Genomic DNA, 72,089 nt, shown 5'->3' on the forward strand with positions numbered 1-72,089 from the left:
AAGGGTAGAGGATTGGCTAGCCATTAATCTACGTGGATCAGCCAAAGTGGTGTCTCGGGCTTCCAAGAGGGAAGTCCGTTGTACATTTGGTACATTCATCTTTGTAGGCATATTTGCAGCTAGAATATGTGATCTTATCACTTACGCTAGATCGGTCAAAGCATTTGGCATGCTCTGAGCTACGCTCTGAAGATCTAATATACGCTACACTTCAGTTTCAGACTGAGTGGTGCGGGGATCTAAATGAGACAAAGTGGGACTTGTCCACGATAATTTACATCGTTCATCATGAACATTGACTTTCTTATCTCCCCCTAACGACAGGAAGACTGTCTCATAGAAGTGACAATCCGTGAAATGAGCGGTAAATAGATCGCCTGTCAAAGGTTCTAAGTAACGAATGATTGAAAGAGAATCATATCCGACATAGATTCTCATCCTTCGTTGAGGCCTCATTTTTTTATGTAAGGGCGGCGAAATCGGCATATAGACCGTATAGCAAAAAACATGCAGATGTGATATGTCGGGTCGTATTTGGTAACCAACTGAAGGGCGATATGTGGTTGGGTCGCATCAGGTCTTAGACGTACCAACATGGCTGTGTGCAATATTGCATCACCCCAAGCAGCGATCGAGAGCTTGGTACGTATGACTAACGATAGAGCAATATTTTGTAAGTACTTAATGAATGCATCTGCTAGGTCGTTCTGGGTGTGAACATGGGGTACTGGATGTTCAACTTCAACCCCAACCGACATGCAATAGTCATCAAAAGTTTTAGATGTGAATTCTCCATCATTATCCAGTCGAATAGTTGATCAGATAATCAAGGTGGTGAGCCCTGAGCTGGATAACCTGAGCCAACAGTTTGGAGAATGTAGCGTTCCTTGTGGACAATAAGCACATGTGTGACCAAAGTGTGTAAGAGTCAACTAAAATCATAAAATATCTAAATGGTCCGCATAGAAGATGAATTGGTCCATAAATGTCCCCTGAATCCTTTGTAGAAAAAATAGGAGGATTCGAACAAATCTTGTCATAAGAAGGCTTAATAATAAGTTTTTTCATGGAGTAGGTTTGACATGCGATTCTTTGAATCGAACCTAAACTTCAAGTTAGTAGATGCCCTGTGTGATGATTTAAGGATACAACGCATCGTTGTTCGTCCAGGGTGTCCCAAATGATCATGCCAAAGTGTAATTTTATGCGCGGTCCCATAGGTAGGGTCGGCCACATAGTGGTTTCCTCTAGGCCGTATGGTCGTAATATACAGACCATTCGGGATACGCTCCATTTTCTCTAGAATACGCTTCTAACCATATTCGTATGAAGTTATGCACATAAATTCTACTCTATTTTCTACATAGGTTTTAGCGTGGTAATTATTATCTCTAATGTTCTTGAAACTCAGCAACGTTCTTCCGGAATGTAGAGAATAAAGTGCCTCATCAATTGTCAAGATTGTACCATTGGACAACATTATACGTGCCTTACCGTATCTTTCGATTAGGTTGGATAGGCCTGAGAGGGTTGTCAAAGGTGCATTCTTAGGTATGAAGTTAGTGAAATAGATGCATTCATGCAAAACAGTATGCATGGTTGCACTATATGCCATAGGGTAACAGTATGCGTGGTTGCACTATCGGCCCCATTATTCTAAAATTTAACTAAAACTAGTTTTTGTCTAAGACTCTAATCTTCTATAGGGTAACGACCTTTTAAACATAAAAAACATTCATCTTGGTACTCTTAGGTTCATCCACTTACATAAAGTTTGATTCAAATTTCTTACGACGAGAATGATATTCAGCTATAACTGTCTAAGGGGAACGATAAACACAGGACCAATGGTCCTTTAAACCACAACGATAGCACATGTTCGCATCCATTGTGTCAAGTGCTTTGCCTTTATTCTTGAAGTCTGGGGCCTTAGGAGCAAGGTTAGGGCGTTTCTGGGCTCGGTTTCCTCATTTAGATGGGCCTTGGTTCTGTTGACCTTGATGGGGTGGCTTCTGGCCGCCTTTACTACGCCTATATTGGCTTTTGGGATGTTGGTTCGTTATGCTTCAGGCACAGCAGTTGCCCCAATAGGTTTAACTTGATGATTTTTCATCAACAGTTAATTCTATTTTTCAACGAGAAGTAAAACAGAGATCAAATTTGAAAACTAAGTGAACTTTTAAGCCCTACATATTGTTGCAGGGCAATATTAGTAGTAGAGACAGCTGAATAGGCCTTCTCCTGAAGATCCTATTCAATCAAGGTCTCGTTACAAAACTTGAGAAGTGATCGGATTTGACAAACTTCATAATTATATTCGTTCACAGACTTAAAGTCTTGGAAGCACAAATGTTGCTAGTCATGTGTTACTTCAGGCAAAGAGATGTCATTTTGCTGATCAAAACGATCAACCAAAGTGACCCAAAGTGCTTGTACTCGGTTTGCGGTGCATCGGATGATGATCATGATAGTGGCTTTCTTAACTTTGCCAACCGGGTTGTTCGTCTCATCTTCAATGGCGGAATGCAAATTCTTTGCAGTGACGTGGAGCTTCACATCTTGGACCCACTTGAGGTAGTTTCTTCCAGAGACCTCCAAAGCGGTGAAGTCGAGTTTGTTCAAATTCGACATGTTCCTATCACAAAAGAAATAGACAAGATGTGGTTAGCGTAATGGAGAAAAAATCAATCCATTCATATAGGAATAGAACATTCAGGTTCTAATATATATGCATTGGTTTAAATTATCATGAAAAAAACATTGGTTTTTCATGGGTGATGTTTTTAAGGACAACTTCAGGTTTTCAAACAGGGCATGTTTCTAGAAACTTCAGGTTTCAAAATAATTATGAACCTCAGGTTTATATGTTCTTCCAGACAAACATAAATATATATACATAAATATGCAAATAGATCTTCAGGTCTAGATAATAATTGAATTAATTATTTGGACTTCAGGCCAAAATTAAAGTGTGGGTGAAAAATTATAAAACCCAAATTGTTTAAGAAAAAAAAAACAACTAAGCTCAAGGCTAAAAAACATAGACCAAAACCCACGGGTAGGTTGAGCAAAATTGGTGCCGTGGTCTATGCCCAAAAAAATTGGGCTAGATTGGGCTCGAGCTGATCAAGCCAAAAAGTAGAAACCCAAAAAGAAGCTCTGATCTAGTGCGTTGTGGACACATGTACCCGGGTAGACGTAATCATGTGTGTCACAGTACATGAGAGCACCATAGTTGTGTAGAGCTGTGGTCGGGTGTGTCATGATGCAGGTGCACCAACTCACCGGCTATAGCCTGAAATCTGGTGCAGTTCTATGCATGGGGACACCAAAGCCCTATGGGCTAGTGACGAATTAGGCCGAGTTAATGGTTTAGGCCACTGCAGGCGAGCCCAAAAAGGAAAAAATTTCAGGTCGAGAAAACCAAGGCCCAATTGAGCTCGGGTTTGAACAAAAAACAACCCAGCCTCGCTTGGTGCGATCACCAAGGATGAAGGTCAGCTCTGCCGCTGTAGGCTGCCATGGTTTGGGATAACAATTCTCGGGGCAAGGAGTCAACGGGGCTCACGAATTTGAACAAAGATAGAGAAATCCCAACGTTTCAACCAAAACCCTAGAAATTCAAATCAAAAAATTGAAAAATCCAATGAGATTCAATAAAATCTCAATCAAGCGTTGTTAGGGACAAGCTGCAGGTCATCAATATTGAACTAAACATGGTAAATACTAATATTAAACTAAACATGGTAAATATTAAAAATATATATGACAATGTTTGAGAATTTCTTATATATTCATTAATCTCCAAAGTGGAGTCTATATAGGAGTTACAATTGGTATTACATATGTACTTCACCAATGTGGGACAATAAACTACTATTTACACTCTAACTAATATATAACTCGCAACACTCCCCCTGAAGTTGATGCAAAGATGTCACGCACGCCCAACATGTCAAGCGAGTTGGAAAACACACTATTAGACACAGCCTTAGTAAGAGCATCAGCAAGTTGATATTTAGATCTCACAAACGGAAATATAATAATTTCAGCATACAATTTTTCCTTAATGAAATGTCGATCAATCTCCACATGTTTTGTTCGATCATGTTGCACTGGATTATGAGCAATCTTAATAGCAGCCTTGTTATCACAATGAAGTTTCAGAGCACCTTTGGGGTTAAACCCAAGATTTCTCAACAATTTTTTCAACCACAACAACTCACATACACCATGCGACATACCACGAAACTCAGCTTCTGCACTTGACCTAGCCACCACTTTTTGTTTCTTGCTTCTCCAAGTAACTAAATTACCACCCACAAACATAAAGTATCCAGATGTAGATCGCCGATCAGTGATAGAACTTGCCTAATCTGCATTTGTATACCCTTCGACATTCAAATGACCATTCTTGGAGAAAAAAACAGGCCTCTGCCAGGAGCCGTCTTCAAGTACCTCAAAATACGGGTTACTGCATCCATATGAGCTTCACTAGGTGAATGCATAAACTGACTTACCACATTAACTGCATAAGCAATGTCAAGGCGAGTGTGAGACAAATAAATTAATCTCCTCACAAGCCTCTGATACCGTTCCTTATGAGTAGGAACTTGATCTGGAAATAAGCCCAGACAATGATTCTGCTCAATCGGAGTATCAACAAGTTTGCAATCTAACATACCTGTTTCAGCTAACAAATCAAGAACATATTTCCGTTGAGACAGAAAAATACCATGCTTGGATCGTGCAACCTCGATTCCAAGAAAATACTTCAATTTACCCAATTCTTTTATCTTAAACTCAGTAGCTAGGTACTTTTGAAGACGTTGTATCTCCTTCTGATCATCACCAGTCACTATCATGTCATCAACATAAATAATCAATGCAGTTAGCTTACCATTTTGTCGCTTTAGAAACAAAGTATGATCTGAATGACTCTGGATATACCAAAACTTCTTCATTGAACTTGTAAACCTCCCAAACCATGCTCTAGGAGATTGTTTCAAACCATACAAGGCCTTTCGTAACCTGCATACAACACCTTTTCCAGGAGATATTCCAATACTAGGTGGGAGATCCATATACACTTCCTCCTTAAGATCACTATGTAGATGGGTGTTTACTATTAAGCACAAAGAAGATGGTTCTATTGACCGGTATAAAGCTAGATTAGTTGTTAAGGGTTATACTCAAACCTATGGGGTGGACTATCAGGAGACATTTGCTCATGTTGCCAAACTTAATACTGTGCATGTTCTTCTGTCCTTAGCAACAAAGGCCAATCCTGGTTTGCTGCTAAGGACAGAAGAACACGCACAGTATTAAGTTTGGCAACAGGAGTAAATGTCTCCTGATAGTCCACCCCATAGGTTTGAGTATAACCCTTAGCAACTAATCTAGCTTTATACCGGTCAATAGAACCATCTGCTTTGTTCTTAATAGTAAACACCCATCTACATCCAACGGCTTTTTTCCCGTTTGGTAAAAGAACCAAATCCCAGGTAGAATTCTTTTCCAAAGCTTCCATCTCAACTTGCATGGCATTAGCCCACTCAGGGTCAGACAAAGCATCTTGCAATTTTGTTGGAATTGATACACTAGATAGCTGACATATGTAAAATGCATATGGTTTATATAAACGATGAGTAGAAACATAATTGTTGATAGGATATTTGGCTTTGGCATGCATATCAGGCTCATACTGTACTTTAGGTTTTCCACGATTAGCTCGTGGAGGCAACTGATAAGTAGAAGAATCGTCAGAATTTACCTCATGTATGCCACCATCCTGTACCAAACTGTTAGAAGAATCATCACTGGACGAACCATCATCAGGCAACTCGTTAGACATATCAGCAGCAGGCAACCGATCATTAGAAGGTAATTCGTCAGACATACTAACAGGCAACTCGCTGGGCACATCTGATATATCGTCAGTAGAAATAGTTCCGGGAATAACAGGTGACCGATCACTATCTGTAGTTGACTAATTAGAATCACGCAACATAATAGATTCTGTTCCCAACTCTGCCTGTAACACATCATCCATACCATCTCTTCGAATCTGCATTTCACTCCCCATCCCCCCCTGAAGTGGAGAGTCGGAAGAGGGCTTCACAAAATAAGAAATTTCCCCATGGAAGGTAACATCCATGGTAATATTGGTAATATAAGTTTTTTGAGTCGGAGGATGATAACACTTATAGCATTTTTTATTGTTAGCATACCCAATAAAGACACACCAAAGAGCACATGCATCAAGTTTACTCCGCTAATGAGAGTAGACATGCACATACGCAATACACCCAAACACTTTCGGAGGAAGCTTTGATACAGAAACAAGAGAAACATGTTTTTGTAGCACATCAAGCGGTGTTTGAAAATCAAGAACCTTACTTGGAACACGATTGATCAAATACACAGCAGCCAAAACAGCATGACCCCATAAATGATTAGGAATACATTTATCCAACATCAAGGAGCGAGCAACTTCCATTATTTGACTATTCTTCCGTTCGGACACACCATTTTGTTGGGGTGTAAACGGAGTAGTCGTCTGGTGAATAATACCATGATCACGAAAAAAAATGCCAAAGTGTGCTTCACATATTCTCCCCCGTTATCAGACCTGAAGACCTTAACTTTGGTCTGAAACGGAGTAGACACTATTATACAAAATTCTTGAAGAAGTAACGGAACATCACTCTTATTCTTCATCAAGAACACCCAAATTAACCGAGTACAGTCATCAATAAAAGTAACAAACCAACGAAATCCATTAAAAATAACTTTCGCTGGACCCCACACATCATAATGTATCAAATCAAATAGCAAATTAGCTTTAGAATCACTTACAGGAAATGAAGCACGATGACTCTTAGCCATGACACATGTTTCACACTTGAACTCTGAATCACTACAAGTGCGAAACAAAGAAGGAAATAGATGTTTCATATAACTGAATAATGGATGTCCTAATCGTTGATGCCACAACCAAATTTGATGTCTTTCATCCACTTTAGCACTTAAAACTTGATGATTATTTGAACCATAAACAACAGTATCCTTCATAGTCAAGATGTACAAACCCCCTATTCTTTTACCATGACTAATTATCTTCTGAGTTTGAATATCTTGAAAATAACAATACGTAGGGTAGAAGTGAGCAGAACAATATAAGGTATCAAGAAGTTTTCCTACCGACAAAATATTGCACTTAAGATCAGGAACAAGTAAAGCACAGACCAATGATAAGGTTGGAGTCAGAGAGATAGTGCCTTCACCCTTCACAGGGAAATATGCTCCATTTGCACTAGTAACATACGGATCACGAACATAGTCACATAACTCATCAAACACTCTAGGGTCACTAGTCACATAATCAGTGGCCCCAGTATCTATTATCCATTTATTTGTTCCACCAAGATGCATAACAATACTATGATTATATTGAGTCATTGAACAAAAATCACGAACAATAAAGGCACAAAAGATACGCAGTGGAATGAAAACAATTTACCAGAGACTGTAACAGAGCACTGTTTACGGCACTGTAGCAGCAGACTATTCATGGCACTGTAGCAATCACTGTTCACGTACTGTAGAAGACCACTGTTCACGCACTGTATTGTAGTGCGCCACTATTCACTTTTTTTTTTTTTTACGAAGGAAATCACGAAAAATGTGGGCACAAAATTAAAGCACACATGTCACCAAGAGCGAACTGCTCTGATGCCATATTGAACTAAACATGGTAAATACCAATATTAAACTAAACATGGTAAATACCAAAAATATATATGACAATATTTGGGAATTTCTTATATATTCATTAATCTCCAAAGTGGAGTATATATAGGAGTTACAATTGGTATTACATATGTACTTCACCAATGTGGGACAATAAACTACTATTTACACTCTAACTAATATATAACTCGCAACAATCAAAACGTTGACCCGTGGGTGAGGATTGGCTGCAGGCAACCTCTAATGATGAGGACGCCGTGGAAGACATCGAGGTTTTTGGGTTTGAACCTGGAGCCCATGGCTTTGATGGTCTCGCAGATTAGCGCAGCCACACAAGATGCAAGCCTACTGCTGGTGGCTCGACACGGCATGGCTTGAAAGCCAGCGGTTCAGGGTGTAGGATGGTGACAGGATAGGTTTTGATAAACCCTAATTTTAATAATTTTTTTTTAATTTCCAGATTGTAAATTAATTCAATTTCATGCATATTCAACATATAATTTAATGCATGGACAGATATATGATGCAATTCATGGCAATATCAATTTACATAATTCAATAATTATGGATATAATGCATACACAATTTATGTAGAATCTAAAATTCGAAAAAAATTAAAGTTGAGTCATGCATTATGGTGAATGTTCATGCTATCAGAGCTGCAAAAATATTGAGATAAAAACCGTTGTTTTGAAAGAACCTGATTGCGTGATGATATTGGTGAACTGGTTTGATGCAAAAAACTTTCACGTCAGATTCCTAAGCGTAGCGGTAGGAGCGTGCTGATAACGTGTTGTGGCCTATATTTAACTGACAAGGAGAATGGGGCCGGCGGCATAGAGCAAATATAGAGAGAGATGTGTTTGTAGAGTTGTGTAGAGGATGTGTTATTAGCCCCTTTATTTATAGTAATAAGGGGGGTCCAAGGAATACAAATCCTAATAGGGAAGAATAATTAAAATCAAATCTAATATAAAATTTACACAATTACACTTAAATAAAAAGTTTATAACAGATCCCAAATAGTAAGGATAAAATATGGGGATGTTTAGTCACTACTTTGTCTGGTCGATCAGGTGTCGGAGATTGGTACCCCGTACCATCAAGTCACTCCCCGTTAAAAATCAACATATATATACGTATGTTTAATTTCTAGTAATTTTCTGGAAGCTCACAGAAACCATAAGTTCTCTCAATATTTATCAGTATAATTAAGCATTCAGCATGCAACGACAGAAATTATAGCTGCCCCAATTTTTTAAATTTTGAGCCAGCAGGAAATTAATGTACCCTGATGATTTTTTTTGCAGATTTTGTTTAGTGTGGTCCAATCTCTTTGCACCTAAGTTCTATTCTCTTTTTATAATTTGGATAAATTTAGCATTGTGATCATAGAATAAAAGACATGCTTTCATTCTTACATACCCTTGTGGACTGGAAGTTTACTTTGCGTTTTCTTTTTTTGCCTCCATAAAATCTTGTGTAGCAATCAGAATGTGTCATTTTTCGATGGAACTCCTAATATTTGTTAGCATGGCATGTCACGTTAGTCATAAGAAATCACAGCTGGATCTGATTTGCACAATAATTTATTTTCGTCATTTGGCTTTCAGTAGGAGAGAGACAGCACGATATAGGCCATTGTCATTACAGCTAATTTCATGTATATATTGTATTAATGTTTATACGTCATACTTTAACACATATATCAATAGCATCACACTTGGAGAATACAAATCAATGATTGTGGCCATTGACATATAGCCCCTCAAGGTCATGACTGGCTATTCTGATTAAAGATTGGATTTGGGGCAAAGTTGTTCTTTTTAAGTAGTGAATGTACATGCTAATCTAATGCTTGAAAAAAGTGTCAAAATTTGTGTTAAAAATGTGGTGTTACGAATCCATTCTTTTATATGTACATTTTTTCTTTCGGATCCTTAGCTAGCTTAAATAAACTTATTTTAGGGATGGTCCAATAAGATTGGATCGTCGAAATTTATTGTAAATTAATATACAACAGATTTTGATGAACCAACCATTGAATGTTCATCTCTTAATTCATAGATTGTACTTGAAAAAAAATTCATCAAAATCCCCCAAAAAGTATCCTCAAACAAAGTTATTTGAGAGATCACGGAAGGGGAGTACTGTATATATTATAAGTAATAACTTTATGTGTGTCAAAATAATATTCACATTTACAAATCCTATGTATTGACAATATGATGCGTCTTGTGACGTGTTTAAATAAATGAAAGTTTTAGCTAAGTTCTTTAAAACTCGATTTCGATCCCATTTTGCCTTCTGAAATTGAAAAGTCGTCACTTTGCTTCCGGAAACTCGATTTCAATCCTAATTTGCCAAACTCAAAATTCACCACTCAAACTCAATATCACTCCACTTTGGCTTGTTTATATATGTATTAAGTTTACTTATATGGCATAATTAGGATACACTTATGGCTGACATGGCACTAGTCTAAAGCTCACACATCCAATCAAATGGTGCTACATGGATTGAAACACAAAAAGAAAAAAAAATTCAAACACTATACAACATATTACGAAAAAGGAAAATTAAGAAAAGTGGTTCTTAATAGAGCTGGTTGGTGAAGAGAGAAGATAGTTCATACATTCACCCCTACTTAAACCCCCCCCCCCTTCTCTCTCTCTCTAATCGTTGTTCATGCATTCATCACTTCCCTTCATCTTCTATCTCCAACCACCTTATCATTAGTTCCATTGATTTCGTTACTTCTTCTTATGTTCTTAATGGAGGTGATTGGTAAAGAGAGAAGTTTTTTTTTTTTTTTTTTTATGGTTCTTTTTTACAATGCATTTCGCATATTACCAATTATATATTTTGAACGGATGAGTACTTATTCAAAAACACAGTGTAAAGCAAATTTTGAGTTTTAAGAAATAAAGTTGCGAGTTTTGAGATTTAAGAGCAAAGTGGGATCAAAATCGAGTTTTAAGGAGTAAAGTGGCGGTTTTTGAGTTTCAGAGGGCAAGATGAGATCAAAATCGAGTTCCAGAGAATAAAGTGGCCAATTTTGAGTTTCAGAGAACAAAGTGGGATAGAAATCAAATTCTAAAATCCTTGTCGCTTCATAATTTGCAGCAAAACCCTGGGGTCCTCAATAAATGAAATTCTTCATTCTGAATAGCTCTCACACTAATGCATCTCCATCCAGTTGCTTCTGGTCGTACCCTTGCGATGAAGCTAGAAGAAACCCTCTCCTAGCTGCCAAAGCTTCAATCTGACGAGGAGAAACAAAAGAGAGAAGGATATGCATATTGTCCAAAAAAAAATAACCTGCACGTAAAGACTTCATCTTCTATTAAGTAGTGTCTTTATAAAGACCTAATTATGAACAAACGGGAAAGCAATTGCAAACCCCAATAAATAATAGAAAATCACACAATACTTGCTAAATACTAAAAATACTCAAACATAAAAACTAATTTAATTACTAATTTACTAACTTTTCCAACAATGTATATATATTTCACATATGGAGGGTGTGTGCGGTAATAAGTTTTTTTTTTTTTTTAAATTACTATAATTAAGAGTAGAGATGGGAGAGTTCAATAATATTACAATAATTTAGGAGAGGGAGAGTTTCAAACCTATAAGTAGAAATCTAACACTTTATTCACTAGGATATTAGACCAATGATATGTGTGGTAATAAGTAAAGAAGTATAGGTTAATTAGCAAAACTAATCAAGGCGGTGTTGGTAGCCGGATCTTGCTTAGCCTCATACATAGTATGAGACAGATTACGAGGTTGCTTTCCCTAATTGTCGGTTTTTAAGTCAAATTAGAAATATTTGTTGCATAGTCCAATCACTGCCAAATTCTGTAATGAGGACAACATAATAGCCCACTTTCTTGAGCAAAGATGGTAAGATCAAATAGATGAAAAGCGTCTCCACGTTGAACGCCATCGATGTACCTTTCAAGCTGACCATAAATGTTGTCTTGTTGTTTAGGCAATAAAAATTCGTCCAATTGACAGAAACCTCCAATAAAACTGAATATGACTTGGTTTTTCGGTTGATGAGAGAGACCTTATCTACCAATTGGCGATCTTCACTCCCGTTATTTCTTTCGAAATAATATTTTGTCATTTTTGTATCAAAATACGGGGTTCAACTTCCATGCTAAGTAGTTTTAAATGCTACGAGTATTGGATGGTCTGAATTCACCGATCGTAATAAGGAAATAACAAACCAATCTAGGTCATCCAAATACTTGTAGCATTTAATGCTACGTGGCATGGAAGAGCTTTTCAAAAATATAGTGAAATTATCGCTTATACTTGTCTACTCTTTGCCCTTGCGGCCCAAGCGTGTACACGTCCAAGAAGCTGAGGTTGACTGCTCTTAACCTTTTCCATCTTTTCAGTGGGCTAACGTAGGGATATAAATAAGCGGATCCATAATACTTGGCCCAAAAGGATATTAAGATGTAAGCATCAAGGCTTAGCCCACATAACAAGCCCTATTTATTAGGTTATGAAATAGTGTTGAAGTAATTGCAGGTGAACTCAGATGAATGTGGAGTTTTAATAGAAAACTTGGCAAAAACCCTTTTCTTAATTATAGAAATATGATATTTTACTAAAGCATGAAATTCGGTTATTTTCACTAGCTTAGAAATATTATAACAAGGTGGATATGGAGAAAGTGTCATCAACATGTTTATAAACACTAATGAATTGAAGTGCTTTCTAAATAAGCACTTTCAAACAAGTTCTTAAACTTTCAATTGAGCTTCTTAATGAAGGATTGTGCTTTTTGGAAACACACTTAAATTTTTAATAAAAATTTCTAGCATAAGCGTTAATAGACAAAAGTGTTTTTTGAATAAACTGTTGGAATTACAAAAGACCTCATGCCACCCTCTAGTCGTAGACTAATTATGTCTTGGTCGCCATTGATTTTTAAGGCAACAATTCTTGATACTCACACATAGTAAAATAAGATTTAGGATTTAAAATTTCACCTAACTCCAAAATCAATGTTCGACTCTATCACCAAAAATGTACTTATCCATCATGCAAATAAAGTGGTGGATTATCATTAGAGCCGGCCTTGAAGGTGTGTAAGTGGTGCCATCAGATATGCCCCTAGTTTGGGAGCTCCCCCCATTTACGATTTTATTTTACCTATATATAGAGTATATATATTTAAAGGTGCACCAATTAAACAAATTAAGCTTTTAGCATAAGTGTTCTCGAGCTTCATATCTATGTACCTCAAACTACATTCGAATACCTATTCTGGCACATCTTTTAACGTTTTATTTTAATTTTTTTAATTTAAAAGCAAGGAGTTTACTAAAAAACCATATGAAACACAGATAGGTACCTATTTGAGTCTCACACATAATGTATGCTTGCCTAAAAAGTAAATGAAATTGCAATAGAAACTAAAGCGAACAAAAATAATGTAATCATTTCATGATGAAGTCAAGATTACAAATGTTTACAAAAGTAAAATCTAGGCTAATGGCCGAACTACATGACTAGAAATGTAAACAAAACAATATAATTCTATCAAGATTCAAGCCATGAAAAACAAGATAATGTTAGATGAGTCCACAAAGATCACTGATGTCAGATTGGACGTAGTACAAAACATATGCCTCAGAGAAGAAATCAGGGTGGTTAGAATGACACATCAACTGAATCATACATTCATACCACATGTGGCAGAGCTGTAAAAGTTTTCGATCTCAAAGATCATAGGCAGTGTCTACTTTGTCTACTTCGAAGGAAGGATTTGAGATTGTAGTTGAAGAGCTAAAGATGTGCTGAAGAACAATTTGGTTGATTGAAAAATCACTCAAGGATTTTTTTTTTTTTATATCGTAAAGATTGAATTTGACGAAGGTAATCAATTTGAAGGCCTTATGCTCTATTTATAGGTAGTAGAGAATGAACAACCTCGATTATATTGCTAAGTTGAAGCAGGGGTAGATTGATCATTTGCATTGACAGTGAGTGTAATCCCAGGTATATGGCCTTTAGTGTCCTGTGGCATTCGCATGATTGTTATGGTGATGCCAGTGTGTTGGATGATGCATGCATATGCATTTAAGGAGGCAATATATTTCCAAGTTTGATCATCAGCGTGGTAGGCACTCTTAGAGGATAACCCTATCCGAGCCCCCAAACGGATTGAGATGAGGCGGTCGTCCGGGTCCTGGATAAAATCTCAAAGCGAGCTTCCAGGTTGATGGACTAGAATCATACAACTTTGCATAAATAAAAATAAAGAAAAACTAATGAAAATGACTTCAAATTTTGAATCTTAACCAAAAACCATGTTGTAACTTTATTTAATGATTAGGATAAAGCCCAACAATAAACCAGTCTAATTTAAATAGCCCAAATATTGAGTTTCCGATTTTGCCCATGACTGCAAACTTTTGTCTGTTTAATATATTTTTTCATTTATAGATCTCTCTGCTATTTTGTCTCCCTCCCCCATTTCTTCCCGACATTCAAAACCTTCCATTTTTCTTTTTAATCTCGCATCGCAGTGTAAGGATATAGATATAGACAGTGGCTAGGATTATGCCATCTGTCACAGGGTTATAACTCTTAGTTAGTTAAGTTGTTAGAGACTGTGTTCTCTCTATAAAATACATCATTGTAATAGATTTGAGTTTTAAGCAAAAACAGAAATAATAAAGATTCAATAGTTTTCTCTCTCTAAATCTTTCCCTCTCTAGTTCTTGAAGCTCTGTTCTTTTCTCTTGATCTCTTCATTTTCTGTATTAACATGGTATCAATTGCCATTGTTGCTCACGCTATTTTCTTCGATTCTTCGGTTGCTTCCGCTTGATCTCTCGATTTCTCATCCTTTCTGTTTCTTGACGACGGTACATTGCTACGTCTTGGTTGCCTTCTGGTATTCTCTTCTGTGATTTCTAGGGTGTCTGGTTTTCTTGATCTGCTTTTTCCTGCAAATTCAAGATTGTGCACACCAGGTGTTTGTGATATTTCCTCTGTTGATTTTTCATCTCAAGTCTGCAATTATGGTTACTACTTCTCAATTACAACTCCTTCAATCACCTATTACTGGTCTTATCTCTACAATTTCTACATCTGTGAATGTTAAGCTTGATGATTCTAATTTCTTGAATTGGCAATTTCAAATGCAATTGTTGCTTGAGGGGCACGGTATTATGGGTTTTGTTGATGGCTCCACTCCTTGTCCATCTCGCTATCTTACTGGTTCGTCTAATGCTTCTGGTGTTGGTGCTGAGACATCCTCTACTCCATCTGAGAATGACGATTACATTGTTTGGAAGATGCACGATCGTGCTCTTATGCAATTGATTACTGCAACTTTGTCTCCTGTTGCGATCTCCTGTGCTATTGGAAGCACAAGTGCCTGTGATCTTTGGACCAGGTTAAAGGAACAATTATCTGCCGTATCTAAAACTAGTATATTTCAGCTCAAGTCGAATCTTCAAACCATTAAGAAAGGGGCTGATTCAATGTCTCGATATCTTCAAAGAATTAAGGAAGCTTGGGATTATCTCTCTGCTGCTTGAGTGATATTTGCAGATGAGGATATTGTTATTTTAGCACTTAATGGTCTTCCTCCTGAGTTTAATACTTTTCTAAGTGTTATTAGGGGTCGTGGGAGTGTTATTTCTCTCCAAGAATTTCGGGTGCAACTTCTTGCTGAAGAATTGATTGTTGACAGTAATGTGCCATCTCAGTTTATGTCTGCCATGGTGGCAAATGACTTTGGTGGTCCTAAATTCTCTACATCTCCACATCAATATGGGGGTTTTTCTCCTGGTGCTTCCGGACATAATTCTGGTTCCTCTGGTGGATATCGCTTTTTCTCCAATAATAAGAAGGGTAAAGGAAGATCTAATCAGGGATATAGGTATCCTCATCCTAATCCAAGACAGCAGCTTCCGGCTCATGGATCTCATCCCGCACCTGTATTCTCTGGGGTTCTTAGACCTTCTTCGGCTCAGTATCTTGGTCATTCCTCTACACAGCAAGTTCCTTGCCAATTGTGTAATCAACTTGGTCACACTGCTCCGTTTTGTCATTCAAAGTCGTTGGAACGACAGGGTTGTCAAATCTGTGGTAAGATGAATCATACTACCTGGTATTGCTTCTTCAATGACAAAGGTCCTAATTTTGGTGGTTCACACTATCCTCATATGTCCAGCAATGCTTCAGCTCCTTCCGCACCTACTTTCTCTCCTGAGTCCAATATTCAGGCTCTGCATACAGTCTCTTCTCAATCATCTTCAGCTACCACACCTCATCATCAACCACAAATTTGGCTCACTGACTCGGGGGCCACAAATCATATGACTACAGATTTCAGAAATTTGTCATTGGCCTCTCCTTATCCCTCTCATGAGACAGTGCAAACTGCTAATGGTGAAGGTTTGGCCATATCTCATATTGGTAGTTCTATTATTCAAACACCTGTGCAGCCCCTCAAATTGAACTCAATTCTCTATGTGCCTAAACTATCTCACAATTTGTTATCAGTTCATTGCCTTTGTCTTGATAACAATTGTTGGTTAGTGTTTGATGCTTTTTGTTTCTGGATCCAGGACAAAGCCACAGGGAGGATATTATACAAAGGACAATGTAGTAATGGACTCTATCCTATTCCTTCTCTTGTCAATCATCATTCTCTTCCTTCTCACGACAATTCTAAAGACTTTTCATTGCTTGGACAGCTTGTTAGCTCTCATCTCTGGCACAATAGGTTAGGACACCTGTCCAATAATGTTGCTTCTCTTATGCTTCGTAGGTCACACATATCTTGTACCAAAGATTCTGCTCCTATGCTCTGTCATAGTTGTTTAGAGGGCAAGTTCACTAAATTGCCTTTTCAGTCTAGTGAACACAAATCTGTAATTCCATTTGAAATTGTACACAGTGACCTATGGGGTCCTTCTCCGTGTAATTCCATTGATGGATACAAGTACTATGTGACTCTTATTGATGAGTGCACTAGGTATTGTTGGTTGTTCCCTTTTGTTAATAAATCAGACTTCTTTGAGACTTTTGTTGTCTTCTACTCCTTTGTACACACTCAATTCTCTGTTTCTATTAAGATTTTACAAACTGATGGTGGTGGGGAATATAGCAGTAATAAACTTACCAACTTTCTTCACAGTAAAGGGATACTTCACCATAAGTCTTATCCACATACTCCAGAACAAAATGGCTTGGCTGAGAGAAAACATAGACATATTGTTGAAACTACTGTCACCTTATTACAATCTGCCAAATTACCTTATTCCTTCTAGACTTTTGCTTGCCAAGTTGCTGTCTACCTTATAAATCGAATGCCTACCCCAGTTTTGAAACATTGCTCACCGTTTGAACAGCTTTTTGGGACTCCTCATCTTTTAACACATCTTAAGGTGTTTGGATGTTCTTGTTTTCCTTTATTGCGACCTTATATTCAATCCAAGTTACAACCTAAAACCACAAAGTGTGTATTCCTTGGGTATGCATCCAAATACAAAGGTTTTATTTGCTTTGATGTGCTACAGGGTAGGTTCTACATTTCTAGGCATGTAGTGTTTGATGAATCAAGATTTCCCTACACTCATTTGTCTTTATTACCTAAGCACAACCCTGTACCATCTTCCTTCTCTAAGTCATTGTCATCTCTTCCATTCACAACTATGGATAATATCTTAGTTCCATCTCCAATAGCCTCATTATCACCACCATCAGACTCTTTATCTACTGAGATACTATCTTCACCCTCAGTTTCTTCTCAGTCCATTACTATTACTACATGTGATGCTCATCAACTCCCTGTGGACTCTGATTTTAGTCTTGATTTACTTCAAGTGGTGTTACCAATTGCTCCTCTTAATTTGCATCCTATGCAAACCCGAAGTAAGAATGGCATTATCAAGAAGAAAGTGTTTTTGAGTCATGTTGCTGATTCAAGCAATGTTGATTTAACTTTGGTAGAACATGCAACCTATAAATCTGCAATGAAAGTCCCAGTTTGGTTTCAAGCTATGCAGGCAGAAATTGATGCATTGCATCATCAACACACTTGGAGTCTTGTACATTTGCCTCCTAATAAGAATCTTGTTGGCTGCAAATGGGTTTTCAAACTCAAAAAGAATTCAGATGGCACAGTGGCTCGACATAAAGCTCGACTTGTTGCAAATGGGTTTAGTCAAGAGCCTGGCTTGGATTATGGTGAAACCTTTAGTCCCGTGGTTAAACTAACCACTATGAGGTTAGTTCTAGCTTTGGCAGCTCATTTTAATTGGAATCTTCGACAATTGGATGTCAAGAATGCGTTTTTACATGGATTTTTAAATGAAGAAGTGTATATGGCCCAACCCCTGGTTTTGGAAATGATGCACATCCTGAATTAGTTTGTAAACTTCACAAGTCACTGTATGGGTTGAAACAGGCTCCTCGAGCCTGGAATGACAGATTTACAAGCTTTCTTCCCTCTCTTGGGTTTCAATCCACTTATTCCGATTCTTCTCTCTTTGTTAAGACAGTTGGTAGTGATATTGTGGTGCTTTTACTCTACGTTGATGATATCATTCTCACTGGTAGTTCTACTCCACTTATTCAACAGGTGATTCATTCTTTAACTGCTGAATTTGACATCAAGGACTTGGGTGTGCTTCATTATTTTCTAGGCATTCAAGTTACCAAAACTGCTCAGGGGTTATTTCTCTCCCAGTCTAAATATATTCAGGATTTGTTGCAGAAAGTTGAGATGATGGATTCTAAAGCTTGTGATACTCCTTGCTTACCTAATAATAGGTTACTTAAGGATGATGGTACTCCTTACAACAATCCCACAGTTTATCGCAGTATTGTTAGTGCCTTACAGTACCTCACGTTTACTCGCCCAGATATTGCATTCTCAGTTCATCAAGTTTGTCAATTTATGCAATCTCCAATGATGTCACATTTTACAGCTGTGAAGCGAATTTTGAGGTATCTCAAGGGGACATTATCTGTTGGCATGGCCTATACTCGGGGAGATTTGACACTGAAAGCATTCGGTGATGCAGATTGGGCTGGTGATCCCAATGATCGGAGGTCCACTACTGGTTTGGTTATCTTTTTGGGCAACAATCCTATTTCTTGGTCTTCCAAGAAACAAAACACTGTTTCTCGTTCTTCAACCGAAGCAGAATATAGAGCCATGTCTACTACATCTGCCGAGCTGGATTGGATTCAACAGGTGCTAGGATTTATGCATGTCAAGTCTACTACTACTCCTGTTCTCTTCTGTGACAATCTTTCTGCCATAGCGTTGTCCTTTAATCCCGTTCAACACCAACGGACGAAACATATTGAGATTGATGTGCACTTTGTGCGTGAAAGGGTCGCTAAGAGGCAACTGGTTGTTCAGTTTGTATCCTCTCGAGAACAGTTTGCCGATATTCTGACTAAGGGTCTCAGTGCACCTCTCTTTCGGTCTCATTGTTTCAACCTCATGCTTGGATCATCCAATCATGCGTTTGAGGGGGCATGTAAGGATATAGATATAGACAGTTGCTAGGATTATGCCATCTGTCACAGGGTTATAACTCTTAGTTAGTTAAGTTGTTAGAGACTGTGTTCTCTCTATAAAATACATCATTGTAATAGATTTGAATTTTAAGCAAAAACAGAAATAATAAAGATTCAATAGTTTTCTCTCTCTAAATCTTTCCCTCTCTAGTTCTTGAAGCTCTGTTCTTTTCTCTTGATCTCTTCATTTTCTGTATTAACACGCAGTTCCATCTATGCACTATGCAAAAACTACAGATTTAAACCCCCAAACTTCATTTTAAGCTGTCTCCATCTCGACGGCGAGGCAGTACGGAGTGACCAACATTGATTATCGGGCCGACGGAAGTCAATATTCAGAGGACATTAAAGTTGGAGAAGGTTTGTGATATCGAATTTTAATCCATTCTAATCTAGGGCTCGTGGACATCTCCCGCCACAAAATTCAGAAATTCTAAGAAACACCTTAAACCAGACCTCGTTTGCGCCTTTGCTCAACGGTACTGTTTCATAGGCCCTCTCCCAACTACTTTATTGAAAGCCATTTTCTGGGGTTTTCTTTGCCGACATTACCAAGCTACAATTGCAGCAAATTTAATTGCTCATCAAATTTAATTGTATTATTGTTTGGGATAAAATCTGAACTTTGGGCCAGAGAGAAAGTCGGCCCAAACCCAAAGCCCAGAGGAAAACTTAGGAGGCAGGAAAGAGGCTTTCGGCTGGGCACAAGTTACAAAGGCCACCTGCTTACCTGCTCAAAGACCACAGGGGGTAGGTTATTCAGTCACTACACAGCCCAATAAAGTACTTTATTGGTGGCATTCATGTAAAAAAGCTAGTGAGTCATCACCAAACCGCATTCGGGCAACCTCTATTGCTACAGGAACCCAAGCTGAAGTCGTCTATAAAAGGAGGAAGAGAAGACAGAATTAAGGACACTCAAACAAACAAACAAAAGCCAAAACTCTGCTCAAGCTAGATTTGCCTTCAACGAAGCTGTAGTCAGCACAAGCCTTCATCCCATTCGGGATAAACCTTCCCAAACCCCTGTAATAGCTCTGCTACCTTGTTCATGGTGGTATCGATTCATTTTGTATCCTCTTCTCCCCCGTCAACCCCTCTAAAAGCTTTCAGACCTCTGACAGAGCCACAAAGATAGATTTTGTAAGAAGTTCAGCCTTGGCCGATAAGGTTCAAACTTACCCGACTATCTTTGCTCTGTCTTTGTCTTTTCTTTCTTTTAAAAGCACAATAACATGTTATATATTCCCAGTTATATACAAGTTATTTCTAGCAAAGTCATAATGAAAATGAGTCTTCAGCACTTGGATCCGATCTGAATCGTGTCAGAGTTCAAATCAGATCTAAGTCTTAAGCCCGGCGGGCGTGTAATTTAAAGATCAGTTTAAAAGTCCTTGGCCTCAAGGCATAAAAAAGAACTCTATGTGGACTCAACCCATCCACGACAATCCTTGATAAGCGAGAAGTCCGAAGTTACTTGGGGCGCAATTAATCAATCTATTTCTCCGTTTTGTTGCTATTATATCTTGATTCGTAGAAAATGCTTAAACAGGGAGTGAATTCTGATAGAAAGCCTCAAGGCCTACACCTAAGGCCCCACGAAGGCATCTATTTAGCTTCATTTCATGTTGTGGTCTAGTTGGTCCGAGTATAAGGATTAACTCTGATGGGAAGCCTCAAGGCCTATACCTAAGGCCCTACAAAGGCACTCATTTGGGTTCGTCCTACCTATTGGATTCAGATAATCAAAAGTATAATAGTGATAAGACTCTGGCAACCATAAAAGACCAAATATGATACATCCAAGCGCTGGTTTAGTTTGACAGGAAGCCTCAAGGCCTATACCTAAGGCCTCACAAAGGCACCTGTTATATCTAAACTGGTTTCTCGGGCGTATACATATTCAATCAAAGCTTAACACCCATTCAACATCTGCCATACTGAAGATGGCAGTGGCACGCCTGAGCACGACAAAGTTAATCTTGATTGTGAGCCTTAAGGCCTACATCTAAGGCCCCACAAAGGCACCCTTTCAAATTAACTCTGTCCTTCTCTTTCAGAACTGCCCGACGAGCCTTGCCCGAAGTGTGTCTTGCCCGACCAAGATCTGCCCGACAAAGGCTTGCCCGAGCGAGCCCGAGAAGAAAGCAGAAGTACGACAGATACTCTCAACCGACGCCATTCTCCCAGGGGAGCTGTGTGCTCGTCCGCCAGGAGATTCTTGCGACGAACATAGTTTTGGCACGCTCGGTGGGACAAGAAACAGCTACACTTCTAAGATCTTACATGTCCAAAAAGAGAAGCTATAAACTTGCCAAAAAAGAAGCCAAGAAGGATCTTTTCCAGATGACAGAACAATCAGAAAATCCTTTATCCCCATCCGGACAGGTGGTCTCAGGTAGTTCGACTACATCTGAGAAATCACAGGGGAAAGAGATTAATGAAGAACTGCAAGCTACAATGATCCAAGTGTTGAAAAGCATGGAAAGAATTTCCTTGGAGACTAAGGGAGAAGTAAGCAGACTCTGTATGCTTACAGGAAATCTACAAAGGAGGCTGGATTTGGAGTTCTCTACTCCAAAGGGTGCTCAAGGAAGTGGAATGAGTCCAGTTGTTATAAGAAGTGAGCCAATCATTCCTTTGTTTCCACTACTAGAAGAAGAAAAGGATAGGGGAAAGAAGAAGGTGATACCTGAAGGAAGTCAAGCAGTGATGGAGTCAGCTTCAGAAAAGGAGTTTCTCAGCTTCCCATTATTATCATTTAATAATAGGAGGCAGAGCGAACAAGAAAGAATGAAGTTTGGACTGCCAGCCACGGCTGGAGAAACTAGCGGGAAAGAAACAACCATTACTACGTCAGATAAACCTCTACCTTATAGGCCACCCCCGATGGTCAACAAAGGTGGAGGATCTAACTGGAGAAAATCTGAAACCAGGAGGGAAGCAAACGCGGGCAATGACCGGAGTCCGAAGATTGAGTCAGCTATCCATGGCCAGAATGATAATTTAGCTACTCAGCAACTAAGAGAAGAATTGGCTGAGTTAAGAAGAACGGTGATTCAAAACGTCCAGCCTCGAGTTCGTCCAGTATTCAGGGTTACCTACCAGAAGCCATATCCTGAATATATCGATGAGTTAAATCCATTCCCTCTTAATTTCAAGATTCCCGCATTCCCGATTTTCACAGGGGAAGATAGCAGTGTGTCCTCCAGAGATCATATTTTCAAATTTTCTAATCACTGTGTGGCGTATGAGGACAATCCAAACTACAAATTGAGGTTGTTTGGAAATTCACTAGCAGGATTGGCATCTTAATGGTATTCTCTATTACCCCCCAATTCCATTGCTAACTGGGGGCAAATGGAGATGGCTTTCCATGAACAGTTCTACAGGATAGAGCCAGAGCTCACCATTAATGATCTGGTAGAAGTGAAACAATATGATCATGAGTCCATCGAAGATTTTATGATGAGGTTCAGAAGGACAAGGATGAGATGTCAGTTCCCTGTCAACCAGGCACAGCTCATATCCATTGCTCAAAGGGCTTTAAAATTACCTTTGAGAAAAAGGTTCTATGATGCACAGTTTAATGAGCTACAAGAGTTGGTGATTGCTGCTACTAAGTATGAGAGGCTGTTACAGGAGGAACAGCAGGTAAAACATACTTCCAAAACTCCTCCGTTCTACAAAAATAAAGCTACTATTCACCATGTAGAGGTAGGGGAAGCCGGACCCGAATGCAAAGATGATCATGAGGAGAAGAGTATAGATGTGTGTGCTGCTGAGATGACCACACCCTTCAATCCATTGACGATCAAAGGGTTAGTCCAACCAGTCAAGGACCAGAAGATCGTGATGAATGATGGTGGGTTCGTACCCATGAAACCCCCAAAGTATCAAAGTTATTCTTTCGATCTAACCAAGGCGCCAGAAATCTATGAAGAACTTGTGCGGGCAAGAGTCATTTTGCCCGACAACACCAAAAAGATGCCCAAGCCCGAGGAACTCAGGGGGAAGAAGTATTGTAAGTTGCATTATACCTTCAACCACTCTATAGTCAATTGTGTCCAGTTTAGGGACTGGGTACAGGATCTTATAGTGAAGGGGAAGTTACTACTCGATTCACCTCAGGCTAGTATGATGGTGGATACTAACCCTTTCCCCGAAGCTCCTATTAGCATGATCGACCTCGTTTTCAAGGAGTCGGGGTTATCAACAGAGTAAAATGCCATTGAAAGGACCCGGGGGCAGGGGCTAAGATTGCCAACAATAAAGATGGAGGAGAAAAGCAGGTAGGCAAGAGGGCATAGATTTGCCTGAGGCCTATCCAAATGGAGCAGAACAGGAGGAATGTTACATATCCATTCTAAAACAAAAAGAGATTACAAAGTAATTCTATTCCAAAAACTTTACATCTTCACATAAGGTGATTATTCTAGAATGGTATGTTCGCATGATGGTAAAAATCCTATTTGGTTCAGCCAAAACAGTATGGCTGTTTACAAGTTCAGACTTGGTTTGTTCTAACTCTGAAGTCGCTTTTTCCACCCCTTCGATCTGTTGCTCAAGGTTATCCAGAAGAGTTGTTTGCTCCGCCTTAAGGATCATCAGTGGTCTCTCCAACTTCTGAATTTCAGAAGAAACAACTTCAATCCGTTCTTTGGTCTGCATACTCTCTTCCATCAGCCGACTAACTTGGGTAGAGGAGCTCGATTCTCTCTCTATGAAGCATTTTGCCCGGTTAGCCAGCCGGTCTGCTCTCTGATGTTGCTCCCTGAGGGCCCTCAAGTTTTCAAAGAAAGAAAGGAAAGAATCATACTGAGGCTTGGATAAGCGATCGTTTTTAAAGAACTCAGTAATGACTCTCTCGAGGTCACAGAGAGCCTTGAGGCTAAATGATGCAGTGAATTCTTTTTTTGCCCATGTTTGAAAGATTTGTTGCTGCTCCGAAGACATATGTTTTGTTGAAGCCTACTTTGAAGACTTCAACCGCGTCTCAAGTCGCCCGAGTGCTTCGAAGAGTTTGGGCAACTTGGCAGGATCAGAGGAGGAAGGAGAAGGGTCCGGCATAACAGTTTCTTCTGGTGAGATAATGCCTATGGAAGGGGCAATTTCTGTTTGTTCAATTGGTTCATCTCTAGACAGGGAGGTGTCAACATCTCCAGAGGAAGAAGGAGGTTGAAAGCACCTTGGGTTACAGGCCATTGGAGGAGGGGGAGTTTCTTTTGGGGAAGCTCGCTACAAAACTTCAGGATCAGGACAAGATGAACTATGCACAAGTCAAAGCAAAAGAGGCTTTGGAGAGAAGAAAGTTACCTGACTTAACCCCGGGGTTTCACCAGAGAATGCACTAACGCCTTGTCGAGGTGAAGATTTTTCACCACCAGTGACAGATGGGAAAGTTGTGCCTGAACCCGTGCCTACATCCTGGTTGTATCCGAAGAAAGTAGTGATGATCAGCAAAAGGTCACCAGAGGAAGAAACAAGAAGAAAATATTCCAGCACCTGAGGTTGATTTTGAGGAGAAGAAGGAGGTTCATCGACCGTCTGGCGAGTAAGCGCTTGCGAAGTAGTTGTGTCTAAAGCTACAGGGATCTCAGGAACTATGGGTTCTTTATCCAAGGCCACTGACGGGGGAAGGGGTTCATATCCCGAAGATGGCTGCAAAGAACATGGATAGGAGTTACTTGGGTAGCAATGTGCAAAGTTGAAAAGAAAAGAGAGAGTAACTCACCAAAGTATCATCCTCATCCACAAAATGCAACATGATTCCTGTGGAAGGATCAAATTGAGAAGAAGGGGTTGCATCTAGGGTAGGTTGCGGAGAAAGACTTTCTTTCCTTGTAGCCTAAGCCAAATTATTCAAAATTCAGAAAGGTTTGAAAATAAGAAAGTATAAAGATAGAAGTCATACCTCTTTAGGCGTAGCAGCCCTTCGTGATTCCTTCTTAGAAGCAAGGGTTGACCTTTTAGAAGTTTGAGGTCCTGTTGAGTGATAAAGGGATAATCAGATAAGGGAGAAAGGTAGCCATTTGATCCAGAAGAGGAGAGACTCACTGGAAGATTGTTCTGTCTCTTTACCCGCTTCAGAAACAGGAGCAGATGGGGCTGCTGGTTTAGGAGGCACGGTGACTCTTGCCCGCTTACTCTTTCGGGTAAGAATTGGTCGTGTGGTTGCTGAAGGAAGTGCCGGATCGGAGATTGTGGTTTTAGTTATGGCCACCCTCTTTCGTTTAGATGCTTTGATCGTATCCTTGGCTATTTCTTTAATTGTTTCTTCGGCTCCTGAATCCCCAAGAGATTCTGAGACGTCTGTCCCTTCCCCGGCTTCCCGCCTTTTAGCTTCTGCTGCAGCACCATGGAGAACTGCGGCATCAGCAGAATCATTCTCTGATTCGATGGCTTCGGATTCAATATCAACTGAAGCTGCAGAAACAGGTAAGAGTGAGGAAAGTAAACAACAAGGAAAGTAAAATCGGATGGGAAGAAAGTCACCTATTAGGAGTAATCGGTTTTTCTCTTGGATCATATCTTTCCAATTTGCAAGCTCGCCCGAGCTAGGATATGATTTAAGAGAAAGCTGGCTAAAAATGCGATCGTGGTTCACTTTCAAATCTCCTCCGTATTTTCTAGTCCACCTTTCCTCCCACCAAGAGGAAAACAGCGAGGTACATTCGAAATTAAGAACAACGGAATGTCGGGCTGCTTGGCTCATCACGTCCAAACTACGGCGGGCAGCTCGAAATATTGCTTCAGAAGGAGTCTGTAACCGAAATGAAGTGCCACAATGGATGGAGTCGAAGAATGGGACAGGTATGGATTGCCTAAATCCTAGTTGCCTGCTGCAGAAGTTAGGATGATACACCTCCAAGCCTCGATCATACCGATTTCCCCGGACCCTCCAGGCCAAGTCTCTTGGCTGAATACAGCTGATAAACTTTTCCCTGCAGAAGGGAGCAGCATCCTCACCAGGGGCATCTTGGAAGGCTTGGTCAGAAAACCAAGGATATCTCCTCAAGACCGATGCACCCCATTCCAAGTCTGATCGAGTCCTGCAGACTCGGAAAAAGTAGAAGCATGCAAAGGTGGAATGATCTACAGGAGGAGCTTCAGCCAGGATTCGGGCAGGAGCCACACCCTCTGGAAACTCTAGATTAATAGCCCGAAATTCTGGAAAATACCATTGTAGCCAAATCTGTATCATCCAGATGGGGCCGTTCAAATTGGTCTCAAAGGGCTCATCCCGGGTCATGTCAAAAAGAAGGTGATAGAGATGGGAGAGAAGGAATGGACCTGTGGCAACGTCATCAAAATTATGAAGAACCTCTACCAAGGGGATCCATTCTACCCGTACCCCCTTGGATTTGTTGGGGAAGACGTGCTTGTTAAGCCAGTAAAGAAGAAAGTACATATGCTCTTGATCTTTGTCGGTTTGAGGAGAGCCTGCCCCGAAGTTCTTCTTGACAAAAGGGATGAATCCTTTAAAGGAGGTCCCATAACTTTTGAAAGTAACTGAGTTATAGCTGAGAGGAAGGAAGTAGGTGGAAGAACTTGAGCCTCCGGTGGTAGAGGATGGAATCCAATCTTGAGTAACATCTATCACCCTGCCCGATGGCCTCAACCCGAAGACTTGGGCCATATCAAGAATGGTGGGAGACATGGGACCCATACGGAAATCGAAGGTGTTTGTGCCCGTATTCCAAAAGAGGAGGGCAGAAGTAAGCAATTCGGGCTTAGGAGTAATTGAAATCTTCGAAAGCATAATCAGTTCGTAGATGCCGTTACTCATCCATTTCTGCTTGAAGGAAGGTTCCAATTCGTCAATCCATTGGGCCCAGGCAGGATCATTCATCAAGGGAAAGCCTCGACGATGAAAAGACCACTTAGAAGAAGAAATGCCCGAGTCGGCCAAATAAGGATTTGGGGTAAACCAGTTTCCCCTAGGCATATTACTTTCTACTACTGAGGGAACCCGAGAAATCCAGGCAGGACCCAAAGATTGAACCCCATGCATCTCAAAGAAGAGTTCAAAATGCAGACCTGCCCGCGGACGATGCAGCCCGTTGAGCAGACGGCGTAGAGTGGCAATTCCTTCACCAGACTCGTAGGATGGTAGGGTTTGGCCGGATCCTGAGGCCATTTAATGAAGGCCGTGGGGAAGAAAAACAAGAAGAACGGTAAAGATGCAACCTCGTCGGACAACGAGAAAGAAATGATGGAAGAATTGAGGAAGTTTTGTTGTATCAGAGAAGGTTTTCTTTTTACGAAACACAGAGAACGGAGAAGTTCACTCACAAGGGTTTTAAGAGTTCTAAGGGTTTAAAACAGGGGTCTCTTTCAATTAATGTTGGCGCTTGGGATCCCAACCTTAACATCAATTGAAGGGGGCACTGTTTGGGATAAAATCTGAACTTTGGGCCAGAGAGAAAGTCGGCCCAAACCCAAAGCCCAGAGGAAAACTTAGGAGGCAGGAAAGAGGCTTTCGGCTGGGCACAAGTTACAAAGGCCACCTGCTTACCTGCTCAAAGACCACAGGTGGTAGGTTATTCAGTCACTACACAGCCCAATAAAGTACTTTATTGGTGGCATTCATGTAAAAAAGCTAGTGAGTCATCACCAAACCGCATTCGGGCAACCTCTATTGCTACAGGAACCCAAGCTGAAGTCGTCTATAAAAGGAGGAAGAGAAGACAGAATTAAGGACACTCAAACAAACAAACAAAAGCCAAAACTCTGCTCAAGCTAGATTTGCCTTCAACGAAGCTGTAGTCAGCACAAGCCTTCATCCCATTCGGGATAAACCTTCCCAAACCCCTGTAATAGCTCTGCTACCTTGTTCATGGTGGTATCGATTCATTTTGTATCCTCTTCTCCCCCGTCAACCCCTCTAAAAGCTTTCAGACCTCTAACAGAGCCACAAAGATAGATTTTGTAAGAAGTTCAGCCTTGGCCGATAAGGTTCAAACTTACCCGACTATCTTTGCTCTGTCTTTGTCTTTTCTTTCTTTTAAAAGCACAATAACATGTTATATATTCCCAGTTATATACAAGTTATTTCTAGCAAAGTCATAATGAAAATGAGTCTTCAGCACTTGGATCCGATCTGAATCGTGTCAGAGTTCAAATCAGATCTAAGTCTTAAGCCCGGCGGGCGTGTAATTTAAAGATCAGTTTAAAAGTCCTTGGCCTCAAGGCATAAAAAAGAACTCTATGTGGACTCAACCCATCCACGACAATCCTTGATAAGCGAGAAGTCCGAAGTTACTTGGGGCGCAATTAATCAATCTATTTCTCCGTTTTGTTGCTATTATATCTTGATTCGTAGAAAATGCTTAAACAGGGAGTGAATTCTGATAGAAAGCCTCAAGGCCTACACCTAAGGCCCCACGAAGGCATCTATTTAGCTTCATTTCATGTTGTGGTCTAGTTGGTCCGAGTATAAGGATTAACTCTGATGGGAAGCCTCAAGGCCTATACCTAAGGCCCTACAAAGGCACTCATTTGGGTTCGTCCTACCTCTTGGATTCAGATAATCAAAAGTATAATAGTGATAAGACTCTGGCAACCATAAAAGACCAAATATGATACATCCAAGCGCTGGTTTAGTTTGACAGGAAGCCTCAAGGCCTATACCTAAGGCCTCACAAAGGCACCTGTTATATCTAAACTGGTTTCTCGGGCGTATACATATTCAATCAAAGCTTAACACCCATTCAACATCTGCCATACTGAAGATGGCAGTGGCACGCCTGAGCACGACAAAGTTAATCTTGATTGTGAGCCTTAAGGCCTACATCTAAGGCCCCACAAAGGCACCCTTTCAAATTAACTCTGTCCTTCTCTTTCAGAACTGCCCGACGAGCCTTGCCCGAAGTGTGTCTTGCCCGACCAAGATCTGCCCGACAAAGGCTTGCCCGAGCGAGCCCGAGAAGAAAGCAGAAGTATGACAGATACTCTCAACCGACGCCATTCTCCCAGGGGAGCTGTGTGCTCGTCCGCCAGGAGATTCTTGCGACGAACATAGTTTTGGCACGCTCGGTGGGACAAGAAACAGCTACACTTCTAAGATCTTACATGTCCAAAAAGAGAAGCTATAAACTTGCCAAAAAAGAAGCCAAGAAGGATCTTTTCCAGATGACAGAACAATCAGAAAATCCTTTATCCCCATCCGGACAGGTGGTCTCAGGTAGTTCGACTACATCTGAGAAATCACAGGGGAAAGAGATTAATGAAGAACTGCAAGCTACAATGATCCAAGTGTTGAAAAGCATGGAAAGAATTTCCTTGGAGACTAAGGGAGAAGTAAGCAGACTCTGTATGCTTACAGGAAATCTACAAAGGAGGCTGGATTTGGAGTTCTCTACTCCAAAGGGTGCTCAAGGAAGTGGAATGAGTCCAGTTGTTATAAGAAGTGAGCCAATCATTCCTTTGTTTCCACTACTAGAAGAAGAAAAGGATAGGGGAAAGAAGAAGGTGATACCTGAAGGAAGTCAAGCAGTGATGGAGTCAGCTTCAGAAAAGGAGTTTCTCAGCTTCCCATTATTATCATTTAATAATAGGAGGCAGAGCGAACAAGAAAGAATGAAGTTTGGACTGCCAGCCACGGCTGGAGAAACTAGCGGGAAAGAAACAACCATTACTACGTCAGATAAACCTCTACCTTATAGGCCACCCCCGATGGTCAACAAAGGTGGAGGATCTAACTGGAGAAAATCTGAAACCAGGAGGGAAGCAAACGCGGGCAATGACCGGAGTCCGAAGATTGAGTCAGCTATCCATGGCCAGAATGATAATTTAGCTACTCAGCAACTAAGAGAAGAATTGGCTGAGTTAAGAAGAACGGTGATTCAAAACGTCCAGCCTCGAGTTCGTCCAGTATTCAGGGTTACCTACCAGAAGCCATATCCTGAATATATCGATGAGTTAAATCCATTCCCTCTTAATTTCAAGATTCCCGCATTCCCGATTTTCACAGGGGAAGATAGCAGTGTGTCCTCCAGAGATCATATTTTCAAATTTTCTAATCACTGTGTGGCGTATGAGGACAATCCAAACTACAAATTGAGGTTGTTTGGAAATTCACTAGCAGGATTGGCATCTCAATGGTATTCTCTATTACCCCCCAATTCCATTGCTAACTGGGGGCAAATGGAGATGGCTTTCCATGAACAGTTCTACAGGATAGAGCCAGAGCTCACCATTAATGATCTGGTAGAAGTGAAACAATATGATCATGAGTCCATCGAAGATTTTATGATGAGGTTCAGAAGGACAAGGATGAGATGTCAGTTCCCTGTCAACCAGGCACAGCTCATATCCATTGCTCAAAGGGCTTTAAAATTACCTTTGAGAAAAAGGTTCTATGATGCACAGTTTAATGAGCTACAAGAGTTGGTGATTGCTGCTACTAAGTATGAGAGGCTGTTACAGGAGGAACAGCAGGTAAAACATACTTCCAAAACTCCTCCGTTCTACAAAAATAAAGCTACTATTCACCATGTAGAGGTAGGGGAAGCCGGACCCAAATGCAAAGATGATCATGAGGAGAAGAGTATAGATGTGTGTGCTGCTGAGATGACCACACCCTTCAATCCATTGACGATCAAAGGGTTAGTCCAACCAGTCAAGGACCAGAAGATCGTGATGAATGATGGTGGGTTCGTACCCATGAAACCCCCAAAGTATCAAAGTTATTCTTTCGATCTAACCAAGGCGCCAGAAATCTATGAAGAACTTGTGCGGGCAAGAGTCATTTTGCCCGACAACACCAAAAAGATGCCCAAGCCCGAGGAACTCAGGGGGAAGAAGTATTGTAAGTTGCATTATACCTTCAACCACTCTATAGTCAATTGTGTCCAGTTTAGGGACTGGGTACAGGATCTTATAGTGAAGGGGAAGTTACTACTCGATTCACCTCAGGCTAGTATGATGGTGGATACTAACCCTTTCCCCGAAGCTCCTATTAGCATGATCGACCTCGTTTTCAAGGAGTCGGGGTTATCAACAGAGTAAAATGCCATTGAAAGGACCCGGGGGCAGGGGCTAAGATTGCCAACAATAAAGATGGAGGAGAAAAGCAGGTAGGCAAGAGGGCATAGATTTGCCTGAGGCCTATCCAAATGGAGCAGAACAGGAGGAATGTTACATATCCATTCTAAAACAAAAAGAGATTACAAAGTAATTCTATTCCAAAAACTTTACATCTTCACATAAGGTGATTATTCTAGAATGGTATGTTCGCATGATGGTAAAAATCCTATTTGGTTCAGCCAAAACAGTATGGCTGTTTACAAGTTCAGACTTGGTTTGTTCTAACTCTGAAGTCGCTTTTTCCACCCCTTCGATCTGTTGCTCAAGGTTATCCAGAAGAGTTGTTTGCTCCGCCTTAAGGATCATCAGTGGTCTCTCCAACTTCTGAATTTCAGAAGAAACAACTTCAATCCGTTCTTTGGTCTGCATACTCTCTTCCATCAGCCGACTAACTTGGGTAGAGGAGCTCGATTCTCTCTCTATGAAGCATTTTGCCCGGTTAGCCAGCCGGTCTGCTCTCTGATGTTGCTCCCTGAGGGCCCTCAAGTTTTCAAAGAAAGAAAGGAAAGAATCATACTGAGGCTTGGATAAGCGATCGTTTTTAAAGAACTCAGTAATGACTCTCTCGAGGTCACAGAGAGCCTTGAGGCTAAATGATGCAGTGAATTCTTTTTTTGCCCATGTTTGAAAGATTTGTTGCTGCTCCGAAGACATATGTTTTGTTGAAGCCTACTTTGAAGACTTCAACCGCGTCTCAAGTCGCCCGAGTGCTTCGAAGAGTTTGGGCAACTTGGCAGGATCAGAGGAGGAAGGAGAAGGGTCCGGCATAACAGTTTCTTCTGGTGAGATAATGCCTATGGAAGGGGCAATTTCTGTTTGTTCAATTGGTTCATCTCTAGACAGGGAGGTGTCAACATCTCCAGAGGAAGAAGGAGGTTGAAAGCACCTTGGGTTACAGGCCATTGGAGGAGGGGGAGTTTCTTTTGGGGAAGCTCGCTACAAAACTTCAGGATCAGGACAAGATGAACTATGCACAAGTCAAAGCAAAAGAGGCTTTGGAGAGAAGAAAGTTACCTGACTTAACCCCGGGGTTTCACCATAGAATGCACTAACGCCTTGTCGAGGTGAAGATTTTTCACCACCAGTGACAGATGGGAAAGTTGTGCCTGAACCCGTGCCTACATCCTGGTTGTATCCGAAGAAAGTAGTGATGATCAGCAAAAGGTCACCAGAGGAAGAAACAAGAAGAAAATATTCCAGCACCTGAGGTTGATTTTGAGGAGAAGAAGGAGGTTCATCGACCGTCTGGCGAGTAAGCGCTTGCGAAGTAGTTGTGTCTAAAGCTACAGGGATCTCAGGAACTATGGGTTCTTTATCCAAGGCCACTGACGGGGGAAGGGGTTCATATCCCGAAGATGGCTGCAAAGAACATGGATAGGAGTTACTTGGGTAGCAATGTGCAAAGTTGAAAAGAAAAGAGAGAGTAACTCACCAAAGTATCATCCTCATCCACAAAATGCAACATGATTCCTGTGGAAGGATCAAATTGAGAAGAAGGGGTTGCATCTAGGGTAGGTTGCGGAGAAAGACTTTCTTTCCTTGTAGCCTAAGCCAAATTATTCAAAATTCAGAAAGGTTTGAAAATAAGAAAGTATAAAGATAGAAGTCATACCTCTTTAGGCGTAGCAGCCCTTCGTGATTCCTTCTTAGAAGCAAGGGTTGACCTTTTAGAAGTTTGAGGTCCTGTTGAGTGATAAAGGGATAATCAGATAAGGGAGAAAGGTAGCCATTTGATCCAGAAGAGGAGAGACTCACTGGAAGATTGTTCTGTCTCTTTACCCGCTTCAGAAACAGGAGCAGATGGGGCTGCTGGTTTAGGAGGCACGGTGACTCTTGCCCGCTTACTCTTTCGGGTAAGAATTGGTCGTGTGGTTGCTGAAGGAAGTGCCGGATCGGAGATTGTGGTTTTAGTTATGGCCACCCTCTTTCGTTTAGATGCTTTGATCGTATCCTTGGCTATTTCTTTAATTGTTTCTTCGGCTCCTGAATCCCCAAGAGATTCTGAGACGTCTGTCCCTTCCCCGGCTTCCCGCCTTTTAGCTTCTGCTGCAGCACCATGGAGAACTGCGGCATCAGCAGAATCATTCTCTGATTCGATGGCTTCGGATTCAATATCAACTGAAGCTGCAGAAACAGGTAAGAGTGAGGAAAGTAAACAACAAGGAAAGTAAAATCGGATGGGAAGAAAGTCACCTATTAGGAGTAATCGGTTTTTCTCTTGGATCATATCTTTCCAATTTGCAAGCTCGCCCGAGCTAGGATATGATTTAAGAGAAAGCTGGCTAAAAATGCGATCGTGGTTCACTTTCAAATCTCCTCCGTATTTTCTAGTCCACCTTTCCTCCCACCAAGAGGAAAACAGCGAGGTACATTCGAAATTAAGAACAACGGAATGTCGGGCTGCTTGGCTCATCACGTCCAAACTACGGCGGGCAGCTCGAAATATTGCTTCAGAAGGAGTCTGTAACCGAAATGAAGTGCCACAATGGATGGAGTCGAAGAATGGGACAGGTATGGATTGCCTAAATCCTAGTTGCCTGCTGCAGAAGTTAGGATGATACACCTCCAAGCCTCGATCATACCGATTTCCCCGGACCCTCCAGGCCAAGTCTCTTGGCTGAATACAGCTGATAAACTTTTCCCTGCAGAAGGGAGCAGCATCCTCACCAGGGGCATCTTGGAAGGCTTGGTCAGAAAACCAAGGATATCTCCTCAAGACCGATGCACCCCATTCCAAGTCTGATCGAGTCCTGCAGACTCGGAAAAAGTAGAAGCATGCAAAGGTGGAATGATCTACAGGAGGAGCTTCAGCCAGGATTCGGGCAGGAGCCACACCCTCTGGAAACTCTAGATTAATAGCCCGAAATTCTGGAAAATACCATTGTAGCCAAATCTGTATCATCCAGATGGGGCCGTTCAAATTGGTCTCAAAGGGCTCATCCCGGGTCATGTCAAAAAGAAGGTGATAGAGATGGGAGAGAAGGAATGGACCTGTGGCAACGTCATCAAAATTATGAAGAACCTCTACCAAGGGGATCCATTCTACCCGTACCCCCTTGGATTTGTTGGGGAAGACGTGCTTGTTAAGCCAGTAAAGAAGAAAGTACATATGCTCTTGATCTTTGTCGGTTTGAGGAGAGCCTGCCCCGAAGTTCTTCTTGACAAAAGGGATGAATCCTTTAAAGGAGGTCCCATAACTTTTGAAAGTAACTGAGTTATAGCTGAGAGGAAGGAAGTAGGTGGAAGAACTTGAGCCTCCGGTGGTAGAGGATGGAATCCAATCTTGAGTAACATCTATCACCCTGCCCGATGGCCTCAACCCGAAGACTTGGGCCATATCAAGAATGGTGGGAGACATGGGACCCATACGGAAATCGAAGGTGTTTGTGCCCGTATTCCAAAAGAGGAGGGCAGAAGTAAGCAATTCGGGCTTAGGAGTAATTGAAATCTTCGAAAGCATAATCAGTTCGTAGATGCCGTTACTCATCCATTTCTGCTTGAAGGAAGGTTCCAATTCGTCAATCCATTGGGCCCAGGCAGGATCATTCATCAAGGGAAAGCCTCGACGATGAAAAGACCACTTAGAAGAAGAAATGCCCGAGTCGGCCAAATAAGGATTTGGGGTAAACCAGTTTCCCCTAGGCATATTACTTTCTACTACTGAGGGAACCCGAGAAATCCAGGCAGGACCCAAAGATTGAACCCCATGCATCTCAAAGAAGAGTTCAAAATGCAGACCTGCCCGCGGACGATGCAGCCCGTTGAGCAGACGGCGTAGAGTGGCAATTCCTTCACCAGACTCGTAGGATGGTAGGGTTTGGCCGGATCCTGAGGCCATTTAATGAAGGCCGTGGGGAAGAAAAACAAGAAGAACGGTAAAGATGCAACCTCGTCGGACAACGAGAAAGAAATGATGGAAGAATTGAGGAAGTTTTGTTGTATCAGAGAAGGTTTTCTTTTTACGAAACACAGAGAACGGAGAAGTTCACTCACAAGGGTTTTAAGAGTTCTAAGGGTTTAAAACAGGGGTCTCTTTCAATTAATGTTGGCGCTTGGGATCCCAACCTTAACATCAATTGAAGGGGGCACTGTTTGGGATAAAATCTGAACTTTGGGCCAGAGAGAAAGTCGGCCCAAACCCAAAGCCCAGAGGAAAACTTAGGAGGCAGGAAAGAGGCTTTCGGCTGGGCACAAGTTACAAAGGCCACCTGCTTACCTGCTCAAAGACCACAGGGGGTAGGTTATTCAGTCACTACACAGCCCAATAAAGTACTTTATTGGTGGCATTCATGTAAAAAAGCTAGTGAGTCATCACCAAACCGCATTCGGGCAACCTCTATTGCTACAGGAACCCAAGCTGAAGTCGTCTATAAAAGGAGGAAGAGAAGACAGAATTAAGGACACTCAAACAAACAAACAAAAGCCAAAACTCTGCTCAAGCTAGATTTGCCTTCAACGAAGCTGTAGTCAGCACAAGCCTTCATCCCATTCGGGATAAACCTTCCCAAACCCCTGTAATAGCTCTGCTACCTTGTTCATGGTGGTATCGATTCATTTTGTATCCTCTTCTCCCCCGTCAACCCCTCTAAAAGCTTTCAGACCTCTGACAGAGCCACAAAGATAGATTTTGTAAGAAGTTCAGCCTTGGCCGATAAGGTTCAAACTTACCCGACTATCTTTGCTCTGTCTTTGTCTTTTCTTTCTTTTAAAAGCACAATAACATGTTATATATTCCCAGTTATATACAAGTTATTTCTAGCAAAGTCATAATGAAAATGAGTCTTCAGCACTTGGATCCGATCTGAATCGTGTCAGAGTTCAAATCAGATCTAAGTCTTAAGCCCGGCGGGCGTGTAATTTAAAGATCAGTTTAAAAGTCCTTGGCCTCAAGGCATAAAAAAGAACTCTATGTGGACTCAACCCATCCACGACAATCCTTGATAAGCGAGAAGTCCGAAGTTACTTGGGGCGCAATTAATCAATCTATTTCTCCGTTTTGTTGCTATTATATCTTGATTCGTAGAAAATGCTTAAACAGGGAGTGAATTCTGATAGAAAGCCTCAAGGCCTACACCTAAGGCCCCACGAAGGCATCTATTTAGCTTCATTTCATGTTGTGGTCTAGTTGGTCCGACTATAAGGATTAACTCTGATGGGAAGCCTCAAGGCCTATACCTAAGGCCCTACAAAGGCACTCATTTGGGTTCGTCCTACCTCTTGGATTCAGATAATCAAAAGTATAATAGTGATAAGACTCTGGCAACCATAAAAGACCAAATATGATACATCCAAGCGCTGGTTTAGTTTGACAGGAAGCCTCAAGGCCTATACCTAAGGCCTCACAAAGGCACCTGTTATATCTAAACTGGTTTCTCGGGCGTATACATATTCAATCAAAGCTTAACACCCATTCAACATCTGCCATACTGAAGATGGCAGTGGCACGCCTGAGCACGACAAAGTTAATCTTGATTGTGAGCCTTAAGGCCTACATCTAAGGCCCCACAAAGGCACCCTTTCAAATTAACTCTGTCCTTCTCTTTCAGAACTGCCCGACGAGCCTTGCCCGAAGTGTGTCTTGCCCGACCAAGATCTGCCCGACAAAGGCTTGCCCGAGCGAGCCCGAGAAGAAAGCAGAAGTATGACAGATACTCTCAACCGACGCCATTCTCCCAGGGGAGCTGTGTGCTCGTCCGCCAGGAGATTCTTGCGACGAACAATTATGTTTTTTTTTTGGGGGGGGGGGGGAGTGATTCTTGTTTTGCAGAGACAAGGTGTTCGAGCTACACAAATTTTAGTATCCTTTCAATTTCCCTCTTTCATTTTGATTAATTAATGTGATTTTTTTTTTTTTTTTTAAATTCGACAATCTGGATATGCAATCCCATTTGGTGATTTTTGGTTGTTGAAGGTGTTTTCTTGACTTTTATTTAAATTAAAGCTCGGATTTGCGGAAGAACGTATAGAATTTGGAGAAAAATAGTGTGGCCAGTCTTAGGACTTTGGTTAATCTTGGCTCTGAAGTTCATGTAAGAGTATAACTTGAACTCATTAAATCATTTAATGTTCTTGTTTTACGACTACGGCTGAAGAAGATGTGGCATATGGACCTGAAAGTTGTAGACTATGTAGTCCTTTGATCTTGAAAAATTATAGTTGTACACCCATGGATATATTTCGTATGGATCAATTCTACTTTCATTGACACGGTTAAACATAATCTTGCTTTTCACATTCAGTAAAATTGAATGATGGAATGTCACTACATTGTTATTTATTTTAACACACTCCTACTTCCATTGACATGGCTAAACATAATCTCACTTTTCACATTCTGTACAATTGAATGATGGAATAATCACTACATTGTTCTTTATATTAACACATACATAGGATGATTAGATGATCACCGTATTAAGATGCTTGTAAATGGATAGATCGAAACAAATAATTCTCACGGTCATGCCGCATGTTGCTTGTTTAGATAGGGTTTTCATATTCTTTTTGTCTGATGCACCACGTATGATGTAACATGCCTTTTCAAAAGGATGAGAAACATGTATGAATATATATGCAAAGTTGCAAACAAAATTGCAACTTCGTCTGCTAAGGTATAGCCTTCAAACAAATTGATGACTCTCTGGATCTATAATGATTTTCTTCAGCCAAACTGAAGAGTCATCAAATGGTGTAGCACCATTAAATTTCATAAACAGGTGTAGTATCTTTAAGTTTCATAAACAGTGTAGTAAGTTTCATAAATAGTGTTGTAATTTTTCATAAACAGTGTAGTACGTTTCATAAACAGTGTCGTAAGTTTTATAAATAGTGTAATAAGTTTCATAAATAGTGCCTAGTTCTTGGTCATGTTTTATAAATAGTGCGTAGTTATTGGATCCAGTTTCATAAATAGTGTAGTACAGTTTCATAAATAGTGTCTAGTTCTTGATCATGTTTCATAAATAGTGAATAGTTCTTAGTCTAGTTTCATAAAGAGTGTATAGTTTCATAAACAATGTATGTGATGGACGCACGGGTCCAGCACGTGTCAGATCTTTTTTTTTTTTTAATTTGTTTATATTAAAATTGTGCCATTTTTATTAAAATTTAAGTTCTTTTTTCTTTTTATTAAAATTTAAGGGTTTTTCATTAATATTTAAATTTTTTTCATTAAATAAAGTTATAGCATGATTTTTGGTTAAAATAGACTTAGTCCAAGTCCTTTTCATAAAAGAGTAAAACAACACTGTAAATGAAATGAATCAAAATAACCCACACTGTGTTTGGAAGGTGACAAAATAAACATTATTTCTAGAATTGCAGCAAAATAATCAACATTATTTAAAATAACTCTTACTATTTTTGGAACTACAACAAAAAAACTCACTATTTATGAAACCGAACCAAAATAGCTCATACTATTTCTGGAATTACAACAAAAAACTATCACTATTTATGAAATTGAACTAAAATAGCTCATACTATTTTTGGAACTACAACAAAAATCTCACACTATTTATGAAACCGAACCAAAGTAACACATTGTTTATGTAAGGAGCAAAATAAACACTATTTCTTGAACTATAACAAAATAACTCACACTATTTTTGCAAGTGAACCACTATTTCTTGACTACAACAAAATAACCCACATTATTTTTTAAAGTAAACCATAATAACCCATACTATTTTTGGAAATACAACATTTTAACCTACACTATTTCTGAAAGTGAACCAAAATAACTCACACTATTTCTAGAACTAAAACACAATAACACATACTATTTCTGAAAGTAATCCAAAATAACTCACACTAGTTATGAAAAATAACAAATTAAACACTATTTTTGTAACTAGAACAAAATAACTCACACTAATTCTGGATTTGAACCAAAGGTAATGCATACTTTGATGGAACTATTACAAAATTATACACTATTTATGAAAGTGAAGAAAACACACATTATTTCTTATAGTTCTAAAAGACTCTAGGCGCAATGTAGAAGAAATTTCTAAATAAATTTGGAAACTTCCAAACATGGCATTCAGAAAAATACAATATTTGGTAAATATCTCTTTTGCCCTCCCTCGTAGGTGGAGCCGCTGAGTTTATGTTTGTTCAACCAATAACAATGTGTATGTATGTATAAATCAAGCAATCCTAATGATTGAGTACACAACAAGGCACAAGAAATTCAATTCAGCAAATTAAATAGTTTAATAAATTATCATTAAAATTTTCAAAATCAATGGCAGACCAACATTTCAATTTCCAATTCCAATAAAAAGAAAGAACAAGTAACACTATGTTTGGATGAGGGAAATAAGCTTGGAATTTTGGTAAAAGTCAGAATTTATAAATTAACATGCATCAATTTCCTTGTTTGGATTCATAAACATGGAAATTTAGAATTTCCGCGTAGAAAAAAAACTTGGAATTTGAGACCTTCAATTCCCAAGTTCAAATTCTATGTAAATATGTGTCATTTCCTAATTTCTATGATTTAGAGGTTAAAAATAACAAATTCAGTATTCAATTCCATTGTTCTTTTAGATTAACCAAACAAGAAAATTTACAAATTCTTGAAAATAAAATCTTGTCATTTCAATTTCTGTCATTTTAAAATTCCTTAGTAATCTTAAACTTCTTCATTCAAACATAGTGTAAAAGTGGATTTGATCTGTAAATGAAGGAAATGAAGCTTAACTTGGCTTATAGGAGACGGACTTGATCTCCATGACGAGGTGCACGGACACCGAGTTCTCGTAGGTGCCCTTGATCTGGATGATGGTTGGGTGCTCGGAGAGGTGGTGCATGATCTGAATCTCCCTCTAGATGTCGTCGTAGTCCCCCTGGCAGAGGAGCTTGCGCTTGGGGATGGACATGCAGTCGAATTGGGTGTCGGTGAACTTGTGGCTGTAGAAGTAGGTGGTGCCGAATTGCCTTGGCCCAATTTTTTGCTGAAGAGGTAATGGTCTCTGAATCACGGCGTTTCGTACGACAATACGGCCATATTGCGTGACTTTTTTGAAGCTTCCTTGCTTGGGAATGCGATCTTCCAATTCGATTTGATTCTCTAATGCCGATGAATTTCTTCTGATTTTTTATTTGTTTTTATTTTTATTTCTGAGTTGTGATTCATTCCTTTCCATCCTTATCATTCGCTCTATGAAACTGTTATTGTTTCTCTCTCTCTCTCTCTTTCTCTCTCTCTCTCTCCATGTGCGTTTGTAGATTTTGGTTGGTCACTACTATGACCATTATTATTTATTTCTGATAGAATGATATTTAGGTTTTGATGAGGTAGTGGCATGCTTGTAAATAAAGGAAAGTTTATTTAACGGAATTGGACTGACTGAATGAAGTTTCTGTCAGGGGCATGGCTGTAAAAAAAAAAAATTATTGCACGTTGGGCTTTTTAATTTAGCCCGCATATTTTACTGTTTGTAGGGCCTAATATAAGTTAGTTTGTCCTTATGATAATATATGAAATCTTTTTGGTTAAATAATAGTTTAGGATGATTTTTTTGTTAAGTTAAATTTAATCCAAATCCTTTTCATTAAAGCTTCCTAAAAATAATTTAGCTTTATAACAGATTTATTTATTTATTTTTATTTAGGCCCACACAAAAAGCATATGCATACATTGCATTTTTTTTAAACTTTTTTGTTTTTGTTTTGTTTATTTGTAAGATACATGGAGAGCAAAACCAGGTCCCAGTCATTTTTTCCATGCAACAGACAAACACGCCATCAAGTTCCTCTATATTGTAGAAACTTGCACGATTAAAATTGTTCTACTTATAGGTTTGAATCAAAAGCATTAAAAGGAAGACGACAGATAGAAATGTCAAGGTGTCACGTTGACCACACGTGCAAGCAAAGAATCAAGGAATCAACGGTCAAATGGTCAATACAAATATAAAGAGTGGACACCTTTTTATCGGATGAGGATATTGGCAGGCATCTGATTAGCATCTGATGAGAATTATCCTAAAGTAATTAAGAACAGCCACTCTTGGAAAATATCCAATCTTTCAAAGTAACCAAGGACTTAGCCGTGCCGTAGAACTTGACGAATTCCTTGATTAATCATCGCTTTCATGCTGTTTCCTTTTTATCATTACCTTCAATGGAGTTGAAAACATATGTCAAGATAGATAGAGGGTACTCCATGATTTCACAAGTTAGTCCATCTTTGTTCAGTGGTAGGCAAACATGATTCGATGAGTCACATAAATAAAATCTTGCTCCAATAATATAGGCAATCGAATAGGCAAACTTTGTCTACTCTTCCTTGCCTACTTTGAAGTGAATTGTATATCGAACTCACGTTTTCTATTTTAAATAAAATGTTCTATATGATTCTTCAATGACGTTAGGTGGACAAAGAAGCCTACTGGTGCAGAAAGTTCACAAAGCATAGCTGAGTTCTTGAGTTTGTGCCATTTTTTGCACCCGAAAGAAACTACATCGTTAAAAATCCTTTATATTAGAAAACGTTGACAATCCCTCCTCATTTTGGTCTCTCAATTTCGACCAATGTCATTCATCAACTTAACAACCATGCATTAATATTGTCCTTCAGTTTGAATTCCATCAAAATCTTTAGTTTGCTAATGTAGCTCATGAGTGGCGCCGACTAATCCAATTTGTTTTCCCCACGTAGATTATAAGGAAAAAACCAGTTTTTAATTTATGAGGACTAGAGGAAGAAGAGATCGGGGTGGGCGTAAAAGGGTTCGAAAGGTAACAGGTCGAAGGTTCGAAGGGTTGATGAGGAGGGTCGACTAGTCGAACGATCGATGGTGTGGCTGCCTGACTGGTGGCTCGGATCTGGAGAACAGGTAGTGTCTGTGCTGCTTGGCACTTGGGTTTGGGTGGGTAAAATGATGCCCGAGTTTGGTAAAGAATAACGCACTGCGAAAAGTTGTATCTTTCTTCTGCTGATTAGGAACTCTTGCCCTACAAGTTACCCTCATTCAATGAGGAGGTGGGCCCCCAAGTCTCAACGTGGCAAGTTAAACCAGAGGCAACTAGAGGGCTCACTTGGCTTTCTTATTGCTGCTACACGTGTTACCTTTGCTAAGCACCAAGAAGTTTGATTGGAATGCCACCTGTATGTAACTTGCATGTCCGGTCCACCGCATGGAAGAAAAACATCACACTACGACAGTAACGAAGCTTTAGTTTTACTTTTGAGGGAAAGCGGCAGATTTCCAGAAGAAAGCCAAGTCGGCAAAAGAGGTTATCAGAGGCGTGAACATTTACGTGCAAAAATATATGGAGATATTGTTGGAATTTATTAAGTTTATTTAGGAAGTTAATTAGAGATTTGGTTTGATTTTGTAGTAGGGTATTTTTGGCATTTACGCATTAGGGTTTCTTAGGTTTATTGCTCTATAAATAGAGCTTGTAATTTAGTTTGAGAATTAAAATTATTCACAATGTAGTCTCTTAGGGTTTTGTAGCCGTTTCGGCATTCTCGGTTGTTTAATAATATTTCTATTATTTTGTTAGTCTCGTTCATTGCGCACTCTGATATTCAATTTGGTATCAGAGCGGGTTCGATCCTTAGGGTTCAATCCGTTCTCGTTGGTATCAATTTGTTTGTATCAGTTTTGTTTCCGTCATCTTCTGCTGTTTGTGTTTTCGTTTTAGATTTGTTATTTGGTATTGATTGTTTGCACAGAAGAAAAAAAAAGGAAAACAGAAAGATTCTGTTTGTTCGCATGAAAGAAGAAGGAAAGAATAATGGGAAGGAAGGTAGAAAAAAAAAAGCAAAAAGAGAAGGAAAAAGAAAAACAATTGTTTGCTGTTAGTTTAAGGTCCACACGGGCAACAAGAAAAAAATGGTTAAGTTTGTTTTTAGGTTCACACGAGTTGTTGGCCTATACGGGATTGTTTTGTGACCGTCATTCGAGTACTTGGAATTGTGACCACTCGAGTGATAGTTGTGTTTGTTCGTTCGTTACTACAATTGAGATATGGAAATCTCGTCCGTTTAGTGATGGGTTCTTTCCATACTCTCAACACTAGATAGTCAAGAATCAAGAACCAGTTTGCCAGTTTGCCATCAAGAATCAAGAATCAAGTCAAGTCAAGTTTGCATACCTGCCTGTCTGTCTGTCTGTCTGTCTGTCCGCGTTGCGGAGCCTGTCTGTCTGTCCGCGTTGCGGAGCCTGTCTGTCTGTCCACGTTGCGGAGCCTGTCTGTTTGTCCGCGTTACGGAGCCTGTCTGTCTGTCTATCCGCCTAACGGAGCCTATCCACATCTGCTTGTTGGCAACCTCATGACGTGTACCGCCATGAGTTTGACGGGTGGTGTTGGAATTTATTAAGTTTATTTAGGATGTTAATTAGAGATTTGGTTTGATTTTGTAGTAGGGTATTTTTGGCATTTACGCATTAGGGTTTCTTAGGTTTATTGCTCTATAAATAGAGCTTGTAATTTAGTTTGAGAATTAAAATTATTCACAATGTAGTCTCTTAGGGTTTTGTAGCCGTTTCGGCATTCTCGGTTGTTTAATAATATTTCTATTATTTTGTTAGTCTCGTTCATTGCGCACTCTGATATTCAACTTATATGATACTGCAGTGCACTCGGAAATTCATCTAAATTACGGGGAAAAAAAAATTTAACTTTAGGTAAATTAAAATAAAGCACACTACTTTAACTACACTAAACACAACTATGCGAATACATTAAACCGCTAAAGTTGCTCTAATTGGAAATCAGAATGCAGAGATACCTATAAACAAAACAACTGATAAGGATGAAAATGCATTAAAAAGTTCAATCCACATTATGTTTCAAAGCTTGTTTTAATTGCATTATGCATAGTCCTTTTTTAAGGTATTGTTTAATCCATAGTATTGTCCTCATTTGACATTTATAAAGGATCTAATTTGTTCACAGATACGAGATAAGGCTCATCTAATCTAACTGCCTCGAATTTTTGTATAAATTTACTCAAGTTTTAGGTTCTAAACGTAGCTCCAACTCTTGAACTAAATATGAGTTTTAACCCAAGCCTCATTTTGAGGCAAATTTAATCCTGAATTCCATTCTAAGTTAGTGGGTTGGGCCACCAATGTGTACTTTTTTTTAATTTTATATTTATAAATTCACTAAATCTAACGGCTAAAATATAATATGATCAAATCTAGCAATATAAAAATAAAATCTAACGGTCCAAATTTAAACCGAATGGTTAAAATAATTAAAAAAATAATTTCATGTGTTTTCTATTTTACAGTGTTCCAAGAGTTTCATAATGGTAGCGTTGTAACTTAAATATTTATTGAAATCTAATGAGTGATGATAGACCCACCCCATTGTCCTATTTCTACACCCACATTATAATTAATTTCACCCACCATAAAAATTAAAAAAATTAAAAAATTATCTATCCACCCACCATTATTCTTAAAATAACCTCTAATGTCTAATTTTTTAAAGAATAATATTAATATGTATTAAAAAAAAAAACTTCATTCTTCCTAAATTGCCACTACCCTAGCCGCACTAGAAGCTCCTCCCAACCCCATCAAAAACCAAAACCTTTGACCCTGCTTGGCGGCATCTCCTTTGGAAAGATAGAGAAACCAAAGGGGAAGGAACAGAGCGGGGGAGTTTTCCAATACATAGGCAGATTGCTCTAAATCGATTTATTCCAACTAGAATTGGGTCTTCTTTGATTTTAAAATTTGGATTGTCGTCGTTGTTCGTTAATGAGGAAAAAGAGAAGAGGATGGAGGTGCTAGTACCAGAATTGAAAGCGAGAGTAGGGTGGTGTTTGTTGCCGGGGAGGGTAATGGATGATTAGGGACTTAGTAGTGGTCGGTCCATCATGAATGATTTGGGGGGAGGATGGATTTATTTTTACTTTTGTTAATTTTAGTTTTTCTTTATTCTCTTTTAGTTTATTTAATTAAAGTTATAACGAATTCATAAAGGGAAATTTTATTTGAACCCATGCAACCTCTTTCTACACCCAGCTTAAATTTTAAATGAGAAGTGTCTTTTTTACCCTATTGCATTATTACCATAAAATACAAAATGAATTTAACAATAAAACAAAATTGTATCAACGAACCCAAAACCCAATAATCAAACTCTTACCATGATACAACCAAAAAACAAGCAAGATCCATGGTGAAAATAGCAACAAATGAAAGGAAAGCAGAAGAAAATATTTACTTTGCTGGGTACACAGAATCATAGGATAATAGTTGGTAACGACGCTTATGCATAAATCCTTTCTCTTATCCCACGAGTAGGGACTGTCTTCCGTCTGGTCCTCGTGAAAATTGAAGGCCATTGCTGTCAAAGAAACACTCATTTTTTGGTTCTTCAGGTGCAAATCTCAGCCTGCTCTTTTATTTGTTACATGATCAATATTTGTTGCTGCATCATGCTCCACGAAAAAGAAAGGAGCAGATGAGATTTCATTTGCTTACTCCATTCTTGTAAGCTTAGGGGAGCAGATTCTAAGAGATGACGAAGCTCCAATATTAAATGAAGAGGAGAAAGCAAGAGGAGAGAGGGAGAAAGGGGACTTCGTCGTCACCGCAATCAGAAAACTCGGAAAGAACCCAAATTTAGTAAGTTAATATCATGGGTGCAAAGATAAATTTACATATTGAATTGAGTTTGTGAGGGTAGTTTAGGTAATAAATTTGGATTTAAAAAGATATTGATAGTTTAATTAAAAATAATATGGGTGTAGTGAGTAAACTGGATGTAAAGATAGGTTACATGAGTTCAAATAAAATTTTTCATTCATAAATGTGGATTTAAAATTTTTTTACAAAAAGGATAATTATGTGATTAACATTTTTATTAAAAGGTGAATAGGAAAATAAGACAATGGGGTGATTTTAGTTGCACTCAATCTAATTATTTTTAAATTAAATTCAGATAGTTACATAATTGAAAAGTTACTTTAAAAAAATTAAATTAAATTCATTCTTCAATAATGCTTAAATTTAAAATTTCAGCCAAAAAAATTAGAGCATTACTCTATTTGGTGAGAATAATCACTATTAGAATTTGACTTTTCAATATTATTTCACACGAATGGCATTCTATCTCTGACAACTGGAAATGACATTCTATCTTAGATTAAGTTGTTGTACAACGGATCTAACTTTTGCGTTCATTGAATCTGCGGCCGAAACCGGCAAAAAGGTCGACAAATCTCCATCCACCTTTTTCACGCTACCCTTCCCAGACTACTTTTTTGTTATCCAACCCCAACAAGTTAGCCCAAAGAATCCCAGGTATTTACAGAAATGCACTCCTGCTTCATTTCTCAACCGAAATGCACTCCCTCTCCACTACCCGTTTGACTTTTCACTTTTTACTTTTCACTGCCAAAGCCCGAACCCGCCGGGCCGAACCGGGTTACAAAAGTTTTGAGAGTTCTGCTGGATGAATCCCGAGTTGTCCACCCGCTGGGTTCTGAGTCCGCTCTGCACCTCCTCCTCCGCCGTCTTCCCAACCCTCTCCGGCCGGGATTCCACGTGGCAGAGAGATGGGATTGAAGGGACAAACATGTCATTGTCATTGTAATTCAAATTCACCTGTCCCTGACCTTGCTGAGTCTGATTATTGAGACCGAGTTCAGCCGCCGAGTTGAGCCCAGCGAGACTTGCCCAGTCGAAATTCCCGGAACCCGTATTCTGAAAATTAAGCTTGCTGTCCTGCTGCTGCAGCGTCTTGAGCGAGTTTATCCGGGGCAGGGTGAAGAACCGGTCATCGATATCCGGCAACCACTCGAGCCCGTCGTCGAGCTGAGAAGAGCATGGCGACGACGAGCCGTTGCTGTGCTCTTTGCCCGAAACGCTCGTTACGGACTTCTGTGCTGCCGCCGCTGCTGCTGAGCTGGTGCTCTTCTTGTAAATACGACACAAAACCCATTCATCCAACTGTAACCCAAAATTCGAATTCAATTAAATATCGCTCGAATAAATTAAATAAAAAACAAAACGGGGATTGAATCATCAACAAATTATTTACCTTGGAGCTGCCATTTTTGCGAGAGGGCTCGATGAGGCGATACTCGTGCATAATCCAATTGGTCTTGATGCCTTTGGGGGCTTTGCCCACATAGAAAACAAGGGCTTTTTTAATACCAACTTTTTTACCTTCAGTTGTTATGACCTTATCAGTTCCAGTGGCCTTCCAGTACCCAGTGCCGGCAACCCGATTGGGTCGCGACCCATTTGGGTATTTCCGGTCCCTCGGACTGAAAAAGTACCATTCTTTTTCACCAAATATAGCTTTGCCTGCAAAACCGACATCAAATTCCGTTCAAATTAGCACCAAATTAATCAATTCAAGAAATGGTTGGTGTGATAAAACAGTAATATAAAAAAAAAAGAGGGTTTTGGTTCTTACTTGGTAAAACCCATGGATCGAACTTGTAGAGATCGATTTCAGCAATTATTTGCAGATTGAATTGGTACCCAGCAACCTTGCGGCAGAGGTACTGAACCAGAAGCTCCTCGTCCGTCGGATAGAATCGAAACCCCGGCGGCAGGCTCAGCTGAGACAGTGGGTCGGTTTCCGGCACACCCATTTTTCTGGTCACAAATTTCAGAGCTCGAAACTGAATCGGGAAGATTTTAGAGAGAGAGAAAGAAACAGAAGAGAGAGGAATTTGAAATAAAACTGGAGGAGAGAGGAGAGAGAGTAAATGTATCAGAGCTCCAAATTCCCAAAATATTTTTTTTTTCAGTTTCCGAGATATGGCGGTTTTATATAGCAGAGCACGGAAGGGGTGATATGTACGGTCGTTCTGTCGTGCTGCGGATGATTGGGGCCCACTGGAGTACTCACCCGTTTAGAAACTGCCACGCGCCCCTCTGAAGTTCGACGTAATCGTGGATTCGTGCATCGACCTTATCCGATAACGAGTAGCCCTGGGGGGTTCGGTGCATGAACCGTCACGAATATTACCGCGGTGACTCATCCCGTAACCGGACACGTGTCGGGCGTAAACGAAATCTTCCGGAACCTTTTTTTGGCGCGAAAAGGCGGGGGCCCAGGGTCGCAGCTTTTCTAGGGTGTGTGAGGCGTTTTCCACGCGTGGCTTTAACCCACGTCGGCCAGAAAAACATGGGACTCGCGCTAACACGTGGACAGATCGGAGGGGAGTTAGGCTGGTATTTTGTCAAAAGATGGGAGGGTTGATGGGGAAAGACAAGGAAAAAGAGGTGTGGCGGTGTCGAGGTGGCATGAGAAATAAGGGTTACATAATTTTGGCATAAAATTTGAGGAAAAATAATGAAAAGGTTTAAAAATTTTGAGTTTTAATGATACGGATAAAATAAAGTAAAAAAATGAATAGTATCAGGTTTGATTTTTAGTGTAAAAATATGATTTTTTGTTAAAGTGAACAGTACCGTGGATTTTTCATTAAAACTTCCTAAAATTTAACCTTAACTGTAAGGTATGACAGAAAATTTATAGAGGGGTCATTTAGCATTTCTCTTTATAGTATACTACTACCAAATTTTTGAACACTAAATCATTAGTCATAACATATAACGAAATTTAACCGTTAAAACATTGAGAGCTTTTGCTTGTTAATTCACCATTCATAATTATAGACGAAAATTTAACGATAAAACATTGAAATGATAGACACTTTGAAGTATCATAACATTTGTTATAACAAGGAATTTTTAAGTGCACTCCAAAGTATGTTACACTATAGAATTTTTTTATAGTTATATCATCTTTTGAAAAACGATATCCTTCATTTCCAAATTCCACATCTCAACACTGCCAATGTTTTCATTAATCTGCTAATGTTGAAAATCCAATCTGTGTGGGCATTGAAAAATCTACCAAGGTTTTCAATATCACTGTGAGCATTCACTACCCCACCAACATTTTCAACATATGTATGATTATTGGCAATTTGTTAAAACTGATGATGTGGGTTGGTCTAGATTTGAGGGGTGGAGAGGACTGGATTGTTCTTCATCTTTGGTATTTTATAGTGATCGCAAACGTGGCCATATAACAACATATATTTGGGCACGTAGAGGAGGTTTAAGATTATTATATGACATGTGGTTTATGTGAGGATGGAGTTTTGAAAAGTAGAAGAGATGATGTTTTGTCTCTTACATATATTTACAATTTTTTTTTGTTAACTTTTTATAATGATTTCTATGATTTATTTGATTCGATGATCGAAAATTAAAAAAAAAAAGTAATACTAAGGAAACTAAATGTATGTTAAATTTTATAAATGAAATAATATGAAAATTGACGATTAACGTGCTTATTTCTTATTAGTGATACATTACTTAGTTTGCAAATTTAGTCTATAAATTTGGGAGCATTTTTAATCACTTCCTAGACTTCAGTGTATGCTCACTATATACCTAATCATCTGCTGGTGTCCTTTCACTTAATATTGGTTAGCTATTTTTAAAATTGAAAAAGAAACATTTAATGCAAAAGTGAATTAGATTTGGATTAATTAGATAAAAGTGCCCTCGTTCTACATCTTGTTAATTAAACATTTGTGGGTTTTCAAATCTTTAATAAAACGCTAATTAAAACGCTTTGAATTTTGATTAAGATGCTTCCATCTTTATCCATGTCATTTTCTAATTTCCAACTCATCATTTTAAGTAAATTTTAAGAAAATAAAAAAAATGAAAATAAGAGTTTTTTATATTGAAACTCATCCGATCTAAAATCCCTAAATTGGGGTGTTTTGATATAAGCGCCTCAATTTTGAAATTTTTAGATTATACATCCATAACTTTTAGACTTTTGATCAAGTATTCTTAATCTAATTTTTAATAACAAAAATTACATATATTTGGTTTACCAATCAAATGACAAATTAATATCACCTAAATCCTAAAATCTAGGAGATATATTATACCATAATTCATTTCAAACGACACTTTTCATTACTCAAATAGAAGATTTCATCAAAATTCTAAAATCCCTAAATTCGTGGAAGAAAATAAGTTTGAAAATTTTAATTGAGTCATTATCCCAATAATTGAGTAATGAAAAGTGTTGTTTGAAATGAATTATGGTATAATATATCTCCTAGACTTTAGGATTTAGGTGATATTAATTTGTCATTTGGTTGGTAAACCAAATATATGTAATTTTTGTTATTAAGAATGTTTGATCAAAAGTTTAAAAGCTATGGATGTCTGATCTAAAAATTTCAAAATTGAGACGCCTATATCAAAACGTCCCTTAGATTTAAATGAAATGACACATGACAAAATATTTGAGACAATATAGTAAACATATAATATAACTATAATAGTGAGTAAATATGCACCTTACAAATTATCTAACTAGCATTAGTAAAAAAAAAATGTGGGTCATCTGTTTCTGCCACGTGCAAGAAAGTATAGTGCTTAGATGGCGGCAGTTGAATGGCTTTGTGTGGCGTTTAAATTTTGGACGGTTTTGGCTTTTGAAAAAAGGCATGAAACTTGTCACGCGAAACAAAGATTCGGTACCTACTTTTTAGTTTTGCTGCAAGACACGACCTTGAGCTTGAACTTTGAATCACAATACTTAATAATTGTTCGTTTCAATGTTTAGTTTTGATAGATTTGACCAAGCCTTCTGGTTTGCAGCATATTCCAATCTTATGTTGTGAAACTGACGTACCTGAAAGTCACACATGAGGTGTAAATAGAAATATTTTAGAGTAAACGTGAACGCAACACAAATTATCATTATGATTCGTCATTTGAAATGATGAACTTTAACTTCAAGCCTCTACAACCATATTTAATTATATATTATTTGAGTTTAATAATACTTATTCAATATGATGATAGGAAGTAAGAAGAAATGTGTAAAAAATTAAAGAATTGAGATTTATGAAAACCTTTATCAAGCATTATCTCAATAGTTCTTTTTCCTTTTATGTTATTGAAACGTGTGTCATATGTGATTTCAAAAGAAGAATAAAAAAAGTGAGTCGTATATTCTTTACCAAATTCAGTTATTTGGCTTGATTCATAGATACGAAAACTGTATGGTCCTTAGCCAATACAAAATGTACAAATACACACGAGTAGATATAAGGATTAAAGCATAGTAAGATGTGACAAACAGTCCAATACATGATTGCCATATGTTAATTGTCAAAAATGGTATTTTATAGAATCCAGACTCCATACTAATGCTTGGAAAAATATCATCATTGGCTATTGAGCTAAAATCATCTCTGAGATTGATATAACTCCTCACTTTGGTTCTGAGATTAAAAATCGATAGAAATAGTCTTTGAATTTGTCCATTGAAAATCTTATTGATCTTTCTATAAAAAAATATGTCAACAACATCGTTAAATTGTCACGTAAGCGACCACGTGACCACCTTTTGAAGGTTATTATTATTATTATTATTATTATTATTATTATTATTATTATTATCAACCCCTCCTTTTAGCCAAAACCGTTTATGAGGTTGACATAATTTTTTACTTTGGTCTCTGATAATGAAAATTGATAACAATAAACAATAGTCCCTAAGTTTATTCATCATAAATTGTTTGGGTCATTCCTTATATCTACGTATTGCATGCTCTGATTCTTTTATCTTTTGGATCCTTTGGATATTAATCGAAAGTTTAAGACTTTGGTAAGTGCAGTAGTAAATTGTCTAACCAATTTCAATCAGTCTCATTTGAAAGGTTATCTATTTCAACCCATCTTCTATACCAAAAGAGTCTATAGCATGCAATCAATTTTAGGGTTATTTGTGACGGAGTTCAAAATACTGTCCCAACCAAACTTACCGTGATGATTCAAATTAATAGAGTTGAACTAAGATTCCCATCATTAAAGGAGAAAAAGAAAAGAAAAATTGTTCAATTAGTACGTACTTTCGCTTGAATAATCAATCTAAAAAAACTTAAACCAGATTAGCCATAGAGTTTCACATTGCCTTGTGAATTCATTGACATTCGAAGTTCAAATCCAGACAAATGACACAATTTCGGCGAAAATATTATCAGTAAATGAGCATACATACAATGTTAGACTTTTTTTTTTAGCCAATCTTATCAGTTTTCTAGCTACATGCATCCTTTAACACCAACATTTTGACACTCAAATTCAGCTTTGTAATAATAACAACAAGAAAGTTTTAACAAAACACTCCCGGTACTGTTCATTTTTAACAAAAAATCACATTTTTACTTTTAATTGGCACTATTTACTATACCTTTACAAATGACTTTTCGTTAAAAAAGAAGTTTTTTTTTTTACTTTTCGTTAATTTTCCTTAACAATAATGGGAATATTTGTAAATATTTTAATTTGACGATTTTCTTAGTTTTCAAATTGACCATTAATTGGCGATTACATTGTTGCTTAACTCTACAGTCTCAGTCATGCATGTAACTGAAGATTTTCAACTCCATATGCGAATGCAAGCTACCACATGTTAACTACATTGAAATATTTGAGAATCGAATAGAAAATGGAGAAGAAAGAGTAACTGAGAAAGATGAACTAGAGAGAATTTAGAGAGAGAAATATTATACTTGTATATTGACTTAAAAGAATGATGATTACACACTCTGTTTTTATAATAGAAAGCCTAATAACTCTAACCAAATACTAACAAACTTGCTAACTGTATTGTTGACATGTACAACTATTTAACTAATTATCTTACGAATAATGTGGAACCCTTAATACCCCCCTTGATCTGCATCACTTCATTTCGCTGCTTAACATGAATATTAACATAGAAAATAGCCACTTTCAATTTGACAATAGCTCTACCTGCCTTCGTTTTCAATTAATTTTTTGGTATTTTGTATGTGGGTTATCTTTCGTTTGCACTGGAAATATTTTTTTTTATAATTTTTGGATCTGGTGCATAAGTAAATCACAACATTGACTCGTTTTTATAAAAAAGGCATCATCTTTTGAGGATTAAGTTTTTTTATTTTTTATTTTTAAGAAATGATATTTCATTAGATAATTCTTAATTATACATCAAGACATCTATAGACATCTAAGATATACCAAATAATACTCAAAAGAGAAACATGTAAACATTCCAGGAAAGCCTATAACACTAAACCTTGACTGCCACCGCGAATCAAATCCACTTCCTCATATAACTTATCGTCTCTCGTCATAAAGAATATGTGGAACAATTGACGGATCTGTGATCTCAAATTTGGTTTTCAATGCTCCAACTGCACATAAAAGCAAACATAAGTCTTGATTGACTTAGATAAAAACCATATTAGCAAACTGCAACGGAGCCCTTCAAATCGGTGATAGATTGAGCGTTTAGTCAAATTAAGATATACTGAAGGCATGATATCAAGTGTGGACTGTTGAAGTATAAGTCTATAGCTGATTAGAAATAAGTTGTGATGTTAATATGTGTATGCACTTATGTTAAATACTAAGTGAGAGGGTATATAGATATAAAGGCCATGAGTGCCATGTGTGATGATCTTAGCTATTAGCTAAATGAGTGGCTGAGATCTGTTTTGATTGTATTGATCCAGCTCAGTTTTGTAAAGCTTTATATCTCTCCTTGCACGTTGTGTGCGAGTGAGAGAGGCAATTAATGAAAAAAAATTATTCCTCTGTGTCTCTGCAGAAGAAGAAAACAACCACGTTCTTCTCTCCCTGTTCTTTCTTTCTAAACAATTCATCTTCTCTTCTTCCTTCGAATTAACTCTATAAAACACTAACATGGCCTCAGAGCCGGTTTCGATCAACTGAGTCTGGGCGTGAAGTTGTGAAGTCACTGAGCTAAATCAAAGCTCGGTGAAGGTCGCTTGAGTTCCATATGAGGAGAGAAATCAACAGTTGGACCAAGATGTCTGGATCTGGAAGCTCAAAGGTGAGAACTCCAATTTTCTCCGGTGAGAACTATGAGTTCTGGAGGATTAAGATGGTAACGATCTTCAAATCGCTTGGGTTATGGAATCTGGTGAAGAAAAGGATTACAACCCCTGACTCGAAGAAGAGGAAGGAAGTTGAAGGGTCATCAGATGATGCAGTCGATGAAGAAATGACTGCTGTGTTCATGAAGGATGCGAAGGCTTTAGGAATCATTCAAAATGCAGTATCTGATCAGATCTTCCCTTGGATTGCTAACACTGATTCAGCTAAGATGGCATGGGATCTCTTGTTTGGCGAATATCATGGTGGTGATCAGGTTAGATCTGTAAAACTTCAAAATCTTAGACGAGAATTTGAGTATGCTAGAATGCGAAATGATGAGTCTCTATCTAGTTATCTTACAAGACTGAATGAACTAATTAATCAGATGAGAACATTTGGTGAATCTCTTTCTAATGAGAGACTTGTGCATAAGGTTCTAATTAGTCTGAGTAAACCATATGATTCTATTTGTTTGGTTATAGAAAACACAAAGTGTCTAGAGACTGTAGAATTGCAGGAAGTAGTTGCAATCTTGAAGAGTCAAGAACAACGATTCGATTTACATAATGTTGATACCAATGAGAAGGCATTTACATCATTCTCAGTGAGTCCAAAAGGGCAAAATAGGAATGAGACTAAATCTGGTCCATCGAAATTTAAGAAGAATTGGAGTTCTAAGAAGAAGAAATGGGATTCAAAGCCTCGGTTTCAACAAAAATCTTTCAATAGTCCAGCATCAAATTCATACCAGTCATAGTCAATGGGTCAGGAGGGTACCAAACCACAGTGTAGAGTATGCTCTAAATTTCATTTTGGTGAGTGTAGATATAATGGGAAGCCAAAATGCTATAATTGTGATAAGTTTGGTCACTGGGCTAGAGAATGCACTGCAGGAAAGATGGTGTAAAAGGCAAATTCTGTAAATCAGGTGGAAGTGACAGGGAATTTGTTTTATGCTAATAGTGCAATTTCAGAGACAAATGTCAATGGTAACTGGTACATAGACAGTGGGTGTAGCAATCATATGACAGAGAATGATGATCTTCTTGTTGATATAAGGACAAATGTTGTTGGAAAGGTACAAATGCCCACTGTGCATTAGTAAATGTTACTGGAATGGGTTCTTTGGAAATTGACACTAACAAAGGGAAGAAGTACATTAGGGAGGTCATGCACTTGCCAGGATTGAAAGAAAATTTGCTCAGTGTGGGACAAATGGATGAGCATGGATACTATCTCTTGTTTGGAAGAGGCATGTGTAGTATATTTGATGGACCCTCCCTTGATAATCTTGTTATCAAAGTTAAGAAGAAGGAAAATAGATGTTATCCTCTTTCTCTGTGGAAAAACAGTCAACTTGTTTTGAAAGCTAGCATTGATGCAAGTTCTACCTGGATTTGGCACAAGAGATTAGGACATCTAAATCTCAGAAGCTTTAAACAACTAAGAGAGAATGAAATGGTGCATGGTCTTCCACATCTTGAAAATATTGATGGTGTATGTAATGGATGCCAGTTTGGGAAACAACATCGTGATTGGTTTCCAAAAGAGAAAGCTTAAAGAACAAGTAGTCATCTGGAGCTTGTGCACACTGATTTATGTGGTCATATGCAAAATGAATCAATTGCTGGGAATAAGTACTTCATGCTTCTAGTTGATGATTGTACAAGAATGTCATGGGTTTATTTCCTAAGACAGAAATCTGAGGCTCTAACTTGTTTCAAGAAGTTTAGAGCAATGGTAGAAATATAGAGTGGTTTCAAAGTAAAGTCCTTAAGAAGTGACAAATGAGGTGAGTTTGTATCAAATGAATTTAACCAATTCTTATAGACTGAAGGAATACAAAGACAAATGTCTATGGCTTATACTCCACAGCAAAATGGAGTAGTGGAGAGGAATAATAGAACAGTTGTAGAAATGGCCAAGGCAACGCTTCATGATAAAAGCTTGCCATACTTTCTGTGGGCAAAAGTAGTACACACAACAGTGTACATTCTAAACAGATCACTTACAAAAGCACTTGATAATCTAACACCATTTGAGGCCTACCGTGGCAGAAAACCACGAATTGGTCATCTAAAAGTGTTTGGATCAATCTGTTATGTGCATATACCATCTGAGATAAGACAAAAGCTAGATGTTAAGAGTGTCAAATGTGTGTTTGTTGGATATGCTACATGTGATAAGGGATACAAAGTGTTTGATCCATGCACTAAGAAGTTAATCTTGTCAAGAGATGTGTTATTTGATGAAACTATGACCTGGAATTGGAAGGAAAATTCAGAGAATCCTGTTGTTGTGACCTACATTCAGAATTCACATGAATTGAGTGAGATTGAAGGTAGTGCCTCCAGTTCCTCTATTCCCTATGATACTGAAGAACAAGAAAGCAGCATTCATGAATCTATAAAGATCTCTCAGCCTTATGATCATACTCTAGTGAAATGGAGAAGCATAAATGACATTATAGCACAGTGCAACCTTTGTATTGTGGAACCTGAGAAATATGAAGAAGCTGCACAAGACAAGGCTTGGGTAAAAGCAATGGAAGAAGAATTGTCAATGATTGAGAATAATAGAACTTGGGAGCTTGTAGATAGACCAAGTGATAAACATGTCATTGGAGTGAAATGGGTGTTCAAAACCAAGTTGAATCTATTTGGCTCATATTTGTCTTGGAGGATTTTGGAGAGCTATAAACAGAAGCAACTCCTCTGCAGTGTGACAATACATCTGCAATTTTAATCACTAGGAATCCAGTGTTTCATCAGCGGACAAAACACATCGATAGAAGGTACCATTTCATCAAAGATGCTCTGCAGCAAGGAATAATCGATTTGATCTATTATCCTACCAAAGAGCAAGTGGCAGACATCTTTACCAAAGCTTTACCAAAATAGAGGTTTAACTATCTCAGAGACAAGCTAGGAGTCATATCAACTTTAGACTTAAATGGGAGTGTTGAAGCATAAGTCTATAGTTGATTAGAAATAAGTTGTGATGTTAATATGTGTATGCACTTATGTTAAATACTAAGTGAGAGGGTATATAGATATAAAGGCCATGAGTGCCATGTGTGATGATCTTAGCTATTAGCTAAATGAATGGTTGAGATCTGTTTTGATTTTATGGATCCAGCTCAGTTTTGTAAAGCTTTATATCTCTCCTTGCACGTTGTGTGCAAGTGAGAGAGTCAATTAATGAAAACTAATTATTCCTTTGTGTCTCTGCAGAAGAAGAAAACAACTACGTTCTTCTCTCCCTGTTCTTTCTTTCTAAACAATTCATATTCTCATCTTCCTTCAAATTAACTCTATAAAACACTAACACTTGGCATGAAGAATGAGCATAAAAGCATAGATAAGTAACTCAGATCTCTTTTACATGCAACTATTTCTATCGGCTTATTCAAAGGGCTGACTATTTTTTTTATAACCCCATGGCTAAATTTAAAGGGCTGCAAGAAAATCACAACAACAAAAATCACCGGAGGGAATATTATTCAACCTAGGGAGAAAGGCACAAATCCTTTGCAGCTCGTTTTCTTTCACCTTTGAGGATTAAGCTTTATTGCATTATTCTAAGACTAAGGTCAACTCCAATGGTTAATCCCAAATTTAGCCCCCATTCCTAAATAACCACACCAAAAATAGTGTTGGACTATAATTTTTTATGAATGCTGCTAAAGCCACCCAACTCTATCTCTAACCACCCGAAGTGATAACTGACTCCCGCATAAATTATTTACTAATAAATCTCACACATTTTTTTTGGAAACTAATCTCACACATTGCAAGGGCATCACTTTTGGGATGATGGAAATCAGCATATATGAAAGGTTTGTGGTTTCATATAAAATCAATTGACAATATAGAAAATAGATCAACTACTTATAAGCTCATATAAGGTATTTTCTCATGAATGTTGTTGATGCACAAAATTAGTGAGGACTTTGGTACAACAGAAAGTGTTAAGTTTGTGACCTTCGCTAGATTGCTCCGGTCATTAGTGTGGATAAGTATGTAAATGGATAGAGACAGGGAAGCAAACACAAGATGTACGTGGTTCACCCAAATTTGCTACGTCCACGGAGTAGAGGAGTTCTCATTAATTGAGAAGGGTTTACACAAGTACATAGGTTCAAGCTCTCTTTTAGTGAGTACAAGTGAATGATTTAGTACAAATGACATTCAGAAATATTGTGAGAGAATGAACTTTTTATAGAAGAGAGTTTCTAGTTTCATTCTGACATTGACACGTGTCGTGTTGTGATAATGATCTCTATTTATAGAAGAGAGTTTCTAGTTTCATTCTGACATTGACACGTGTTGTGTTATGATTAGCTTCTGATGTTGACACGTGTTGCGCTATGATTGGCTTTTGATGTCGACACATGTCGTGCTGTGATTAGCCTCCTGGTTGAAGGGAAACTCTTCTGGGTCCTTGACGGTATAACGTTGACCGGTGCTCAGTAGTTTCAGGATTAATCAAGTATGGTACAAATAGTGCTCCCCTAAGTTCCCGAGTAAGGGAAGCTCATCGGTTGGGGACTTGCAAGATCCAAGCCACTGAGTAATCACAAAACTTCTAAGTACCGAAGTGTGGTATCATTTTCACTTGCCTTATCTGTCTCATATGTAGATGTGGCATCTTCTTTGGAAGTACTTTTCCTCTATCCAGGGGTGATATCTTTAACCAATGAAGATGTACAAGGTAATGTATCAATTTCACTTGAAGCTTACTTGTAGTTTCGGGCTTGGTCAAGTGCAATACAAACCCTATAGTAGGAGTCCCCCAAGTCGCCGGGTTAGGAGATTTGCCGAAGAAGGTAACAGACAAGGTAAGCAATCAAACTTCCAAGCAAGCAACCTGGATCAGAGGTTCGACTTCGGCTTCTGGTTGATTGTTCTCCTTCTCCTTGTGTCGTAAACAACAACAAGGATAAGGAGAAGCAAATGGAGAATATATGATATGAGATACTTTTGCTTTTGAAGAAGTAACTTTCCACAGACTTATTCTTGAACTGGGCTGGAGGGTTTTATGGTTTCCTCCAGAGTATAAGGCCGACTCAAGAATTTAATGGTCAAAACAAGTCCATCAAATCTAGAGTACGTTCGACCTTGATGAAATGGGATACTTTTGCTGTTGACAAAGTAGTGGATGTATTGACACGTGTTCTGTTATGCTTGTCTCCACGTGCTTCCTTGTATCTTTCTCACTTGCCCTATATGTTCCTCAGGCAGATGTGGTATCTTCTTTGGAAGCATAAGATGTTGTAGATGAGTACTCGAGAGCAATGTTAGGTAAGTAATCAGGCAAGGGGTTCCAGGCAGTCAGTTCCTGATTGGAAGCTAGATTCCAAGTGCTGACTGATTGCTCTATTTCTCCTTGTCTTGCAGGTAAGAACAATGCCAAAGGAAAAGACAGGAAAAAAGCATGATATGCGATACTCTTGCTTTTAACCCTAATGATATGAGATGCTCTTGCTTTGGTGTAGCTTGTTTGCAAAGGTATTATCGGGAGGAAAAGAAGCTGAGTATTTCGAGAGACTCTGCTAAGAATGCCCTCTCGGATGTGAAGAAAAGTTAAGCTTTTTTTTTTTTATATTTGCAGGTCTGCCTAGTTATGGAGGATGAAGGTCGACATATATAAGAGTCTCCCTAATAACAAGTAGTAGTGCTATTCCTTTACCCTTTTTGGTCATCGCAATGTAGTGGGAGCTGCAAGCTTGACGTGTTTTAACTTTATCAGAGCACTTTGAAAAAGTGGTCTATGGTATCTGGAAAGCTGATGTTGCGTGTGAAGATTGCAGACAAGCTTTATCCAAGGAAATCTGACTCTCGAAGTTCGGAGAGCGGTGCCTCTTCGGTTTTCGAACAAGCAATCTTGTCAGGGATCTGGCTCTTGAGATTCAGAGAACAGTGCCTCTTCGATTTTTAAGAAAACAATCCTGTTGGGAGTCTGACTTTTAAGATTCGGATAGCAGTGTCTTTTTGATTTTGGAGAAAGTAATCCTGTTGGGAGTCTGGCTCTCGAGATTCAGAGGGCGGTGCCTCTTCGATTTTTGAGCACGTAACCTTGTTGGGAGTTTGGTTCTCGAGATTCGGAGAGCGATGCTTCTTCGATTTTTGAGCAAGCAATCTTGTTGGGAGTGTTTTCTCGAATGTGAGTAAAGGTTGGACATTTTTGCCAGTCTGCCTTGCCACAGAGCACGAAGGTTGACACACATAGAGACTTTCTAGTTATCAAGCTGTGGTGTTGTTCCTTTACCCTTGTGGGTAATAGTAGTGTAGTTGGACCTTCAAAATTTATGTGTCTAAACTTTGTCAGAGATCTTTGATAAAGTTATCTGTGGTACTCGAGAAGCTGATGTTGCGTGTGGAAAGTGGTGCCTCTTCGATTTTTAAACCAACGGCCCTGTTGTCATTTCTTTTATAAGGGCACCAATTGTGTGCAAGAAGTACATTTAGAGACTTATTGCTTGTAGGAATTTTCCCCTTACTTCAGAGATTTATTGCACCTCATTTCTCCTTCATCATTTCTAAGAATGTCTGGCCCATCCGACCGTCGTTTTGACTTGAACTTTGGTGAAGAGGCAACCATGCTTTCTCAAGACAACATATGGCGCACATCCTTCTTATCCCCTACTGGTCATCTTACCGTTAGGGATTCTGTGATGAAGAATGATATGACCGCTGCGGTGGTGGCCAGGAACCTTCTCACTCCCAAAGATAACAGACTACTTTCCAAACGGTCTAATGAGTTGGCTGTTAAGGATTTTCTTGCTCTCAATGTTTAGTGTGCAGGTTCTGTGTCTAATATGACCCAACTCCTATTTGCTTGAACTCGCCAAGTTGAATCATTGGCGGCTGAAGTGATAAGTCTCAAACAGGAGATCAGAAGGCTCAAGCATGAGAATAAACAGTTGCACAGGCTTGCACATGATTATGCTACAAACATGAAGAAGAAGCTCGACCAGCTGCAGGAATCTGATGGTCAGATTTTACTTGATCATCAGAGGTTTGTGGGTTTGTTCCAAAGACATTTATTGCCTTTATCTTCTGGGGCTGTACTGCGTAATGAAGCTCCAAATGATCAACCTTTGGTGCCTTCTCCTTTTGGGGTTCTGCCTAATACTAAGGCTCCGAATAATCACCCTCTGGTGCCTCATCTTTCTAGGGCTCTGCCCACTGCTGAGACTTCTCCTAAGCAACCTTTGTGAAGGCTCCCTCTTGTTTGTTTATTTTGATTCATGTATATGTACATATTTGTAACTTATCGGAGATATCAATAAACAAGCTTTGCTTCATTTCAACGTATTGTGTTAAATACACCAAGGCCTTCGTCATTAAGTTCTTTGAATTTTTCCTTTTGTTGAATCTTGTATGTTGAAGCTTTGTGAGTGAAGCATGTAGGTTGAGGTAGTGCTCCCTTAATTTCTCGAGTGAGGAAAACTTCTAGGTTGAAGACTTGAAAAAAATCCAAGTCACTGAGTGGTCGTGAGACTTCCGAGTATCAAGGTGCAGTAGCATATGGTAGGAGTCCCCCAAGTCTCCGGTCGAGTGAATTGACGAATGAGGTGTCTTGCTAGTAGCAAAGTTTCCAAAGTAACAAAACTTCACCATTTTCCTTTCTAAGTGGTAGCCCAAAACTCTTCCTTCATATATATTTGTTATGAAAGTTGTTAGGCTCAAAGAAGAGGAGGCCAAGACAATTTTTTTTTTTTTTGAATTTTTTAATTTCCGAATTTCTGAATTTTTGAATTTACGAATTTTTGAATTTTCGAATATCTGAAAATATATATATATATATTTTAAGCTTTATAGGTGAAGCTTTGTAGGTGAAGCTTTGAGGTTGAAACTTTGTTGAGTACCATGAATTGATTTTGCTTCACACTGTCTTGATCAAGATAGTGTGAAGATTTTGTAGGTGAAGCTTTTGTAGGTGAAACTTTTGTGTTGAAGCTTTTGTGGTGGGTGAAGCTTTTGTGGTGGGGGAAGCTTTTGTGGCTGAAGCTTTTGTGGTGGGGGAAGCTTTTATGGGTGAAGCTTTTATGGGTGAAACTTTTGTGGTGGGTGAAGCTTTTGTTGTGGGTGAAGCTTTTGTTGGTAAAGCTTTTATGGGTGAAGCTTTTGTAGGTGAAGCTTTTGTGGTGGGTGAAGCTTTTGTGGTGGGTAAAGCTTTTGTTGGTGAGGCTTTTATGGGTGAAGCTTTTGTAAGTGAAGCTATTGTGGGTGAAGGTTTTGTAGGTGAAGCTTTTGTGGTGGGTGAAGCTTTTGTAGGTGAAGCTTTTGTGGTGGGTGAAGCTTTTATGGGTGAAGCTTTTGTAGGTGAAGCTTTTGTGATGGGTGAAGCTTTTATGGGTGAAGCTATTATGGGTGAAGCTTTTGTAGGTGAAGCTTTGTAGGTGAAGCTTTGGAGTTGAAGCTTTTGTTGGGTACCATGAATTGATTTTGCTTTACACTATCTTGATCAAGATAGTGTGAAGCTTTTGAGAATTTGTAGTTGTCCTCCATTGATGAAGCTTTTGTTGGTGGAGCTTTGTTGGGTATCACGAATTGATTTTGCTTCACACTATCTTGATCAAGATAGTGTGAAGCTTTTGAGAATTTATAGTTGTCCTCCATTGATGAAGCTTTGTTGAATTTCCTTCTTTTTTTTTTTTTTTTTGGGAAACTGGAAATTTGAAAATGTGGGAGAGACAACATATACAAATTTTGCTTCCACACTATTGAGCAAGAGATTATGATGCAAGCCACACCTTGTAGTAGTTGAAGGTTTGGATGAACCATATAAATTGAATTTGCTCCGAACAGTCTTGAATTTGCCTCGAAGGTTTGAGAATTGTAGTTGCCCTCCATTGATGAAGGTTTTGTTGGCACCATAAATTGGTTTTGCTTCACACTGTCTTGATCAAGACTGTGTGAAGCTTTTGAGGATTGTGGTTGCTCTCCATTGATGAAGCTCTTATTGGCACCATAAATTGGTTTTGCTTCACACTGTCTTGATCAAGACTGTGTGAAGCTTTTGAGAATTGTGGTTGAACTCATTTGATGAAGCTTTTGTTGGCACCATAAATTGGTTTTGCTTCACACTGTCTTGATCAAGACTGTGTGAAGCTTTTGAGAATTGTGGTTGCCCTCCATTGATGAAGCTCTTATTGGCACCATAAATTGGTTTTGCTTCACACTGTCTTGATCAAGACTGTGTGAAGCTTTTGAGAATTATGGTTGAACTCATTTGATAATGCTTTTGTTAGTACCATAAAATTGGTTTTGCTTCACACTGTCTTGATCAAGAGTGTGTGAAGCTTTTGAGAATTGTGGTTGTCCTCAATTGATGAAGCTCTTGTTAGCACCATAAATTGGTTTTGCTTCACATTGTCTTGATCAAGAGTGTGTGAAACTTTTGAGAATTGTGGTTGCCCTTCATTGATGAAGCTCTTATTGGCATTATAAATTGGTTTTACTTCACATTGTCTTGATCAAGAGTGTGTAAAGGTTTTGAGAATTGTGGTTGAACTCCTTTGATGAAGCTTTTGTAGGCACCATAAATTGGTTTTGCTTCACAGTGTCTTGATCAAGAGTGTGAAACTTTCTACGAGTTATAGTGTTTGCATTGTTACAGAGGGGAAATGTCTGAAGCAGATGTAATAGGGCTGAATAGTTTGATCTTCGTATGCCATGCACTGAAGTTGTTGTTGGCTTACAATAAGACTTTGTTGGTGACTATAACTCTTGTTGGGCATAAGTGCTCCCCTAGTTGAGTTGTCAAGCTTGAGGGTTTTTGATTATTTGTGAATGCTAGGAGTTCACATGTACAAGTTGTACCACTCGTCTTCTGATAGGTGGAATGAATGGTGAGTTGCTTTCATCACTTGGTTGGTGGTACGAAGGTGAGTTCCTTCATCACCTTTCATCACATTTCATCACCTGTTTGGTGGCACGAGGATGAGTTCATTCTTCACCTGGTTGGTAGCATGAATGACAAGTTGCCAAATGATATTAGAGTACGGGTTGTACATTTCATCACCTGGTTGGTGGCATGAAAGAGAGTACGGGTTGTACATTTCATCACCTGGTTGGTGGCATGAGTGGCAAGTTACCAAATGATATTAGAGTACTGGTTGTACATTTCATCACCTAGTTAATGGCATGAATGAGAGTACGGGTTATACATTTCATCACCTGGTTTGTGGCATGAAGGAGAGTACGGGTTGTACATTTCATCACCTGGTTAGTGGCACGAAGATGAGTTCTTTCTTCACCTAGTTAGTGGCATGAGTGACAAGTTGCCAAATGATATTAGAGTATGGGTTGTACATTTCATCACCTAGTTGGTGGCATGAATGAAAGTACGGGTTGTACATTTCATCACCTGGTTGGTGGCATGAAGATGAGTTCCTTCTTCGCATTTCATCACCTGGTTGGTGAGAATAAGGGCAAGGTGTTGAGGCACATTGTAGCAAGTGTCGAAGACACAAAGTATGTTGAACCTTTTCGAAGCACAGTTAGCTTATGTATGGATGTGTTGGAATGTATGATGTTTATGTATGAATGTGTTGGAATGTATAATGTTTATGTTGATTGATATAAATGATGCTTATGAATGTTTTGCTATACATGAAGGGATCCATGCTTTTGATACGTGAACCATGTTGGTTGTAACACTTAGTATCACATACTTTGTGTCAAAGTACGCATGTTGAAGCTCTGAGTTAGAATATAAAGGTAGGTCAGTGTAGACCAAGTGTTCCAGTGCTAGGAACGTAAAAGACTCAAAAGAAGTTGTCTGAATTCCCTCATCTTTAAATATTTGCCGAATGGCTTGTGTGACAAAAGATCTCAAGCGGTTGAGAGTCAAAACATTTGTAATGTGTATGCCTTCTTATAATAGCACTTCCTTCAGTACCTAGTCCTCCACTTTGAAAGAGTGAGGCTTGGCCCCATAGTCATAATAGTCAATGGTACATTCACCCCTGGTTGTCTTGATACGAACTTTTATCCCTCTTGTTGTAATGGGCTTGCTGAGAGTGAAAATCTTTCCTCTTACCAAGAGACAGATACGTTTGGTGACTTAGCGAGTAGCTAAATGAGGTAGAAGATTATGCAATGGGTGTCTGAATGGTCAATATCTCCTCACTTGGTAGAACTTGACTTCTATTTCCTACTTATTGATAGGGGTTAACCATATGAGGGTTCCCTTGGTATATCATTGCTTCGGCGGAGGCATGGTTGTAAGCCTGTGCCATCACCTCAGAGTAAGTCTTCCAAGTGTTGGCATTGATCATGTACTTGAAGAAACCGTGAAGGCTTTAAGGGCGGTCTTATGATCTGCCTCAGTGCAGCGAGAATACTTATGGCTGAAGCGATCGGCATACTCTCGTAATGAACTCTCGTAATGACTCGTCCAGTTTCTGGCGAATAGTGTACAAATCATCTGCAGAATGCAAATGATCTGTCTAGAAGATGTGCTGAGAGACAAACAGTTTCCTCAATTCCTCAAATGAGTCTACTGTCTCAGGTGGAAGACGACAATACCAGTTTAGAGCTCTGCTAAAGAGGGTGGAGGGGAAGCGAAGACATCGCTCTACGTCGTTGTGCATCCAATATGCCATGGTGGACTCAAAGAGGTTAAGATGTTCAATTGGGTCTTCCCTTCCAGTATAGAGTTGTAAACCAAGCTTTTGTTTTTGTCTTCGCTTGAAGGAGGTGTCGAGAATCCTTCTTGTAAGAGGGCCAGGCCTGGGTTGGTTCCAGTCAGGTATCTTGGCCTGACGTTCGGCCTTTAACTTGTTTACTTCTTTAAGGAGCTATAGGACAAGAGGGTCCTGAGTGGAGTCATGTGCCACTGGAATTTTCTTTCGTAAGTCTCCATCGCCTCTTGGAAGTAGGAAAGTTTGAGCAAGGGTGTGTGGTTTTTTCTTGGACTCGCGGTATTGACTTCTAGGGCGAGTCTGTCAGAATACCTCAGAGTCCCTTGTACCTTCATGTTCCTCTGGGACCTGTCGTTCCTTCCCTAGATTGGCAGCTGGCCTGGGTCGTAGGAAGGGACCGAGTCTTTCAGAAACCCTTGAGTCATTAATCTTCGAGCATATGTGGAGGAGATTCTCTCGACGTTGCTTTAGGAAATCTCGGCAGTCACGATAAACAGCTTTCGATCATTCCAACCCTTCTGCAAGGAGGTGTTTTCCTTCATTTCTTGTACTTCGGGTCGAAGCATCTGGGTTGAGAGAAGTCTCATGTTGATCAATGTTTTAATGATTAGCTAGTTCCTCATCAGTGATGCCCATGTCGAAGGGAGGTGACCCTCCGTGTTGGGGGGCACCCAGATGATGGTCGATGTCCACAGGGGCAACGAGCTCGCGTGTTTGAGTACGCCTAGTTTCGTGGAGTGTCTCAAAGAGCTTTTCATACTGCTCTTGGGGGACCTCATTCTTCATTGTTATCTTGTTGTTCTGAGCTTCTAGCTCATTGACTTTAGCTTGAAGAGCAACCCTCTTTCCTTCCTTCTTTCGTTGCTATGCACTAGGTGCAAGAAGAGTGTCATTCTGTGTGCTGTGGCTTCCTTCGCTCCCCATGTTGGAGAGGGATGCCTAGTCAAAATAGAGTGTACGAATGGTGGAAACCAGCTTGGCAAAGCTGAACAGAGTGGGAATAAGTGTCGTTCCCACAGACGACACCAAATGTTGATGCACAAGTCAGCGAGGACTTTGGTACAACAGAAAGTGTTAAGTTTGTGACCTTCGCTAGATTGCTCTGGTCATTAGTGTGGATAAAATGTAAATGGATAGAGACAAGGAAGCAAACACAAGATGCACGTGGTTCACCCAGATTGTCTACATCCACGGAGTAGAGGAGTTCTCATTAATTGTGAAGGGTTTACACAAGTACATAGGTTCAAGCTCTCCTTTAGTGAGTACAAGTGAATGATTTAGTACAAATGACATTCGGAAATATTGTGAGAGAATGATCTCTATTTATAGAAGAGAGTTTCTAGTTTCATTCTGACATTGACACGTGTCGTGTTGTGATTGGCTTTTGATGTTGACACATGTCGCGCTATGATTGGCTTCTGATGTCGACACGTGTCGCGCTGTGATTGGCCTCCTGGTTGAACGGAAACTCTTCTGGGTCCTTGATGGTATAACGTTGATCGGTGCTCAGTAGTTTCGGGATTGATTAAGTATGGTACAAACAAATGTGAAATTCATCTCAACACGTCTCCTCACGTGTAGTAAATTTTCAAACCTAACATGTAGACAACATAAATTTAGTGAACTGGAGCACGTCTGACCATTTGGCTTTACTCATGAGACTTGCTCTAATACCATTAAAGAGTTGAGGTTTCAATATAAAATCAATGGGGCAATATGAGAAGTAATTCAACCACATATATAAGACCATGTAAGATCCATTTTCCCATCAATGTAGGATTCATTTTCAACTGACCATGTATCCTATTGTGATATAAGTTTAAGGTACTTCTTTTTGGGGTTTATGATTCTTTATTTACCTCCAATGGAGCAGTGATAGCAAATGAAATTATGTATTCCTTCTAATCTCTATTAGGATCATTTACCTTTCACTCGTGACAAGTTGAAGACTGAAGTGGATCCATCAACTGCACCTGAAATGGATGGTATGTATCTTATTGTCTATTAAAAGTATACAGACATTGTTGGTTATGTCTTGATACACATTATGGGAGGGGATATTTTTAACTGTACAATGGACGCCTTATTTCCAATACTGTTCGCTTATGCGTACGAGTTTAGGCTAATCGGGTTCTTTACTGTCAATAGGCTCAAGAGAGTGCTTCTGTATGTCATCTCTGAGTTCCAGAGTACATTCATCTCTAACAAAAGGACTTTATTAGACAATGTTCTTGCAGCATTTTAGTCGGTTTATTGTTTGAAAATGAAAGGTAAATCTGGAAGAAAAAAATTGGTTTTGAAGCTGGATATGGTGAAGGCTTATGAAATATTTGAATGGTCTTTTTTTTGAGAAAATGATGCAACTTATAGGGTTCGCGTTACAAAATCAACAGGTGGCTTTAGAGGTGGTTAGAGACCATATCGGAGCTTTTAGAGGTGTTGTACCAATGAGAGTTCCAAGTCTGATCTCTGTCTTAGCTATTGAACTTTACGTGATGGTTGGAATTTGCAATAGATATGCTTCATTTATGCCTCTGATCGTCGAATTGGATTCAGCTATAGCTATGCAAATGTAATCTGGAAAATGAGTGTTTTGCTGCAAAAGGGGTGTATGAGGACGAAGTTTGTCGTACGTTGCATTCTACAACAACACATTCTTGTGAGTCATATATCTAGAGGGGAAGTAGGGCTTCTCATTCTGAATGGATGTCGACCCTCTAAGGCTTATGGATAGTGTAGTGAAGGATTCCATTGTGGTGCATGAAGCCATAAGTTTTGTATTATTGTTCTCATTTGCATGAGTGTGCTTTGTTCTCTTTACTGAAATATTTTCCGATTCTTTATTGTTAAGTACAATGTGGGATAACATATATATATATATATATATTCAGAGTTTAGGGCTGACATACTAGTGGGGAACAACAATTAAGTATCAAACAATGTACTTCCCATGCATACTAAACAAACTGGAACTAAAATGAAGTAATACATAGTTATTCACAACCATGGATCGCGGTGAAAATTTTGGAGCATGAAACTTGGAGCCCAAACAAACTCACGAATAATAGGGATGGAAGTTATGATACACTATTTGAATAAGGAATTATTTTATTGCAAGTAGCAAGGAAAGATGGTATCTTGCTTCTGTAGATGGACAAAAGAATATTAACTAGAGGATACGGAAATTTTCTACAACAGTTGATTTATAGTATGTTTACTAAGTCTAGAATACAGATATTTAACTGAGGGATACTGTTAGGGAGACCAAATTTTTATACCAAATGATGTGGTTGAAGTGTTGATTATTAACGTGCTTATTTCATATTGATGACCCATTATTTGGTTTGTAAATTTGGTTTAAAATTTTGTCTTCCTAACATTATCCTTAACTGAGTCATAAATGAATAAACAGTTTCAGCATTTCAAAAAACAAGGCTTGTAACTGGCCCGAAAATACTATTGTCACAATATTATTCATAGATGTAATGTCAGAGCACACCAAATGTCTACATGATCTCTACCCTGCTATTGAAAAACTCACACAAACTGCGTATCTCACATATGTCTCTCTTATAACTTGGGAAGAAAATATCTACCCAAAAGATCAAGAACTGCATATATAATCTACAAGTACTAATCATTTGTGAACCTCTCTTCTGTCTTCCCTACAAACCAAACTAGCTTGTTATCTTTAATATATAATTAACTAAGAATCTAAGGGTGCTTCTTCTTTGTAATTCCAATCCTCATGAGAGCTAAATAACTGATGAACCTGTAACCCATAACCATAATGACCAAAGCAACCACAGCACTCGATTGTCCATCGAGCCCAGCAGATTTTATAGTTGGGAATTCTCCAACTGAGCAAACCCTACCATCACATGGGTAGGTCTCACTTTTCTTGTACTGAGAACCCAGAAGGAGCCTGTAGGAGTAGTTGCTTAGTGATATGTATTTGATCCAAGAGATAAAAGCAGGAACATGTTGAACATAGTAGCCACCAGCTAGAAGAAATGACAACATGATGACTGATGCGAGAACCGTCGCCTTTTTCTGGTCCATCACCAAAGCCCCAAGAGCAAGCCCCATGCCTTGAGCTACTAAAACACTGAGGAGCAGAGCGAACAAGGTGTGGAAAAAGTTTGCAGCCGACGGTTTGAGGCCTGCCATCCAGTATGTTATTGTGACAAATAGGGTTGGAAGGACAAGTTCCATTGGGAGGTCAGCAACAATCCTCGACATGAAATAGGAGGAGAGTCTGTATGTGCCTGAAACTCTTTCCTTTTCAAGCATCTTGCGCTCTGGTGGAAAGGTGAAGATTGCTTGGAAGAGAGGGAAGAAACCCCAAAATCCAGACATAAAGAAGAGAAGCCCAATCTGCACGTAAACACAGCCACAAAAGATTATCAAGTTGCTAAAAAATGGTTATAATTGAGAAGCTTAAGCATTGCTTTAATTAAGTGATAAATTATGTCGTGCTATGTGCATAAACCCAATTTTCAAATTTATTGACATGTCTACAAATCAAGTTAGTAGTAGAGATTTAGTAATATTTTTGTTTGGGTTTAATGTGCAACCTATATTTTCCACTATTGTCCCAAACCCAGAAAAGGGACCACTTTTTTTTTCTCTGAATAATATCAATCAAAGTGAAGGAAGAATGTTAGTAGATCACAGTAGCGGAACCATAGTTAATAAATCACATTACATTCGTGATCAAGTTAAGTTGACTCACCAACTGTTCATAATAATCGATGTAGTACACTGATGTGATCTAAAGATGTTTCACCGATATTACAAATGTGGTCTCCCTACTTTAAGTGGATCCTTATTAACACTAAAATCTTGACCTAAATTCCTTTGAAACTGGATATTGCAAATTCTTGAAAAAGGAAAGGATGGAATTTTTAGTACCTGATCCTGCAAGTGTGCAATATCAGATTGCCACCATAGTAGGCCAACAAGAAGAGCCACAGCCAACACCTGACCAATCTTGAGACCAGAGAAGGCCTCATGCCTCCTCTCTTTCATTCCTCTCCTCAGCAACACAGAGAATTGCTGCCACCAAGTTGTGGGCCATTTCCCAAACTTCTTGTTTTGTGCAGATCCATCTTGAAATTGACTGGAGTTATTGGTTTCTTGAAGTTCAGTTTTCAATCTATCTAAAAGGTTATTCTTGTAGGCCAAGGCCAGATTCTGCTTCACCTTGCTCTTATTGTCAACTGATCCATCAGGTGCCAGACCTGCAGAAAATGTAACGTTTATTACTTTCACAAAATTTCACAAACATCGGATGTCCACTTGCAAACACTCTTGGCCAAAATATAAGAGCAACTTTTATGACACAGGTATCTAGACTATCGTGGCTTTTAGTGTTTATAAAATGCTACGTACGTAGGACTATAAATTACACATTGCGTTGTATGATTGACACGAATTGCAACACTGTATACCTGTACCATTTAAATCTTTCTCCAAAAACCTACATGTATAGTTTGTAAACTTGCACACACGTGCATGACAGGCGTCTATTGCATTTGTAACATGTACACTTGCATGCATGTCCACTTGTAGAGTTGCAAGCAAGAGATTAACTTATGGAGATGACAATAAATGTTTTTTTCTCATGAATTTTAATAATAAAAATTTGTTCCCCAAGCATATCTGCTGACAATGTAACAGATATTTCCAAGACATTCTATAGGTTTTATGAGGGTCTCACCGATCGATCCTAATGGACCGAGAAATTTACCCTAATTTGGAAGTTCAAGCAATTACTTGACTGCTGAAATAAGTAATTAAACAGATAATTCGTTAAATTTGAAACATACCATTAGCAAGGTCCAACAGAAAATCTGCAGGATTCATAGCGATCAAAGGAACATAGCCAATGCCCGAAAAATAATCCATAACCTCTGACGCCTTCCCAAAATACAAACAGTTTCCTTCCGATAACAACATCACCTTATGAAACAAGTAAAACAGCCTACTTGAAGGTTGATGTATAGTCATCACGATCGTCCTCCCACCACTTGCCAAATCCCACAGTGCCGAGACAATCCGCTGAGCCGTCGTTGAAT

The 72,089-nt window shown here is 39.0% G+C and overlaps 5 protein-coding genes and 1 long non-coding RNA gene across 6 annotated transcripts in view; 2 read left to right on the forward strand and 4 right to left on the reverse strand.

The window, feature by feature from the left end:
* Positions 1-22,692: 22,692 nt before the first annotated feature.
* LOC139189537 (uncharacterized) lies at positions 22,693-23,556 on the forward strand. The gene has a single exon (XM_070808507.1). The coding sequence runs from the start codon at positions 22,693-22,695 to the stop codon at positions 23,554-23,556; it is 864 nt and encodes a 287-aa protein (XP_070664608.1).
* Positions 23,557-24,750: 1,194 nt separating this feature from the next.
* Positions 24,751-27,749, reverse strand: LOC139189660 (uncharacterized). The gene is made up of 2 exons (XM_070808730.1): positions 25,067-27,749; positions 24,751-24,993 (listed from the first exon to the last, which is right to left on the reverse strand). Exon 1 carries the CDS (start codon positions 27,470-27,472, stop codon positions 25,340-25,342), a length of 2,133 nt encoding a protein of 710 aa, XP_070664831.1. The 5' UTR covers positions 27,473-27,749; the 3' UTR covers positions 24,751-24,993; positions 25,067-25,339.
* A 4,704-nt stretch (positions 27,750-32,453) lies between these two features.
* On the reverse strand, positions 32,454-37,078 carry LOC114826788 (uncharacterized). The gene is made up of 2 exons (XM_029107543.2): positions 32,855-37,078; positions 32,454-32,781 (listed from the first exon to the last, which is right to left on the reverse strand). The coding sequence occupies exon 1, from the start codon at positions 35,258-35,260 to the stop codon at positions 33,128-33,130; it is 2,133 nt and encodes a 710-aa protein (XP_028963376.2). The 5' UTR covers positions 35,261-37,078; the 3' UTR covers positions 32,454-32,781; positions 32,855-33,127.
* A 63-nt stretch (positions 37,079-37,141) lies between these two features.
* Positions 37,142-37,680, forward strand: LOC114819392 (uncharacterized). The gene is made up of 2 exons (XR_003766447.2): positions 37,142-37,219; positions 37,364-37,680. It is a non-coding gene; the product is annotated as an uncharacterized lncRNA (long non-coding RNA).
* An 8,787-nt stretch (positions 37,681-46,467) lies between these two features.
* Positions 46,468-48,355, reverse strand: LOC139189667 (NAC domain-containing protein 72-like). Its single transcript, XM_070808780.1, has 3 exons — positions 47,827-48,355; positions 47,446-47,714; positions 46,468-47,354 (listed from the first exon to the last, which is right to left on the reverse strand). Exons 1-3 carry the CDS (start codon positions 48,005-48,007, stop codon positions 46,794-46,796), a joined length of 1,011 nt encoding a protein of 336 aa, XP_070664881.1. The 5' UTR covers positions 48,008-48,355; the 3' UTR covers positions 46,468-46,793.
* Positions 48,356-69,462: 21,107 nt separating this feature from the next.
* The window catches only part of LOC103448815 (ABC transporter G family member 9-like), a 3,438-nt gene continuing 811 nt past the window's right edge, over positions 69,463-72,089 (reverse strand). Inside the window, exons 2-4 of the mRNA XM_008388080.3 lie at positions 71,841-72,089; positions 70,924-71,252; positions 69,463-70,386 (exon numbers count right to left, since the gene is read on the reverse strand). The exon at positions 71,841-72,089 is cut by the window's right edge and continues 523 nt beyond it. Coding sequence (XP_008386302.2) covers positions 69,724-70,386; positions 70,924-71,252; positions 71,841-72,089 — 1,241 coding nt within the window. The 3' untranslated portion in view covers positions 69,463-69,723. The remainder of the gene's footprint in view (positions 70,387-70,923; positions 71,253-71,840) is intronic.

The sequence above is a fragment of the Malus domestica genome, chromosome 11, assembly GCF_042453785.1.
Source record: "Malus domestica chromosome 11, GDT2T_hap1".
Taxonomy (NCBI): Eukaryota; Viridiplantae; Streptophyta; class Magnoliopsida; order Rosales; family Rosaceae; genus Malus; species Malus domestica.

Excerpts from the sequence above, each read along its gene's own strand:
- LOC139189537 (XM_070808507.1), top strand. The coding sequence starts at position 22,693 with ATGGAGATGGCTTTCCATGAACAGTTCTACAGGATAGAGCCAGAGCTC.
- LOC139189660 (XM_070808730.1), bottom strand. The coding sequence starts at position 27,472 with ATGGCCTCAGGATCCGGCCAAACCCTACCATCCTACGAGTCTGGTGAA.
- LOC114826788 (XM_029107543.2), bottom strand. The coding sequence starts at position 35,260 with ATGGCCTCAGGATCCGGCCAAACCCTACCATCCTACGAGTCTGGTGAA.
- LOC139189667 (XM_070808780.1), bottom strand. The coding sequence starts at position 48,007 with ATGGGTGTGCCGGAAACCGACCCACTGTCTCAGCTGAGCCTGCCGCCG. Across the intron at positions 47,715-47,826 it reads CGATCCATGGGTTTTACCAA|GCAAAGCTATATTTGGTGAA; the intron begins GTAAGAACCAAA and ends TCGGTTTTGCAG. Across the intron at positions 47,355-47,445 it reads GCAAAAATGGCAGCTCCAAG|TTGGATGAATGGGTTTTGTG; the intron begins GTAAATAATTTG and ends TTTGGGTTACAG.